Raw genomic sequence first — 72089 nt, forward strand, 5'->3', positions numbered from 1 at the left:
TCTAATTTTTAAATGAATGATACTTTAAAAGTCATCAGGTGATTCCATGAATAGTTTTTCCAAGGAAATACCATTTCTTTAATGTGCATCAAAAATTGGAAAAACATAAGTTATATGATTAATTAATTAAATTCTTGAATATATAGTACCATTTTTCAGTTATGAAAGTTAGGCATTAATTTAGATTACACTTTTCGGTATCATACAATTTAATTATTTTATTATTAAATTTAACAACCTGAATGTTGATTGTTAAAAAATGTGATAAGTTTCTAAATTTCACTTTTTTACAAACTTTTAGCTTTGTTCAATGATTAATATCCTTAATCACCTATATCTATTATTTAGTTATTATTGATACTGTTTATCATTGATTACTCAGTATTTGCTTAGGATATGGCAGGTATTACCCTAAACAATTTACTACACTATTTAATTTAATAGTCAACAATCCTATGTGATTATGATTATTAATAGCCACATTTTACTCCTCGTGCACACTAAGACTGAGATCATGTAACATGCTCAAAATCACTACTAGGGAAGAGTGAAGCTGAAATGCAAACTTAGATATTTACCATTAGACATTAAATAAGAATGCTAGCTTATTTGAATAGGAATCAAATAACATTGTCATTTCAAATACGCCATTATAATTAAGCAAAACTATGCCTCAAACTCAGTCTTATAGCTTTTGTGTCTGATCCTATGATTCAGACAGACATAAAGAGGATTTATATTGAAAAAAGAAGTACAAATAGCTCTCAAACATCTGGAAAGGGGGTTCACTTCGTTGTTAATAAGAAATTCGAATTAAAACTATACTACACTAAGATACCATTTTCACTTCTTAGATGGGCAAAAATCCAAAAGTTGGACAAACATTCTTGGTAAGTCTTTAATACGTGGCTCATACACTTCTGGAAGGAGTGTGAAATTGAAAAAAAATCTCATGGAGATCAATTGAGAAATATTTATCAAAATAACAAATTTAACAAAATAACAATACTCTGATTCGGCTATCTCACTTCTGGAAATGTATTGAGAGACAGACATACTTGCACATGAGAAAACAATATGTGTATAAGTTATTTATTAAAGCATCACTTCTTATGGCTAAAGATTGGAAACAACTTAAGTGGTGATAATATAGGAACCTGGTTAAAATAAATAATTGTGTATCTATACAGTGGAATACTTTGCCCTTATTTTTAAAATGTCACTTTATAAACACTGAGATGGAAAGATCACTAGGACATATTTTTAAAACAGTATACTTCAAAATGAAAGAAATACTAAGGAATAAATTAATACTTTCGAATGGAAGTCAAAGTATTCTACCAAGAGCAGCTTATTATTTTTCATCAAATATATTTTATCCAGAAATGAAAATGAGACAATATACTGATTACACAACTAGATTTGCATTTATCTTTTATTCTAGGAGCTGTAAACATACAAACATTCCAAACCTTTGCTGATTACTGACATTCAGTTACAGGTACATATACTTCAAATGTTTAACTAATACGTTCACTAGTTGTATATTATCAATGAAACACTTGTATGACGTCAATTCATTTACATTTCCGATGTGGCATGAACTGGATTGGGAGAGGAGAATTTTTTCTTACATGTGCTTTTTTTTTTTTTTTTTTTGCGGTACGCGGGCCTGTCACTGTTGTGGCCTCTCCCGTTGCGGAGCACAGGCTCCGGACGCGCAGGCTCAGCGGCCACGGCTCACGGGCCCAGCCGCTCCGCGGCATGTGGGATCCTCCCAGACTAGGGCACGAACCCGCATCCCCTGCATCGGCAGGCGGACTCTCAACCACTGTGCCACCAGGGAAGCCCTCTTACATATACTTGACACCAAAACTCTCCTCATACAAATTGCCAGAGCAGTCTACGACTCATAATAACTTGAATATAAATGTGCTTCACCTAGACTAGAAGTGAAATGATTAGTAAATTATTACTTTAAGGATTTAGAAATATGAAAGACTGACATCTGATCACATTACTATTATTATTCAGTATGTGCTTCTTTCAGAATCATTTCAGCTATTCTAGGAGCCTCATCAATCCCGGAAATAAAATAATAACTATCACTCCAAATTCAGAATAAAGAATTCCAGTTACAAATCACATGAACAACTTAATATATTACTTTAGGGTTTCAAATTTCCGTCATGATTGGTATCTATTAACTGAAAGATAATGGATTTGAGGCAAACCTACCATGATGTCAATCCCTTCTGCTGTAATATTTGCAGTATATGATGAATGTGTCCTTGGAATTATAAAATCTCTCTTTTAATCAGTCTTCCTTACTATGATTTTCCTTGAAAACAAAAATGAATATATTCATCTGATTTAGAATTCATTTTGATATGGAGCTTCAGTGCTGCTGTCACTGCTGGCAGAGGACAATACCACAGACTGAACTCAGTAATCATGACATTTTCTCAGTGTCCTTCATTGAATGTACTCTGTTGTCTGGTATTTCTAATTTTTAGATTATAACACTATACATGCATCTTGATTATAAGGAATGTCTTATCTCAGAGAGGAATTCACAAAAGGTAATCATGAAGCAATTATAATGAATGTCATTAACTCCAGAATATTTTCTAGATATGTTCATAAGGTTGTCTTATGTGCAAGACAATGTGAGAACCCTGTCACAAGTTTAGACTTAACAATAGGCATGGGGACAAAAGAAGCCTGTGAAAACAAGCAGATTAAGGTATTCATTTTGTCTTCTTTTGCACTATTGAAAGCAAATTCCTTTTGTCAGAGTCTTAGGTCAGGAAATGTAATCGCCATAATAAAGCCTATGAAAAACATAAAAGTGCTTGGATTTCCCACTATAGATGTGTTGCCTGGTAAAATAATGTGATTTTATAATTGTTCGGATCTGGTAAAATGTATATCAAAATTACTTTCATCGGGTTCATTAGAATTTGTATGACCCTAACTTTTTAGCATGAGATTAGCAATTTTTATAGTTGTGGTACCTGCATTTAGAATAGTCCCTGGTTCAAAGTACATAGTCAAAGACGTTAATGAATCATAGTATTAATATGTCAGAATAGGATCTTTGAGTTCAGTAGGCAATGCAGTGAAGGGACTAGTCAGGAGAGGCTGGTACTAAGAAGCTGGAAATTAGGTGCACCCACTGTTGTGAACCGCATTCTTGAGAATGCTGCAGCAATCACAAGTAGAGGGGGGAGGAGCTGGAGTTCAAATCCTGATTCCCCCCAGTTCACCAAAAGACACAGGAGTACAATAACTTGAGGGGAAAGTTTGAATTAAGTTATCTTATAATTTGAATGTTGTAACAAAGATCGAATCATACCACGCTTGGGTAACTTCTCATTTGGAGCTACAAAACTCTTTTAAGAACTAATCATGTAATCGTAAATACAAACAGAGGCAGCAAAGATCCCAAGGGCAATAAAACCATCTGCTATTAGTGATAGATTCTAAATGCTGCAATTAGGACCTACATCCCCAAGAGTTTTATTGATATCACATTTAAGCTATATTTAGTACCAAACTGTGTGATAGGACATAGACTGCAAAATCCAAGAGGAGTGGCAAACTCTCAGCAGTGAATTGTTATTCCTTGTAACAAATTGCTTCTAGTCTGGAAATATCCAGAAAATAAATGGCAAGAAGCAACCATCTAGAAATTGGATAACCATAACCAGATAATCAGACGCATTTTCAAAGCCAAGTTGAGAAAATAATCTCAAAAGTGGGTGGCTGCATGATTCAATGGAAAGTGCACCAAATGGAGTGACAAAAGATCTTGCCTCTCCTGACCATCACTCATTAGCTGTGTAACATTGAACAAATCTCCCGACTCAACGTCTACAACAGTGTCTAGCAAGTGGTAGGCACTCAATAGTTGTGGATTGATTGAATTAATAAATAACCCTCCCTTCTAGGACATGAATTTCCTCAACTTTAAAGTCAATGTTCATAGCAGCACTATTTACAATAGCCAAGACATGGAAGGAACCTAAATGCTCATTGAAAGGTGAATGGATAAAGAAGATGTGGTACATATATACAATGGAATACCACTCAGCCATAAAAAAGAATGAAATAATGCCATTTGCAGCAACATGGGTGAATCTAGAGAATATCATACTAAGTGAAGTAAGTCAGATAGAGAAATACAAATATCATATGATAGCACTTATATGTGGAACCTAAAAAATGATACAAATGAACTCATTTAAAAAAAAAAACAGACTCACATACATTAAAACAAACTTATGGTTACCAAAGGGAAAATGGAGGGAGGAATAAATTAGGAGTTTGGGATTAACATATGCACACTACTATATGTAAAATAGATAACCAACAAGGACCTACTATACAGCACAGGGAACTATACTCAATATCTTGTAATAACCTATAATGGAAAAGAATCTAAAAAAGGATATATATATACATCCGAATCACTTTGCTGTACCCCTGAAACTAACACAACATTGTAAATCAACTGTATTTCAATAAAAAATTTTTTTAAAATTTAAAAAGTAACAAAGAGAAAAATTGCCTAAAAGAAAATAAAGTCAGATGGTTGTATTAAATGACAATTAATGTAACCTCTAGCCCAAACTGTCCCCAAATCTCCTACATGGCTATAGGTTGCTCAGACATCCTAAGGCCCAGACACCACTAGTTCAGAGCACTAAAGCCAGAGGGAGTGGAAACTCATTTTGCACAAATGTATTTGGCCAAAGAGAACACAATAAAAAATAGGTCCAAGTTGTGTAAACTGCCACCCTACAAATATTTTGTTTTTGTGTTGTTGCTGAGCATTGAAGACAGCTTATTTATTGGTCTTTACAGGCACGCTGCATGAGGCCAGCCTTAAAGTGTCAATTGCATAATTTTGAAATATAGGGACTGAGGAACATGCTCCTAGTAAAATAAGAGCAAAACTTTAAATGTTCATGTGTTTTTATTTTTCTTCACTTTATCTGGATAGTTCATGTATCAACCTGGCTTTCATTCCCTCTCCTTTGAAACCATAATATTTATTTTCGTTGAAATCATTTTCTGCTTGGTTTGAAAATATACTTTAGTAAGCATTAATACTAGTTAGGGGTTAAGTTTTAATGAAATTTTAAGGCAAAAAAGTCTTAAATCCAGCATGATTCACTTCAAAAGCCTAGGTCAAATATCTCGCTCCTCGGGGAAATCTTTTTTCCCACCATTCCTTCCTTTACTCCTTAAGCATTCTGACCTTCCATTAAAATTGTAATATTAGGTGTCACCTAAACAAATAGCTTTTCCCTAGCTTCTATCTAGTCTCCTTTCTTCTCTACTTCTTTCCTCACCTTCCTTCCCATCTCGATCTCTACCACCCTATCTTCATCATTTTGTCCTTCTATTCTTTTTTCAAGATTTTAAGAATGCAGCCCAACTGCCTGGCATCAAAATGAAATCCACCATTTAGTGGGTGTGTGACCTTGAGCAAGTTACATAAACTCTCTACAGCTCAGTTTCTACATAGGTAAGTTGATGAGAATATGTACTAATGGTACCTACCTCAAAAGATAGTTGTAAATATTCAGTGAACTAATATATTTAGAACATTCAAATCATTATGCTGTACCCCTTCAACGTACACAGTGCAGTATATCAATTTCATTTCAATCAAACTGGAAAAAAATATATGTTTACAACATTTAAAGTCATGCTTAAACCATACCAAGCTCACAATGGATGTCTACTATTATCGTTGCTATTACTTTACAAATATTTACTTGGTTCCTCTGGGCACTTTGTTCCACTCAAGATACCACAGAGTCTCTCTTTCAAACATCTTGGGTGTTCTTGAACTACCTGCCACCTTTCTTGCCTTGGGTAATATTCATACATATATTTAGATGATCAAGAAACCGTGTAAGTGTAATCCACCTCCACGCACTCCCTCACCCACCAGCACCCTACCCTGCCTGATTGGCTTACAAGAAGGGAAAGCATTCTCTTCATCTGCCCTCAACAATAAACCTGCAAGGAAATAGCTATAACTCACAGCCATGTATCTATTTGTGGCTCTGATTCTTTATATCACCTGTGTTAAAATATCACAATATTTCAGCTGTTAATTGAAGCACTCTGGCGTCTTGAGTTATTTTTATAGTCAACTTGAGATGACATGTGATAGTTCAGATTAATGGAAGCTGTGAGTCAGAAATTCTGTCTCTAGTTATGGTTATAACTTTTAACATGTGCTAACATGTGATATCTGTAGATCATGTGACCTGTAGTTATTTCTAAAATGGGTATTTGAAACACCGAACTTTTGTCATGGTAACACTTTATGCTAAATGAAAGCAACACTTTAGTCTCTCGTAATTTTTTTCTGGTACCACATGTCTTAATAAAAAGCAGTCATTCTAATGTTTTTCAGATGTCTTCAGCAAACCCAAGGGTATTTAACTAAAATAAGCACATACCAGGTGAAATAGGTTTATCAACCCTTACAAGATTATTTGTAAAATGCTGATCATGAGTGAGAAAACAAAGAAAATTGATTTGCAGGAAAGAAAGTCCATCTACTTTTAAAGTTCCTCCAATGTGGAGGGAATAGATTCTTTCTAAGTCTATGAAGCATTCAGGAAACCAATGCACAGTTAGTGTGAACTCTCTAAGAAGGCAGCCTGGAGATCCTTTTAAGTGATGTGAGCAGTGAAGCTCTTAAAATGGGGCTAATTAGCTGTTTGATGTACTTGACAGAGAAAGATGTATGCAAGCAGAGAGAAAAGACTGCAAACACAGATATCCCTGATTGCATTATTGTCCAAAACTTTAATTAATTTCTTGAGGACTATCTTTTCCATAATTTAAAATGGCTTAAAAGATGTACAACTAACAGGTTCAAAGTGTTTCTTTAACTAATCATTTGCACTGCAGGAGGCTGAAAATTATAGAGCACATTTTATACTCTCCTCAAGCTGTCCAAGAATTCCTTTTACAGGCTCTGGCTTTCCTTCTCCCCCTGTTTGCACACTGGCGTTGAGAAATGTGTGACTTGACTTCACTGATATGTTGTCCAAAGCCCACAAAGCCACCCCCCCTCTGCTCTTCATGGCAGGGAAGGTGTAAATGTCTTTTGGCATGAAAATGTCCTCTTGGTACATGGGTGTCACGAGAGAGAAAAATTGGATACCGTGCCGCGGACCAGTCGGAGAGAGAGGATTTCACCGCCCATTATGGGCTCAGTTAAAAAATACGCTTTTCTAAATTTAAAATACAAACGAGTCTTTCAGCTAGGATTATAAGTTTCTGCAAAATACAGTTCATAAAGAAAAAAGTTTGAATACCAACTGGGCTCAACTTTCTGAACAAAAATTATGATGGCAGTTCATGCACAGCAGCGATCAAAACATAAACACGCAAACAGGTAAAGAGCTGTTTCCATTTCTTTTTGTTATCCAAATATAAATTTTAAATTTTGCTGACTTTGCTTATTTTCTCTCAGTGAGTAATTTTTCTGCGTATGAAGTTTTATAAGAAAGTCATACTTTAAAATCATTCTGCTGGTATTTTCAGGAAAACAACAAACTTAAGGATCATTAATTTTAGACAAAGACTAAGAAATAATCAACTGAGATTTGTGAGGATAACTTTAATGTCTTAGTCTCATATAGGCCATAGCATTACTAGAGAGTAATCCACATTCACAAAGTTTCCTTAGTAGTCAAAAATGGTATTGAAAGGGACTTATATTAGAGATAACTAAGATTCTTGCCAAAATCATGGCTGACACAAATTCTATGAGTTTTTCAATCTCTACACTGTTTTTATGTGTGAGTATCCATAGGACAATTCACTCATTCATTCAATAAATATTTATTGAGGGCTTACTATGTGTCCCAGTTACGGGTGATAGAGCAGGAAAGTAAATAGACAAAACTTCCTTCAAGAAGCTCACGTGATTGTTGGAGTGGGGAGTTTAAACAAACCATATAAATAAGTAATCTAAATAGTGCATTAGAAGGTGATATGGCCCTCGAAGGGAAGACAGCAGAGCACACAGTGTGGCAGCTAGTGGCCCACTGGTGTTTACATGGAGAGGGATGGGGAGATTTTGAGCAGAAGAGTGATAGAATCTGACTTGCATTTTATGACTCACTCTGGCTGCTGTGTTGAGATTATTCTAAAGTGCAGCAAGAGTGGAAATAAGGAGACCACTGTGGAGGCTATTACAGGGATCTGAGTAAGAGACAATGGTGGCTTGGGCCACCACTGCCTTGGAGCAGGGAGAGCTACAAGCAAACAAATGGTTACAATCCACGGGGGCTGTGTAAGGGCAGCTGTACAATGCTTTCCTTCTGCGCTTTGATCTTACCCTTTATCATCTCCTGGACGGGGCTCCATCAATTATCCTAGCCTATCAATCTCTCCTACTCTACTCTCTTCCCAAACAGGCCCAAGCTTCTCTCATTTAAAAAAAAAAAAAAAAAAAAAAAAGGAGAAAAAAAAGAAAACTTTTTCCTTTAGCCTTGGTAAATGTCAGAAAAAAGGTGATGTTTGAGTGAGACAGAGAATGAGTAAGAGTTTAGCAGGCAGATAAGACGAATCCAGGTGAAGGCAAACACTGCAGGTAGAGTGCAAGGTCCTGAGGCTCGAAGAGGCAGACACTCAGGGAACTGTGAGTAGTTTGGTGTTGCTGCAGTGTCCTGGAAGGGAGAGGGAAAGCAGGCGGTTTGAGTAGCAGGTTACCACGTGCCATTGATACTATTCTCAAGAGTCTGGTGTTGCACTTTGACACCATAGTACAGGGTGGCGAAGATGGCTCCCATTGGCAAAGAAGGAGGAAGGCGTTGCCCCAGAAACCTCACTCGGCCTCACTCAGAGTAGAGGAAGATGAGAACTGACCCCATGGGGGATCAGGTGGGGTAAGAGCAGCCCCTTCTTAGAAGGCATTGTGTAGAACTGGTATCTTTGAGAAGAGCCCCTGCTGACTGGGGGAGAGAAGGCTGTTCGCTAAGAGGGAGAACTTGTGTCTAGGGGTTGGTCTGCCCAGAGCACTTCAGGGGTGGCCTGCTGGCCAGAGCTGGGGCTCCCCTCCCAAAAATAACCCACTAATCCTTTTAAAAGCTGCACCACAAGCCAATAACACAGGTATTTCAAACATAGCTTTGGGGCCTAAATTCAAACTCTAAGTTTACAAAGAGGCACTGGACTACTTTCAGGGGACATTCTGGTGTCCAAAGAAAGCAATTCTCCTTAATAAAATAGTATTTTCTTAGGGCATCCTAGGCTCTAACACAGGGGATTTTCCAAAGGCCCCAGTGAGAAATGTGGGGAGACAATGAGAAATTCTAAAAATAGGAGTAACGATGTGACTAGATTTGTATTTTACAAAGATGCTTCTGGAAACAAGGTACAGGTGGATTAGATAGCCAAGAGGCCAATTATGTTGAGACCAATATGGGGGCTTTTGTGATACTTCAATGATAGAAGTGATAGAGACTTTAAAACGTAATGGGCCAGCTCAGGCACATATATCATTTTAATATAAACTCTGGCCATAGGTAAGGAAATATTTAGAAATAAATTTTGGAAGAGGAAAACATAACTGGGGGAAATCCTGCTAGCACTGAACCTCCTTAATAGTGAGAGGCTGAGGACATTAAAGTAGCAATTTATTTGATGAGCAATTGATATCTGGAAGGCTAATGACAGCCTTGTTGCCAGGAGAGCACGGTTACAGTCTCAGCCTGTGACTTTAAAAACTTCACTAGGGGAAAAATTACAGTCGGGCAAGCAGCAGCAGGGCATGGCCTACGGCACAATATGCCAATAACTAAGTCCCAGGGAAAACTGATTTGTGGCTTCTGAGCACATGCATCGAGAGCCTCTGCTATTGACTAGTTGTGGTTCATCGGGATGTAGATCTATCTTGGCTAACAAGAAAGCACTAGAGGTCTGCATTTAGCCACTGAACCAGTCTCCAGAGACTTCGTGCGGCTGTCTTTACCCTCCTACCAATCGACACATCAAAAGCTGCAGAATATATTTTCACTTTCAAAAAATGCAAACTGCAAGTGAGATAAAGTTGCCAAACTAGACTTGAAACGGGGTGAATGATTACAGCCCAGCTCCAGATATAAAGAATAAATCATGTGTGTCCAGCCAGAATTTTCTTATATGTCAACAAGAAAGATAACTGAGTGTCTATATACCCAGGACATCCACACCATATTAATTTGACTAGAAAGGATTAAAACCATTTACACTGGCTTTCTGACTTGAATAATTGTAAGCAGCATACTTGTGCAGGATCTCTTACTGAAGATAGCTGGTTATAATGAAATGATTAGAATATTCATCTTAGTAACCCTCAAATAATTACTTGGCATGGGTTTTTCACTCAAACCATACAGATCAAGGCAAGAATACATTTCATTTTTCATTTGCTTTAACAATTCCTTCCCTTCCTGGAGGTTTGAGACTCCACGGAAATAGATTCTACATCTTTGAATGTTTTCTCAAATTATCAGCTCTTTTGACATTGATTCTAATATCACCAAGACCTTTTCTCCCAGATGTTTTCCAGGAAGACTTACTTACAAAAGGTCTTCGCTGTTTCCCAGCTTTCAAGGATCATTTAGTTTTGGCACTCTTGATTTGGGATGTGTGCAGGTGCCTGAAAAAGAGAGAATGTTACCCTTTGGTAAGCTCTATTTAATTCTCTAAAATGAGTGAAAGGTCATGCTGAGGAGGTGAGCTCCTTGTACATTTGAAGTAAAAGCCAGTGCTTTAGTTTTAAATTCCAGGTGGCCCAGTAAGGATTGGAATGCACGGTTTGGACTGCTTCCCTTTCAGTTACCTCTTAAGGGAGATACCACTGTGATTTACTGGACTAACTCAAACCGGCTCCTTCGGGGCTGTTGGCAGGACAGGTGCTGGATTGGCACATCAGTGTGCGCATCTCTAGGTGTTGCCAGTCCCCTTATTGGGAGTTCTGTCTGGGAAGCGTTCTCTGGCTGCAAAACCCCCTGCCGCAGAGGTATCTCCTCACTGCATTTCTTCCCAACCCCATGGAAAGCTTCATGCTATCTCACTAGTTCACGTATCTAGTCCATCGCTGACGTACTAGAACTGCTGGCCTGAGGTACCAAATGGTCTTTTACTGTCTCCCACTTTTTGAAAAGTAAACATTAAAATTAATTTTAAACCTAGGAAACGTGGTTGTGCTGGTACAGAGGCAAACAAAAGTTTATGCCAGAATAAAAATCACAGAAAAACATAACATACCAATTTCGAACCCGAACTTAAATTCTAAAAGCTTTTCAATTCACCTGCACATATTTTCGTATTACAGCATAAGTGCCAGGTCTCATTTCAACACCTTTATTAAGAAAATCGACGTTAATAGCTTTCAGGCCCACTCATTCCACAGAGGTTCTCAAAAAGCTTAAAAGAATGTCTATCTCCACATGAAGGACTAGACAACGCATAAACTAAACTTGCAAGACATGCCATTTTACATACCTTTGTAACATCCGGATTAGACTATGACAGTGCCTACCTCCTGGGGCGATTCTTAAAGACCACCCAGGAAATTCAGCCACTGCAGAATGTAGCAGCAGTCTGCTGATTTAGAAATGGAGGCCATTTCACTCGTGTCTACACTATAACAGCAACCCATTTATTTAGAGCACAATAAAAGATCTGCGAGATGATATCTGAGTATTTTTCTTCTTTAGACTGTAGCTTCTTGGAGGAACATTTTTTACATACTCTCTCACAGGCCAACGTGTTGCTTCTAAAGCAGGTCTTGATCCAGTTCTGTGTACGTGTCTACAAAAGCAGCTCAAGAGCCTCAACAAGGATCTTATTTAATCTGATGCCATACCTAAATAAAAGTAAAATCCCTAGAGTTAAGCATAAGCCTAATTGCCTAAATAAGCACATTTCATTTACTTATTTATCAATTTAATTAAATAAGTAAAATATTTAACGCTTACTGAGATGTACGATAGGGGTTCCTAAAGGTAGTAACACCCATATGGATGTTTTATGTGCAGCTTAGCAAGAGTCAAAGGTCAGTGGGTTTGAATAGAAAGTAAACTTTTCCTTGCATTTCTCTAATGAACAGATCACCTAGTCTGTAAGTTTTTGTATGCTAATTCTTGTTCTCTTCTTTGACACATCATTGCCTCTGCCCAGTAATAGTTAGGGACTATAGGCTCTGGACTAGGAAGCAGGGAGCTGGTCTCTTTCAATTTGTTAGCATATCAATCCAAGACTGCCTCACTAACCACCACTGGACTCTTAGTAAAAATCCCAATGCTATGTCTTCAAGGGATTGCTCCTCAGATATCAAAATGCATGTGCAATTATAGTGCCACCCCCAGCAACAAGGCCACCCACAGTCAGCATTTCTCATTTATTTGGGGATAGGTTTAGATAAAAATGAATCTGGGGGCTTCCCTGGTGGCGCAGTGGTTGAGAGTCCGCCTGCCAATGCAGGGGACACGGGTTCGTGCCCCGGTCCGGGAAGACCCCACATGCCGCGGAGCGACTGGGCCCCTGAGCCGTGGCTGCTGAGTCTGTGCGTCCGGAGCCTGTGCTCCGCAACGGGAGAGGCCACAACAGTGAGAGGCCCGCGTACCACAAAAAACAAAAAAAGGAATCCGCAAGCTGGGGCTTCATCTTATTTTTATAGTAGAAAAATACATTTTTTTCCTACAATTAACAACAAACTTATGGCTACCAAAGGGGAAGGGGGGGGATAAATTAGGAGTTTGGGATTAACATATACACACTACTATATATATATCTATATAATAGATAACCAACAAGGACCTACTGTATAGCAGAGGGAACTCTACTCAATATTTTGTAAAAAGCTATAAGGGAAAAGAATCTGAAAAAAGAATATATATGTATAACTGAATCACTTTGCTGGACACCTGAAACTAACACAACATTGTAAATCAACTCTACTCCAATAAAAAATTGAATTTAAAAAATCAAAGTAAACAAGGCAAAATTATCAACCTAATTTTTAAAATGCATCATAGTTCTTTGAGATATTTTTTAATGTAAAATGTACATAATGATTTCGAGGTAGGAGTCTTGTTTGGGGAGGAGTTACTTTTTGCTGTGAAGTGTCAGGAGAAGGACTTGTCTTATGCGCTACAAGAGGCTGGTGAGGAAATAAGTCTCTTTGATACATGAGCCAATGAGCTAGAGCCTTTCTTTTTGTTCTCTTAGAGTTGAAAACAGGACTAGATTTAGTTTCGTTGATGGTAATGACCCAGTTACTGTTCTGTTTTCATCAGGCAACTTGTACACAATAAGAGTAAAATTGTTGGAAGAAAGGCAGTTTACCATTATCTTTGGAATATATGGAAATTATTATCTGAAGAACTTCAAGATTATTAACAATTGGAAGTATTAATACACATGGAAAACAAAGTATGTGCTCTTTTAATGTCCGTTTGGAGATGTGAAAACATAACTTATTCCGTGCATCTTTCTTCAAGGCATGCAGTGCCATGCTGCTCTCTGGCGAGGGTGACCACACAATATCAGCCAAACCAGAGCCTCTGAGAGTGAGGGGAAGAAGTGTGAGTTCCTGAAGGACAAGTTAAACCAGCACTGCCCCAGGCAAACTTATGATCAGTCTATGTACACATAACTTCTAGACTCCTCCAAATATAACCCTTTCCCATTGTAAATAATTTATTTCATTTTCATGTTAAACTCAGAAACAATGATTCAAAATGCCACTCTAAACCAGCTAACAAACTTCATATTCACAAAACAAACTCCCAAATCTGTGTTTTCTCATATTTTTTTGAGTGTCATCATTAATGAATATTTTGATTCTGGAAGATAGTAAATATTTGTGAAGTTGAATCTACTTTTTAAAATTTATAACGTGCTTTTTGGATTTAAAAATATATTTCAGAAACATTTTCAGTGGCTTAAATCGCCCCAGAAATTGCAAATAAAATTATGTAATAAAAGCAATACCCATATGTGAATTTTAACCAATAATAAAGGCAATTTTTTAGTTATTTAACTGTAGATTACACATAATAACTTGAGCAACTGTGTGTGTGTGGCTGTGTGCTATGTGACTGTGAGTCTGTGTTTGTTGGCGGGTAGGCACATGCAAGAGATAATATTCATTCAGCTTTCCTCTGAGTATATTTTAAAGGCAAATGTAACAGATTTTCTGCTTTACTGCTTATTTTGAGTATGACTACTAATTCATTTAAGGCATGTTTTACATATATGCAAGTAACCTGATATAATGGAAGGAGCCTGAGCTTTGAATTGAAACAGACTTGAACTTGGATCCCAGTGCCATCACTTTTATGACTTTGAGCAAATTGCTAAAATTCTAATTCTCATGTTTTTAGTTTGTAAAGTGGGCACTGTATTACCTGCTATAACAGTTGTTTAGAAGATGGTTGGCACTTAGCACAGTGCCTGGCTCACAGTAGGCACTAAGTAATTTTTTCACATTACCCAGTTTTAGAAAAAGAATAAAGTAAAATATACTATGCTAAACAAAATTTTACCTTACTCAAATGATTCAGAAGGCTTTTCAGGGTCTTAATAGTTTTTTCACTTTTAATACACCATAACTTTAAGAAACATGATTCTTAAAAAGAATGCATGAAAAGTCTTATTTCATTGCTTAGTAGTTTGAGATAATTGCATTGAAACAAATAAACAAAGAGAAGATTCAATATCTTAAAAAATACAAGCCTTTCTTTTTAGTTTTGTAGTAGATAAAATTCTGAATTGGCACTCTTTAGAAATGTGTTACAATCAGTAGTAGTATCTTAAACAAATTAAAAATTCTTTTCTGAACCTCAGTTTCCCCATATATAAAATGAAGGCTTGAAATAGGTAATCTTTTAGGCCCTTTCTAGCAATAAACTTAGTTATCTTTATTGCTTTTCCTTTTAAGAAACAAAGAAGAAAAAAAATCAAAACTATTATTTTATAGGTCCTCAAAAGGCAACTATTTCTGCCACTTGCTAGTGACAACAGGGAAATAACCAGGAGCTGAAAAACAGCTGATAAAAGAGTATCATTTACCTTCTGTATTTTTTCTATAAAATTGTGGTGGAAGGGATAGAATTTGGGGGAGGAACATGAACAATAGTGGGTTTGCCTGACTGAAAAAAAAAAGAAAAGAAGAAAGAAAGAAAACCACCATTAATCAAAATGGCCCTGACTGAAACTTCTTGATAGAAATCTTATCTCGCACCTTCTTGGTCAAAAAAATTAAAGGTCGCCAGTACAACCTTTCCCACATGTGCTGCATTCCTCCCTTGCTCAAATCCTGCCTTTCGTACTGGATTCAAAACTCTTCAGGAAATGACCTAGGTTGTAAAAGGAAGATAGTGTTCGATTTTGCCCTCATTTCCTGCAGAAAGTATTCAGATGTTCATCTAGGAAATATATATATATATAACATTCAGGCCTGAAAAAAAGAAAATACAGGTTTTTTTTTTTTAAAAAAGCCTTATTCAATCACAAACACATTGCAGTCAGTAGCCGGGCTTCAGACTACAAATCATAGTGAAAGCCAGTTTCTATCTACCTATGTAACCCATAAAAAGCCTTTTTAACTCAATATTGTTAGGAACATTCCAGTCTAGATTTGAAAGGATTTCCGTATTATTTTTGACCCCAAAGATTTAAGTATTAAATAATGACCCCCAAAATAGATACCGCCTTGTTTGTTAAGGAGATCTGTCTTACACTTTCCTAACATTATAGCCAGATTTCACGCTCACAGGAAAACAAAACACACATAATGGAGTGGTTATTAATTCAATAAATCCAGCAGCGCTCGTGCTCTGGGCAAAAGGCAAAGTTAAAAGCAGCTGTTCATTGAGGACATATGGGACATGGCCAGGGTGAGGTAGCCGCTTCAGCACGTCATCCACCACTTTTAAGGCTGACTGCACTCAATTTCTTAGACAATCTACACACCATTTTCAGTTCTGTGCCTCCATAATTTATCACAACAATACCTCAAGCACACAGATCTGAGGGGGAAAATGAAAGCAATTTACAGTATCAAGATGAAAGTAGCTGGGTGGATAGGGAAGACCTACTATGTAAATCATATCCACAACTTCAAGGAATGTTGACATAATATTCTGGAATTAATTTTTTCCAGCATTCCTATGTAGGTCACACAAAGGTAAATCTAGTTTCTCCTCCCTACCTCTTATATCTGGAGTTGTTTATCAATATGTTAAAGAGGAAATTGATTTTACCTCTCCCTTCTACAAGGACAATAAGAACCTTATGTATAAAACTCACCAATAACAATGAAAGGAATCAGTTGAAACACTAGCATGCAATCTTTATATATGTCTCCCTGTTAAAGGTCATGGGACGATAGCAATAAAAAAAAAAGGCAGAAGCACAGACATATAAGGGATAGCAATCTGTTTGAAATAGTAGTATGGATTATTGTAGACTAATCTCATTATGTCTTCTTTTAAAATATGTCCCTAAACTCTGCCTCGGATTCATATAGGTAAACCACATTGATGACAAATAGCTTAATATAGAACAGTTTAAGAAATGAAAATTTTATATCATGCTATAATGTGTATTTCATGCAGGGAGCTGTTTCTTTAATGAGAATAGTATGCTGATACCTTCATCAAAAACTAGGCAATTATTTCAATCTCCTTCCCCACACCCCTTCTAGTCTTCTCAGGGTTGATTGAAGCAGGGTAAGGAGAAGCAGTTACAGGGTGGTGAGAGATATTTCAAGAAAGTATCTCAAGACAAAAGGTAATAAACAAAAAACAGAACATGTAAGAACACTCTAGGAATCTACAGAAATACTCCAAAGTATTTGATTTCCTGAAGGCTTGCAAGATAGTGTATCGGCCCTTTAGTTCAGATAGTGGAGGAAGAATAGACCCTCAAAACTGAAAAACTTGTCAGCATACTCATTTGAGACATTTATTTTTCTGTAAATTAAATAAATATAATAATTTCTAGTTTTTTATCTGAAGCAAATAATGTGTTTATCGTAGATCGTTTGGAAAATTAGAAAACCAAGAGTCACTCCTCATCCTAACAATGAGAGAATCTCCATCTCTAGCTCTCCTTCTGTCATCTCTAGTTCGTTATGTGAATTACATGTAAATGTACAATTTCTTTCATTTCTTGGTTCACCTTTTGCAGGTAAATGTGTAGGAAATATTTTACATTAATGATAAACTTTTGTATATCATACATATGCTAAATATCTCCCCTTTGTTCTATTTGCATTCACCATTATGCTAAGTGCTTGATGAATATTATTTTATTTATTCCTCAAAAAAAACCCTATGTGGTACTTACTGTATAATAGTAATAATAATAAGTACAATTATTATTATTATTATATTTCACAGATCAGAAAATTGAGGCATGTAGAGGTTAAACAACTTGAACAAAGTCATGCTTAATAAATGGTGGAGCTGTTTTTTAAAATCTGGGTGTGCCTTTTTCAAAGTCAGTGCTCTTGACCACTGGGTATATTACCATTTCAGGTGTTTTCAATTTTCATGTTTTAATCTATCTGTTTTATGAATTTTTTTCTTTTCACCATGCCTAGAAAGACCTTCTTCCCCCATGAGCAAATTAAAAGTCATCTCTATTTTTCTTCCAGCTCTTTTATTTCTTCCTTTACATTTTACTCCTTTATCTACTTGAAATTTATTTTAAGATATGGAATGAGGCATCTTTATTTCTCTATGTAGTTAACCAACTAATCTAGGATCATTTATTTAATAATCCATGTTTTCCTTGGTGCTTGGAAAAGCTGATTTATCAATATTAGTGATTTTATATGTTTTGGCTATACCATTTTAATTGTGTGATAAGATCTAACAGGGTGTTACACATATGTTTTTAAATGTTTTTGCCTATAACTCACTTGTTTATTTTTTCATATAAACTTCACAGAAGTTCTGAAATATGTTAGAAAAATACTCAGGGTTTGGGGGGAAAAGTGAATTAAGCTTATAAATAAATTTAAGGAAAATATCTGTTTCCATGACCAAAGATTAACCTGAATGATAAGGTGACTCATAACTCAATTATTTTCGTTTGTTGGTTTTGTTGTGGTTTTGGTATGAATTTTTAAATCCTTTGGAAGGTGAAATAAATTTTATTTTCTATCCCACTTTGTTTACTGGTTTATCACCCAAATCAAAGAATTTATGAGTCTAAGCAGAATTAATTTATCCTTATTTGATATGACCCTCTGTTTTTCACAAAAAAAGATATTGTTTTTAACACATTTAGTCATTTTAGACTTTAATAAAGATTTTACCATTTTTTACAAGTACAGCAAAGACAACTTATTTTAAGAGTTACGTGTGGACTTTTTCTTATAAGTGCACATTACGATCACTTATTCACTCGAATTATTGTTAGAAACCTATGTCTCAGGAGTAATGTTTGTTTGTAGGTTAAAAAGAAAAGAATAGTTATAATATTAAATATTGAGTTCAGAATATGTGCTAGACATTGTTCTAAGAGGTTTACTCATGTAATTAAATGGCCCAGTTATTATTATTAGCCCCCATTTACCAATGAATGATTTCTTTACTTTCCCTTGTTCACACGCCTTATAAGTGGTAGAGCTCTAGAATTTTAACCCATGCATTGGGACGCCAGAGCCCTTGCTCTTAACCTCTGTGCTATCCCTGCTATCTGGAGCTTCACGATTCAGTGTAAAAGACTAAAATGCAAAGTTACAATTTCAACTATGTGATAAATGCCAGCTATCCTAGACTTATGATAGACACAGAAAGGAAGTACTTAACGACCTGGAAAAGTCAGGAAAGACTTGATGGATGAAGTAAATATGAACTGAGTTTTAAAGGATGAGTTTTCTCTCACTAGGAGCATAAGGGAAAATGGACTGCTTTAGCAGAGCAAACAATGTGTGTAAAGGTAGGAAGTAAAAAAGAGCACAGATCCTTTGGGGACAACTAGAGCACAGAGCACTTGTGGGAGCTCAGGAGATGGAACCAGAAACCTGGACAGCACAGTTGCTCCAGGACACTTGAGCCCCTTCAGGACTCTTGGTTGGCTGTGGGAAGGTCTGAACTCATATTCATTTTGTCACCCTGTTGGAAAATGTCTTCTATAATAGTTCCCATTAAGTAATTACCATTATGTAACTGTGACATCTATTTCTCTAGAAAAAATTATATAATATTTATAATGAGGTAGTGGCAATGTGGACAACTGGAGAAAAGAGTAAGTACTATCTCTATAAATTCTTCTCTTCGTGATTTTACAGTTGTCAAGATAGTTAAAATGACACCACTTACCAGTACATTCACACATATCATATAATTTCATCATCATCGTAATTTTGAGAGTGAGGACTCAGTCATCTCCATTTTATCAATGAAGAAACTGACTTGAAAATTATGAGAGACTTACTCAAAACTAGAAAGTTACCTTAATTAGAATGGAACACATGTCACCTTGTAAATTACATTAGCAACCCATAGGCTAGGTAAAACTAATTCTTAGGGTGAAGTTATGGAAAATGAGGAGCAAAGAAAATACAGCTTATGTTAGCTGGCCTTTATATATACTCAGGATTCAACAGCACAGTGAACTCAGGTGCTATAAGTACACTAGGAAAAACCAATACTGTCTGAAAAGTCCTAAAAGCATTTGTTGACCTACAAGCATTTTGTTGAATTGAAGTGTCAGGTCTTTTAGCTAATACGTCTTTTCATTTCCCAAAATTTTGACATTCTACATTTCAATCTATATAGAAACTATAGATTTCATTCAAGTAAAATAATATTGAACCTCCAGCTAGGTTTATTCTGCTGCTTGGGAGATACAGAAAGAAACTTACATTTACAACTTCTCTCTAAAACTGACCATTTATATACTTTTCAATTTACCGCTGCTTTTCGGAAATACCTTTAGCACCTCACATATCTAATTAAGATAAATATTTGAAATACTTTCTTAAATATTTTATAATTAAATTACTTTATGTATATGTGAAGGTTTGAGAAAAATACGTATATTTGTTGATTTCAGATAGATTTGTTGGATACCTCATAAGTTATTTTTAGGTGTTTAAATCTTATCCTATTGAAAAGTCTACCTTCTGCTATAATTCCACTGGGGATTATAAAAAAAGAAGTTAATGCATTGCTTGCTGAAAGTTTTAGTTTATTCATATGGTTTGTCATCATTCTGTAAGTTGACTAAAGTATTACCGTTTTGCAGATAGTGGGAGTGTGGCTTCAGAGGAGGAATCAAGAAACTGTCAGGGTATGACTGTATCAGCAACAGCAACACACAGGAACACTCACACAGTGCTTACTGTGAGCCAGGTTTTATTCTAAGTGCTTTGCTTAGGACAGGACATTTAATCCTTGTAATAACCTAATGAGGTAGTTATTGTCATTTCAGCTATCAGGAGGTAGAAGCTGAGATGTTAAGTGATTTGCCGAAAGTCTTTGCCAGCTAGTTCATGATGAAGTTATGATACAGACTCTCAAACAATACTCTACTCTGCCTTCAGATCAGTAATATACACAAGGTGAATATTCAAGTGAAGCTTAAAATGCTACTTTGTAAAATTTTCAAACATCTTTTGAGGCTAGATAATTGCCTAAAGAGTTCTACTTCCATAATTATATCCCAGTATTAAACTGGGATATAATACATTCCACTTTGTTATCTCACAAACAAGAAGAGATGACAGCGGTTAAGGCAACTTCAAATGTTTTCTGATTTCTTCTTCTTAAGGGTGAGTTGGATCTTTGTCATAGAAGTGACATTTTAGTGAAGATTCTTGAACACATGGAAAGATGTGTTATTCTTACTGAATGCCATCTTTTTTCCCCCCTTATACATATGATAAGGCCAAATTTTGTACAGGCTTAAAAAAAATAATAAACCAGGTTTTAAGCATGAGAGAATAACCATTCATGATATACAGCTGAATATTAAAATCTCCAGTAAGTTGAAACGAATTATTTTATGAAAACACATTTCTTAAGTGACACCTTATCATCTTACCAAATCAGGTTGCATTTCTTTTGACAGAAGATCAAACATGTAGTCTGGATCCACCAGAGAAACAGAATGAATAGGAGATTTAGATAGAGATGTAGTTAGAGATAAAGATACATATACATATACACACACACATATGTATACACACACGTATATACATATAAATAGAGGTTTATTATAAGGAACTGGCTCATGCAGTTATGGAGGCTGACAAATCCCAAGACCTGCAGTGGACAAGCCAGAGACCCAATAGTGTAGTTCAAGTTGAGCCTGAAAGCCTGAGAACCAGAAGAGCCAATGGTGTAAGTTCCAGTCCAAGTCTAAGTTTAAAGGCAAGTGAAGACTGAAGTCATAATTCAAAGACAAGCAGAGATGGTGAATTCTCTCTTACTCAGCCTTTTTGTTCTATTTAGGCTTTCAAGAGATTGAATGAAGCCCACCCACATTGAGGAGGGCTTTACTCAGTCTACTAATTCAAATGTTAATCTCATCCAGAAACACCTACACAGACACACCCAAAATAGTGTTTAACCAAATACCTGGGCATCTCATGGCCCAGCCAAACTGACACCTAAAATTAACCATCACAAAGTTTATGCTTTCAAGGTAATGTGCATTTAATGTCATGCACTTAAATGTACATCACGTTTACTCTTTTAGCTTGTGTGGCGGTATGTGGAGAGAGTAAAAGGAACTTAAGTCAGCTAGGTCTTTGCTTTTAAAGGTCATTGAGATGGTGTTTTAGCCAGAGAGGAATGAACCATCTGCAGATAGGATCTGGTCAAAATTGGGGTGTTTAGTCCACTGGTCACGTTTGCAAATCATTCATGGAGGTAAAAAAAAATCACTGAACCATATTTACTCACAAGATACTGACTGGAATAACTATTTGGTGTTCTATAGGAAAATGAAAAATACCTTAAATTTATTACTCATTTTTTTAACATAAGTAAAAAAATATTTTCCAAGTGCCGACCATATGCCAAAAAACATATGAAGTGCTAAAGATTAAGAAGTATGACAGCCAGTAAGACCTTTAAAGTTGAATTTGTTAAGAAACTGAAGCTTTGAGTTGTACAGAAGTTGAGATGCGAGGATGGTGGGGAGAGAAAGGTCTAATCTTCACTGACTTGGTTTTTTTATATATTTTTGTATGAAAGTTTACAAATATATAGCAAAGGTAAAAGAAGGTGAACATCCATCCACTGATCACTTAGATTTTATTATTAAAACTCAGTAATCTCAGGGTTCTTGGTCTTTTTTTTTTTTTTTTTTTAATGCTGAATCACATTGTCCTGTTTCTTCATAGACAGAGTACTTTGGGTTTGTATCCCACATCGTGAATGTAATGCTGTGAATCCATAGATTTTATTATAGTCCTCCAAAAGCTACTGATGTTTTTGTCTCAGCAAGTGATTCATTTGGTTGGACTCTAACTGCAAACTCCACCTCAGTCAGCAGCTCCGATCTCATTTCAATTCAAGCTTTAGCTGGGTTCCTTAGCATCTGTTCTGGGTATGGATTGTTCCGAAGTCAGACAGAAGCTTAGGGAGAGTTTATATGCAGAATATGGGGCATCCTCTTTCCTTTCCAGGATTCTGCTCTCACTTTCCAGTGACTCTTTTGCCCCAAATACTGTCTTGTTAGTCTTTAGATCACAAAGACTTCGAGATTTCTTTGGAGTTTTAGTCACCCTAGCTGGTGACAACCATAGCCTACCCTCAAGCTAAAAACTATAAAAAATGGAAAACTCAGCCCATGCTTCTCCTTTCTTCCAAATTTCAACTACCCGACAGAAGCTGCCTGTTTTCATTCTCTCTCTAGGGCCTTCAGGCTGTGTTTTTGTTTTTTATGCTTGCATAGCGTGTACAGGTGTTATTTGCAAGGACCTTTGGGTCCATTATGCACTCATGTGACTACCCTGGAAGGATTACATTCATAGACACTTGGTCAAAACGCACTCTTGGAAATGGTTAGAAAATATGTGTGGCCACAGACAGACATGGTAGGTAGAAAAACAAATTCAAAACTCTTACCATACACAGCATTGTAAATCAACTATACTTCAATAAAATTAAAAAAAAGAAACCTCTTACTACAGAAGGTTGAAGACAATGCAGATTATACTTTGACTATAACAATAGGGAAGTGGATCTTTTCAATGTTGTTATAAAGAAAAATATAACATGCCTCAAAAATAAGTCAGGTATGGGTTGGTACTTGAACATAAATAAATTTAAACGTAAAGTTGAGGGCTCTCCCAATTTTGTTTTTCCTGAAGAATTGCTGAGGGTTTGGGGGCTGACATAACAACTTATGTTTCTCAGGCAACTCACGTATCTATTATCTCCAGCCACAAGACACTAAGCTTGCGTCTATAGCGATTGGTCTACTTTGTTCACCTCTGTGTTTCCAGTGCATAGTGTAATACTGCTTACATAGTTGATGCTCAATGTATAGTTGTTTGATCACTCAACAAATGAGGAATGAATGTGTAATGGAAAAAGCACAGAATTTGAAGTGAAAAGTTTACATTTGACTCCTAGTTCCACCAATGACAGTTTGTGAAAACTGAAACATTTTAGTTAACTTATGCCTTAGTTTTATTATCTATAAAATGGGGATAATACACAATACCATAATTATGCTTATTTCAAAGCCTTGTGAAATCAAATGACCTAATTCAAAACAGAATAAAAATGGGACTGACATGTACACACTGCTATATTTAAAATGGATAACCAACAAGGACCTATTGTATAGCACAGGGAACTCTGCTCAATGTTATGTGGAAGCCTGGATGGGAGGGGAGTTTGGGGGAGAATGGATACATGTATATGTATGGCTGAGTCACTTTGCTGTGCACATGAAACTGTCACAACATCGTTAATCAGCCATATTCTAATATAAAATAAAAAGTTAAAAAAACAGAATAAAAATGGACTCATTTTCACTATTAATCAAACATTTCTACTAGAGATATTGCAAGCATAAAACTTGCATTTATATAGGAACATATATCCAATGAATATCTTCCTGATAAAGAGTCATGGCTTGTTTTGTTAGAATCCTCATGAGTAAACCATTCAATCTATCAGTCAATAAGACTGGTACCAGAACAATGTAATCTATTTAGAAATATTTAAATAGGGTATTGAATTCTAGACCACTGAAGGAAATCTTTCCAGACCCTGGGAAAACATTTGCTTGATCTGATTCAATAAACCATGGAGACAAATAACTCTTACTTTGCCTCAGCTACATAAATAGAAACTCAGGAGTAATGTGAATAATGCCAATCTTCTCCCGTTGCGGAGCACAGGCTCCGGACGCGCAGGCTCAGCGGCCATGGCTCACGGGCCCAGCCGCCCCGCAGCATGTGGGATCTTCCCGGACCGGGGCACGAACCTGCGTCCCCTGCATCGGCAGGCGGACTCTCAACTACTGCGCCACCAGGGAAGCCCAATAATGCCAATCTTGACATGAAATACCAATGGAAAATTATTTATTAGGAAGATTATCTATCATGCTAGGATTATCCATAACTTATCCGATTTATCTAACTATCTAATTTAATCCTTACAAGAGAAAGGTACTATCACTGCTATCATTGTTATTTTATATGTGAGAAAACTGAGGATGAGAGAAGGGTTTTTGCCCCAGATCATACACTGTTAATCAGGAGAGCAGTGATTGAATTCAACAGTGTTTGCTTCCAAATAATATCTGTTCTTCACTAGAACACAGTCTCATTCAATGAAAGACATGAGACAAAGGTGAATCTAATATTGAATATGAGGAAGGAAACCCAGCATTTTATTTGTTTTATTGGCATCTTTTCAATGGCACAAATTCTAATGAATATTTGAAATATAATTATATCAGTTTTATTTGGTAGCCCAAACGGTTAAGTTGCTATACTTTAAAAAAATAATAAACTGTACAAACTATCTTTAGATTAGTGGTTTTAATTTAGTCTAATATTGCGTTGATTGCATTTCAGAATTCTATTATTGATTGTGATTCACCAAAAAATATTTATTTGGGGGACACCTTCTCCCTTCCAAATTTAAAGAAAGATTTTTCATATAGCCATATGAATCAGAAAATAGAGCAGCTCATTTTTAAGCAGTGACCTGTTCTACTAATCTCTAATCTTTGCCTTCTTCAAAAGTTGTAATCGATCAATCCCTAACTTTATATGCATGAGAAAAGTATGCAATAACACGTTACCAAATGCACTTGAAAATAGCATATTTTAACTTATAACCTTCAAAAATACAAAATTAGAAAGAAGTTTTCCTTACTCCAAAATTTTCAAGAAATTGAAGAGAAAAAAGAAGGAAAAAAATTATTTTTCAATAATCTCCAAAAAAAATCATACTGTGTGTCTGTTCTGCTGTGTGTCTGTCTTTCTGGATTTCTTGCAATTGATTTATCAATATCCTTATTTTATTAAAGGAAATGTTGGAAACTTGACCATGAAATTTTTCAAATGCCACTAAGCTTTTACTTAAGTATTGATTACAGCTCTTAAAATGAGGTTAGATTCTATTTGACAATTCATTGTAGCAGCACCTATTCAGGGAAATTGGCTTATTACATCATTTTGCTTATTTTCTACATATAATTTTAAAGAATCAGAGTCCTGGAAAAAGTGCAATATTTCTAACATAAATCATTGTGTCATTACTATGTATATGAACGTTTAAATGTTGTAAAAAGTTTCATCAATCCTACCTAGAATAATAAAAACATAGAAAATTTTAGAATAGGGTATATACATAGCTAATAAAATTGTTTTTTTCTGAAATATTGCAAGTGTGCCTAAACATACCTAAATCAAAACTACAATGAGATATCATCTCACACCAGTCAGAATGGCCATCATCAAAAAATCTAGAAACAATAAATGCTGGAGAGCGTGTGGAGAAAAGGGAACACTCTTGCACTGCTGGTGGGAATGTGAACTGGTTCAGCCACTATGGAGAACAGTATGGAGGTTCCTTAAAAAACTACAAATAGAACTACCATATGACCCAGCAATCCCACTACTGGGCATATACCCTGAAAAAACCAAAATTCAAAAAGAGTCATGTACCAAAATGTTCATTGCAGCTCTATTTACAATAGCCCGGAGATGGAAACAACCTAAGTGCCTATCATCGAATGAATGGATAAAGAAGATGTGGCACATATATACAATGGAATATTACTCAGCCATAAAAAGAAACGAAATTGAGCTATTCGTAATGAGGTGGATAGACCTAGGGTCTGTCATACAGAGTGAAGTAAGTCAGAAAGAGAAAGACAAATACCGTATGCTAACACATATATATGGAATTTAAGGGAAAAAAATGTCATGAAGAACCTAGGGGTAAGACAGGAATAAAGACACAGACCTACTGGAGAACAGACTTGAGGATATGGGGAGGGGGAAGGGTGAGCTGTGACAGGGCGAGAGAGAGGCATGGACATATATACACTACCAAACGTAAGGTAGATAGCTAGTGGGAAGCAGCCGCATAGCACAGGGAGATCAGCTTGGTGCTTTGTGACCGCCTGGATAGGGAGGGTGGGAGGGAGGGAGACACGAGAGGGAAGAGATATGGGAACATATGTATATGTATAACTGATTCACTTTGTTATAAAGCAGAAACTAACACACCATTGTAAAGCAATTATACCCCAATAAAGATGTTAAAAAAAAAAAGAAAAAAAAAAAGAAAACAAATCACAAATAAAGACTAAGTCAAAAGCCAAGTTGTGTTACCACCAACACCAGCAGATACCTGTGGATCAGTTATTACAATCAAGACACCTTATTTCAAAGATGGAACATAAAATGTTTACCTTCAAATTTATATACAACTTAAAATTTCAAAACAATTATAAGATTCTTTAATTAAAAATAAGTTTATCTTTGAATTTCAAGAGAATTAGTAAAAATTCTTTATAGCTTTATTTTGTATTCTAACTCCTAAGGCTAAAAGTAAAATTAAAGATAGGTATAAATATGCTTTATTTTTAATCTTACATAAAAGCTTTAAATTCTACTCTGTGTTCATTCTTGAAGCAGTTTATATCTACATTTATAGATCCAGCAGTACCTTTATAGACCCAACAGCAAAACCATTCTACATTGTTTCAATAATGAATCGGCCAAAGGTCTCCTCAAAATGCTCAAAATATTAAGTAGAAAATGAAAATTATAAAACAAATGTGAACTACACAGATATAGATATATTGACAAATAGATAGAAATAAAATATGTACATATCTCCATATCTAGGTGTTTATTTATTTGTCTCTATGTCTGTTTGCAGATTAAAGAATCCCAGAAATAAAGACCACTGGAATTATCAGTGGTTATATTTGAATGGTGAGATTAGGTCTGCATTTTGTTTTCTACATGTTCTAATTTTTCTTTAAACAACATACACTCATTTTGCATAGGAAGATATAATTTTAAAGTTTATCTTATGAAATTGCTGCAGTGAACACTCTCTCATATTCCCTTGTGTCTACAGCATGAGTAATGAAGTAAACCAAATGCCATGGCTGAAATTGCAATGAAAAATTCTTCTGTAAATAGATCCATCACTTTTCTAATATTATTAGGAAAAAAGAGAAAAGAAAGCACTTGTTCAACAATGTCCAAAAAAGTGAAAGAATATATTGCAGAAGAAAGAAAAATTGAGAAGAGAATAGAACTATTAATTGGGTGTTATGTGTCTGTCTCTGCAAGTGATTTTAGTGAACATTCTGTCAACACTCAAACCAGGTCTAAGGATTGACAGGAGAGTGGGAATTTCATGTTAGTTAAACTGGAGAATTCTAACAAGTCATTTATCTCACAAAGGCTAATATAACAAACTCTATTGCTCCATTGGGTAAATAGAGTCATTTAATACAGATGGTGCAGATTGCAGTGCTGGAAACTGGGAGAATAAGAGAATTCATTCTGCTTTTCACACTCCCTAAAATGGCATCCCTTGAAAATCAGCAGTAGTAAGATAGAAAGTCCTTGTAACCAGATACCGGCTTAAATGTTTTTCTACATTCCAGTTTTCCCACAGCTGAGGCCATTTCTCATCTTTCAGGAACTAAGATGTGGTTCAGTTTCTAAGATGCTGCTTATGAAAACTGGTTTCTTTGCTCCTGTCATCTTTAAATGTCATAACTTGAAGATACGACATCAAGCATCAAAGCAACAGGTGGCCAAAAAACTAAAATACACACAATTGAAATACTACAATGCACAGAGGGTTTTCTGAGAGTCAAAATTACTATGTGCACTATTACTGAGTGCAGTAAAATCCTGATTAAAAGCAGATTAAAATCCAATCTGGATTTTCACCAAAAATGTTAGCAAATGTTTCAGATCTATGAAAGGCATGAAGAATTAACCAATGTTCACCATGTATCAACTACTCAGTGTACTCCTAAGATAATCATTGTCCTAAATTAAATATTTATCATTCAGAAATTTCTCTATTTTTTATAGCTCTATGATCCCTAAAGAATAGTACCTTTTAAAAATATTTATGATATTTATATAAATGGTCTCATAAGCATCCTTCTGCTACTTGATTTTTTCTTTTATCTCTGAATTTAATCTTTGAAATTTATAATTAATGAATGAATTTAATCTTTTTGTATTTATGAAATTATGTCTACTATTTTGTTATGTGCTTCCTAAATATCCTATTTTTCTACACATTTTTGGCTTTCTTTTGGATTAATTTTTAAAATTTCATTCTCCAAATTATTTAGAAATTGTATACTGTTTAAACACTTCAGTGGTTACCCTTAACTTTTATTATGCATACTTAAAATAAAAGAATCTTAAACCATTATAAAGTAATTACAGTCTATACTCACATTTTATTGTTTTATTATTTTATTTTAATGCCATCTTTTGTTATCCTCTCCCATATTATTCATTATTATTATGTTGTATAGTCAATGTTTGCTCAAATTTACCCACATGTTTACCCACGTCTTTCCTTGCTATTCCTCCTTGCATCTCAGTATTTCTTTAAAAAATCATTTTTATTTTATTTTTTTTTCATTTTTCTTTTTCTTAAAGAGTATATTTCAAATATTCTTTTAAAATGGTTGGAGGGTGATAAACTTTCTATTTTCAATTTGTCCATAATTATATTTTTTTCTCTTAAGTGATGTGATGACTTATTTTACCTCAAAATACTTAATATACTATTCATTAGATTTTGGTTCCTACTGTTGCTCTAAAAATTCTGCTCTTATTCTAATGTCATTCCTCTGTAGATAATTTGTCTTTTCTCTCAAGTTTTACTTTTTCTCTTTATTTCAGTAGACATTAACTGAATTATTACCATGTGCTTAGTATGTGCATAAATCACGGGGACAAAAGATGAATAAGGTAGCATTCCTGCCTTCAGAGAACTCACAGTCTAGTGATGGACATGTACGTAAGGTTATAATACAGTGAGCAATGATAGAGGCATGCCCTGGACACTGAGGTTTCGTCTCTGGAAGTCCTCAGGTAAGAACTGCAGGAAGGTGATGAAGCAACAGCTTTTGTTCACACAAAACTCCCTGATTTTCAGAGTCTTTTTAATTTAGAGCCACAGGAGATTTCCTCAACTTTCTTATAAGTCCAAATACTCCTTTAGAATATTGTTGTATTTTATCCAGCATTTCTAAGTGCCTTTTATATGGAGGGTTTTTCAGAGAATCTAGTTTGCTGCAGTGCCAAAATGGAAGTCCTAGTTTAACTGAAAACGGGGCTCCGGCTGCTTGCCGCTCAAAAGCCGATAAAAAAGCGAGGTTGGTGGAAAGGAAAGTTTGCTTTATTTCAGAGGCCAGTAACCAGGGCGGCAGGGGGAGTGAGGAAACTCCTGTCCAAAGGCCAACTCCCCCCAAGTGACAATCAGTGGTCAAGAGCTTTTATAGGTGAAAGGAGGGTGCTACATGTAGAAATAGCAGTCATGTCTGACAGTCATCTTGAAATTAGTCATGCAGTGGTCTGATCAGCATCATCTTGATTGTTTTAAGTCCAGTTAGTCTTCAGTTCCCAGGTTGGTTTGTTCCCATTTCTTTGAGGCCAGTTCTCAGAATTGTGGCAGCTTATGTCATGGCTACAGTCTGGTCATCATGTAGTTAACTTCTTCCACCTGGTGGAGGTTTCAGTATCTATAAGAGAGCTCACAGGATATGGCTCAGCATATTATCTATAGCCTTTGAGAAGGAACTAAATGTCCCTGACTTTGCTTAATGACTAAACTATTATTATTTGGACTCCTTTGACTGTTTTCCTTTGTTTCTGCATTTTCTCACTTCTCTGATTAAACTTATTCTTTGGCTAAAGTTTTTCTACAGACAAAAGGCAGGCAGAGGACATGGGAGGGGCAAGGACCATAGAGTCCTGCTCTGTTTCACTATTCTTTGCCTTTCAAAGTCTACCACTTGTATCGGCTATGACAATTTTTAAAGAATGTTTTATTGCTTACAATTATTACTAACAGGAAATTGTAAATAATAATCAGATGTTATTAATGATATTATGGACTCCAAAATATCTAAAAATTCAACCCGTGAACTTGGTAAGATTAAATACATTACCATCCCCAAATATTAAAATATATATGACATTTTAGTCTATTAAAAAGGAAAATGAAAAAGGCAACTGAGACTTCTAGTTTCCAGATCTACATGTAAGGAGCTTCAGAATTGCTACCTCATCGTAACAAGTAAAACAATAAAAATTAAACCAAAAAAATCAACATCTTCTTTGATTTATAAGAGAGGGGTGAGCACAGGGCAAAATGCTGCCTACAAGATTAGAGAGACAGACAGGTGAATGCAAGGAGTCATGGCTTACTGGAGCAGACACTGCTGAGCAAAACTGCCACAGATACCATTGCCAGGATAGGAACATCCAAACTGTAATTAAGAAATTGCTGGAGGCTTATTGTGAACAACTATGAGAGTTAAAAACTCCAAGGGGACCCAGTCATGAGGGGGGTGTCACAATATTTTAGATTTACCCACAGGAGTTCAACCAGCCTCCCATAGTAAATATTAAAAAAATCCCCTCAGGCTTCTGGCAAGGGGAGGGGATAAGAAACCATTTTGAAATATGCCAGAACACTCTGTTCTTCTTAACAAGATCTGCCCTTAGGAAAAACAAGTTAACTAGAGCCTACCCTGCTGGAGTATTATCAGAGCTTAACTGACCTGGGGGAAGGGAAATACATCACTGAATAACATTTCAAAACAGAAAGCACCAGACCCAGAGGAGTTCACTGGCAAAACCTACCAAACATTTAAGGAAGAAATTATACCAATTCTCTATAATCTCTTTCAGAGGATAGAAGCAGAGGGAATGCATCCTAACTCATTCTACGAGGCCAGCATTACTTTAATACCAAGCCCAGACAAAGACATTATAAGAAAACTACAAACCAATATAGCTCATAAACATAGAGGCAAAAATCCTCAACAAAATATTAGCAAATCTAATGCAACAGTGTAGACAAAGAATTATACACTATAAGCAAGTGAGATTTATTACTGGTATGCAAGGTTGGTTCAACATTTGAAAATCAATTAATATAACCCATTACATCAATAAGCTACAGAAGAAAAATCACTTGATCATATTAAAATACCTGTTCTTTATAACAGAAGCCTACTCTGTAGGGGAAAGACTTTACCAGAGCCTAATCCCATCTGGGGAAAGACATTTTTCCTCACTCCAGCTTCCTCTAGCCTTGCTGTCTTACCTGGAGGTAGGGGGCAGGAGGGGTAGGAAGTAGAGAAACACTTGTGAATGCTACAACCTAGAGACATAGGCCTCCTAAAAGACTGGGATGAAGTTATAAGATTATAGAATTTTTTCTCTCCATCACATTTTACCACCACCAACAGGGATCCAGTATAATGTCAGTAAATAAGGGCTAAAAGAGGAGGAAGACTCAGACTCTGACTAAGGAAGAGTTCTCAGGGAAACTCAAAGACAACAGGGAGACAAGAACAAGGACACTAGAGGGATGTAAGACACATAAACATAAACATTAGATATAGCAAACATTACACACAGCCTAACTCCTAATCAAATTAACACAAATCCTCTCACTAAAGTCCTATGACTTCAGTTCTTTTTACCCCATTGAGCATGTCTGGTTTTCAACAAAAAGCTACATGCAAACCATACCAAAAAGCAATTAAAGACTCAGCTGAAGAGATCAAGCAAGCATCAGAGCCAAACTCAGGTACAACACTAATATGGATTTATCAGACAGGGAATTTGAAAAAACTGCAATTCGTATGTTAAGGACTCTAATAGAACAAGTAGACAAAACATGCAAGGACAGATGGGTAATATAAGCAGCATGTGGAAACTGTAAGGAAGACTCTTCAAGACTCAGGATTTGGCAATGGATTCTCAGATTTGACACCAGAAGTACAAGCAATAAAAGAAAAAGATAGAAAACTGAACTTTCTTAAAGTTAGAAACTTTTGTTCATCAAAGGACTTTATCTACAATTTAAAAAGACAACTTACAGAATGGGAAAAATATTTTCAAATCATATATCTGTTAAGATTTTTATATCTAGAATATATAACAATCTCTTACAACTCAACAACAAAGACCAACAACTCAATTAAAAAATGGGCAAAGGACCCAAATAGACATTTTTCCAAAGATATACAACTGTCCAACAAGTACACGGAAAGTTGTTCAAAATCATTGGTCATTGAAGAAATACAAATCAAAACCACGATGATTTACCACTTCATGTCCACCAGGATGGCTTTAATCAAAAAATGGAAAATAACTGTTGGCAAGAATGTGGAGAAATAAGAACCCTTGTATGTTGCAGGTAAGAATGTAAAATGATGCAGACACTGTGGAAGCAGTTTAGCAGTTCTTCAAAAAGTTAAACATAGAATTACCATATGACCCAGCAATTCCACTCCTAGATACATACCTAAGAGAAGTAAAAACACATGTCCACCCAGAAACTTGTACATAAATGTTTATAGCACTATTAGAGGCATTTCTCAATTTATTGTACTTCACAGATGCTGTGTTTTTTACAAATTGAAGGTTTGTGGCAATCCTGCATCAAGCAAGTCTATTGATGCCACTTTTCCAACAACATTTGCTCACTTCCTGTCTCTGCCACATTTTGGTAATTCTCCCAATATTTCAAACTTTTTCATTACTATTATATTTGTTATGGCAATCTGTGATCAATGATCTTTGATGTCACTACTACCACTGGCTGAAGGCTCAGGATGATAGCACTTTTTAGCAATAAGGTATTTTAAAAATTAAGGTATATGCATTGCTTGGTAGACATAATGCTATTGCATACTTAATAGACTACAGTATAGTGTAAACATAACTTTTATATGCCAAAAATGACCAAAAAGTTAATTTGACTCCCTTTATTGAGATATTTGCTTTATTGCAGTGGTCTGGAACCCAACCTGCAATATCTCCAAGGTATGCCTGTATTCATAACAGCCAAATGGTGGAAACAACCCAAAAATCCATCAACAGATGACTGGATAACCAAATTGTGTAACATAAAACAATGAAATATTATTCATCCATAAAAATGAGTGAAGTACCGGTACATGCTACAACTTGACTGAACCTCAAAAACACTATGCTAAATGAAAGAAGCCACGCACAGAAGTCATATATTCTGTCATACCTTTATATGATATATTCAGAATAGGCAAATCCACAGAAAAGGACAGCAGGTTAGTGGCTATCAAAGGGTGAGGGCAAGGGAAAATGGGGAGTGATCCCTTAATTGGTATGGCGTGTTTTCAAAAAGTTTGAAACTAGAGAGAGTTGGTGATTGCACAACATTGTGAATATATTAAATGCCACTGAATTTTACTGTAAATAACTATTTATAGGAAAATAAAAACAATGTGTTGAGTTATTATAATGTATGTTTAAGTTTAAAGAATGACAATAACATCATAAAGTACAGGAGAGAGGAACTGGAAACAATCTGTTAGGAAGTCATGCACTACACATAGCTGTAACGAATAAGTCACCACAACATTAAGAGAAACCACTTATTCCCTGAACCTTAGACAAACAGCAGCAGTGCTGGGCTTCACTTTTTTGTTTTTTATTTAAATGTCATTTTCAGTTCGTAAAACATTTCTGAATTATACCAAACCCTCCTAACTTTAGGATAGAAGATTTCAGCAAGTCTAACGAGAGCAAAACTTTCGGAAGAGAAAGACAGTTTCAGAGTACTTGGAAGACCAAAATCAATTTCCAATTTCAAGGCAAAGTTATTAGCAACCTCCTCTTCTGCCAAAGTTGATTAAACAACTAGTAAGTTTGTAGCACTGTTTTTTCCAAGAGAGAAGTAAAAGAAAATAATAGGAAAGAAAGAGAAAAGGAATAATATGGTATGACACATGGGCCCTGCTTCTGAAGAATTTAGGACTTACGGAAACGAATGTTGTGCCCTGTAGGAAATCTCTGTCAAGAAGCAGGAGAGGCTGTTGCAGGAAAGAAGGCAGCTGAGTGTTTAGCTGTCCTCATCCTTTGTACACAGAGCTGGGCGGCATTTAGGAGGAGGATTCAGCCTTCTTTTCATCCAGCGAAGCTGAGATAGGAAACTGCTAGGTACGCTGCCGGACTGATTGGTTTAAAGGAAGACCCTTCCTCCAGGAGAAAGAAGGGCAGCCTTCTCCTATCCATCCCAGACTTTACGATAAGATGGAGCTTGCAGTTGGAAATTGGAGTTTTCTTTTTTTTTTTTTTTCTAATCTACAGTAAGAAGTGGGATGAAATACAGGAAAACTGCTCTCCAAAACTGAGAAGAGAAGAGCTGCTATCATTTTGCTTCTTCTCAAGAGCTCTGCTAGGTCTTTGCGACTACTGCAGACACGTTCTTATCCAGCTCGGTCGAGTCCAGTCGTTGGTCAGTTAGTCACAAAGAAGCTGTGACAGAGGAAAATAGGTATAAAATAAAAAGAAATACACAGACCTTAAACATGTTCTTTTAACTTGAGGCATTATGTTGTGTATTCCTTCCCCTCATGTCGGTCTGTGCCCCTAAGTCCCTTGATTGGAATTTTGTAGTTTTTCCAGCATTAATCTTACCCTTGGTGCATATATTATCATATCCAGGTTTGATTCTTCCAAGCAGAGCGTGACTTAAATATACTTACAAAGCAACCCAAATATAAAACCTAAATAGGACTTTTCATTCTCCCCATATATCTTTTAGTAGGTTTGCTAATATCTAATTCTGTAGTGATCCTTTAAATGTGATTCATGTTAATACCAAATCTGCCCACAACTTTCAACTTGTTGTGGGTACGTGTGTGTGTGTGTGCTCTCTTGCACATATTTTCTGTTATTTATTATTGACGCAGAGACAATAAAATTTAATGCCTCCCCGTAATCAGTAAATTCTGAGAGATGTCAGAAAATATAGAATCCATAAAACTAGAATAGAATACTATACGAAAAATAACTTTCAGAGAACACTAACATTTATTGAATTTAAAAAGTAAAAGGAATTTAAAAAGTAAAAGGTTAAAAATAGATTTGAGGATATCCCACAGTGGAGAGGGGAGCGGGAATGGAAAGACCAAATGAGTTGGAAAGTTGTAGAAAATTAGAGCGTTAATCCAGAAAAGATCATATGTGGCTAATTCTTGCTTAATAGGTCCTATTTAAGAATAAAACACACACACACGAATGCGACAGCTTTGCCAATAAGAACAGGGCTTGTGCGATAGGACACTTCATTCTAGGAGGACCAGGTGAGCATCTGGACATTTCCTAGCAACATCCTGAATGTCTGTGTGTGTATGTCATTTCTCTTAAGGCTGTCAGTTTTTACAGAAAGTTGTGTTCAGTCTCCTTTCTGGAGGGTATAAACATTCTGTAAGCCCAGCTGTGGGAAGGGGACTGAAGTCATCATAATGTGGGTACCATTGGGTAAATCTTACCTTCAGCTTGCCCATGGCAGTGTCTGTCATCCCTGAATACAGAACAGGTCTATTTCACTATCTCTGTAATGCAAACCTCCAGTCTTCTGCCTATTCCAGAAGAAAGTAGTTGCCTGGATACATAATGGATGAAGAAAGTGATCTGCAGTTGTAATCGTCTTTGTACAGAGTTGAAAGTCTTGAAACTAGTCCTTCTGTTTTCAGCCCCATCTCCTCACCTTAGTTCCCAGTACGATCTGGTATCTAAAATTTGGAACCTGGCACAATTTTGTGGTACAAGTTGAATTGCTTTCTTATTGGCTTCCCTGTATGATGACTTGAGTTTTAACTTGTAAGTCAGTTACCACATGCCCATCTACATGAATTATCTGTTATTATCTTCTTACTCATCCTATTTATCCCTATGGGCTTGTAACGTGTAGTCCTTTCCCTTTGTGGAGTTTTTGGAAAGAGTATAGATAAACACGTGTTCAATTACTCCTATGTATCAGGTAGAATTCAACTTAATTCTCATAGAAGCAAAAGTCTTTATTCACTCAAATGTAATTGGTTTATTTCATGTTTAATTAAATTATGGAATTAGAATAACAAATACAATCAGCATAGAGATATTTGGTGAACAAAAAACATTTGGGGGTATACAACTCACCCCAAAGGAGAGACCAGGTACAGATCCTCTTAGTCATTGTTCTTTACAAAGAGGGAGAGAGAGCTTTGGTTAATCTAGAAAAGAGATTCAGAGGTTAGTTAACCAAGTGGCTAGTTTTAAATAGACCTTCACTTGTGCTTAAAAAACTCCAGTGACGGGCTTCCCTGGTGGCACAGTGGTTGAGAATCTGCCTGCCAATGCAGGGGACACAGGTTCGAGCCCATCTAGGAAGATCCCACAGGCCACGGAGCAACTAGGCCCGTGTGCCACAGCTACTGAGCCTGCGTGTCTGGAGCTTGTGCTCCACAACAAGAGAAGCTGCGACAGTGAGAGGCCCGTGCACCATGATGAAGAGTGGCCCCCAGCTCGCCGCAACTAGAGAAAGCCCTTGCAGGGAAACGAAGACCCAACACTGCCAAAAATGAATAAAAAACAAACAAACAAACAAACTCCAGTGACACCATATTTGAAGAGATGTTTCTAACTCCCCAAGGACCAAAAGAAGTTCTGACTTCATTTTGTAAGATAATAATAAAAAACATTGGATATTTATAGTTCTAACTACTGTACAAAGTTAACATACCTGGGTAGCAAGGCTAAATGCTCCTAACCACTCTGCCAATTTACTAGATTGCCAATGTATTTTAGGGACTATTTGAATTTAGTGGTAATTAACATTCTAACAATTAATTTTTTTTTCTTCCATGACTATTTAAGAAATATTCTAAGCACATGTGGCCTGGCTCATGGCTGTCAAGTCATGGACACATGTGCTTATTGAGATAATTCTATTTAAAGAACTTTAAAAAAAATAAAATAAAGAACTTTCCCTTGGACAATTTTGAATCCTGGAGCCAATCTAGAACCAGACCATAGCAGTTTGCTCCCTCCCTGAAACAGTTATATAGAAAGGCAATCCATCTTTTCCTTTGTATTTACTTGTTTCACTCTATTATTTTCACTGCAATCTTCACCTATTCTCTGTCATATAACAAACATATTCTTCTCCTCTTCCTCATACTACTACTGGGCATCAAAAATATGGTAGTGGACCCTACTACAAAAATAAGATGATGTCTGTACTGAGTATAAATCCTGATTCAGATTATTATTTATATCTCAACTTATTCTATGAAGGAATTTCATACTTCTGATAAAAGTTTCTCACAGAGAAACAAGAGGTATATATATATATATATATATAGAGAGAGAGAGAGAGAGAGAAAGATTATAAAGGATTATCATATGCTCTTATAGAGGCTGAGAAGTCCCACAATCTGTTGTCTGCAGGCAGGAAAGCCAGTGATTTGGTCCTGAGAACTGGAGGGTCAATGGCATGATCCCAGTCTGAGGTCAGGAGAAGACTGATGTCTCAGCTCAACAGTCAGGTAGAGTGAATGAATTCCCTCTTCCTCTGCCTTTCTGTTCTCTTCAGGTCCTCAACAGATTAAATGACGTCCACCCAGTTTAGGGAGAACAATCTGCTTTACCCAGTCTACCAATTCAAGTACTAGTATCATCTAGAAATAGCCTCACAGACACACCCAGAAATTATGTTTAATCTGGGCACTCCATGTCTTAGACAAGGTGACATCTAAATTAAGCATCACAGGGCTTCCCTGGTGGTGCAGTGGTTGAGAGTCCGCCTGCCGATGCAGGGGACACGGGTTCGTGCCCCAGTCCGGGAAGATCCCACATGCCGCAGAGCGGCTGGGCTCGTGAGCCATGGCCGCTAAGCCTGCGCATCCAGAGCCTGTGCTCCGCAACGCGAGAGGCCACAGCAGTGAGAGGCCTGAGTACCACAAAAAAAAAAAAAAAAAAAAGTTAAGGTTCACAGTTTTCTTCTAAATAATTATATATATATATAATACATATAAAATATATATATTTATATATATATAATTTATATATTTTTCCCCATAAGATATGTAACCACCTGTAGTATTTGTGGGTGGTTTTTAGTGATAAGATCAGAACACTTTATTTGTAAGCCATAATGAATATCAGATAACACACATTTGTGTTTAAAAAGGTTACAAATAAAAGAACATAATTTCTTCCTAGAGAACTAAATTGAAATATACATTTTTATAAACATGATTATCAGTAAAGACATAATTATCTACTAAGTTGTTGGAACTCATTTTGTGGTTTCCAATAAACCACACATGGAAGTTTCATGGAATTGTACATTCTATTAGCTAATGGTAGAAAAGTTTCTAGTGCCAGGAATATACTGAATGGTCTTATGTCCTATCCAGAAGTATTACAAAATATGGCAATACATTTGCTATTACTCAGTAGAGAAATTCCAGATGTATTAATAAGTGAACATTTTCTATGGCCATGATTTGAATAACATACAACATGGTAGACCTGGTAAGTTTTTGTAACACTGTTAAAATACATTATTGTCAATGAAATAACAAAGTATTACATATTTATTATGTTCAACAATTAGACACAAAAGTAATATGTGAAGCTGCAAGATTATAAAAGATAGAAACATAAAATGAAATATACTTTCACAGATATATATCCATATGTGTGTCTTTCTCTGTGTGAGTATCTATATGTACCTGTGTGTGTCATTGTGTAGTAGTGCTCACTCTTAGCCCACAATCCTATATAATGCCTAAATGCATCTAATACTTTCTTTTGTTCTTCTGATTGAATTAAACTATATTTACACTGAGGCAAGTTTTAAATGTTTTAGCTTTAAAATAATTAGCTTTAAAACATTATTTGAAATAATGTTTCAAATAAGCAGAGCTTAAATAAATTTTTTAGCCAGAACTCTTTGTCTTTATATTTTTGAAATTATAGTCTATATCTTGAATTTTTGAAAGTGACTCCTGTATCACATATGTCAAAAACAGACATAACTTGTATACATAACTTATGCATGATTTTTACCATGAATTCCAATAAATCAAAACATTCTCCTGTTTCATTTAACACTACTCTTTAGGTCTTTCTAAGACCCTAAATTTTAATTCCAGATGTACTGATGACATTGGCTCAAATACACAGGGTAAAGCACAAGAAATGCAATACAGAGAACCTTCCACTATCGGAGAAACAGACTTCCTGGTTATGTTCTGCTCATAAGAGCAAGCCAGAAAACATCACTCACTTTTGCTAAGCTTTTAAGAGAAATCACAGCAAATGAGATTCAGATTTCCAATTGCTAAAAAATAGGTTTAAGCCTAAATATTAGACAAAATGTATGGCAGATTGTTTTTGAAGCTCAAGATGCTAGATTTCTAGCCCTGTATTTTTATATTTCCATCTTTATCACATATACAACTTGATTATTCCTATACTTGCTTACTTCTTTCAGATACGTGAGGCTCAGTGAGATCTAAGTTGGGGTGAGGAATAGAAGGGCAGGAAAAGTATTCAAAATATTCAAAAGAGTAATCTCTAAATGTTAGGTGATTACTCAATAGACCACTCCTTTGATAAATTCTCTTGATTATATACTGTGAACAGTTGGAATTTCACCTTTAGTAATACAGCCTCAACCTGCTGAACAAGGAATATAAAGAGTTAAATCAAAATAGTATGTAGAAACTAGAGTGCTGAAGATTTTCAGCATTAACAGTAAGAGAACTAATGAATGATTTGGGAGGTTATTCCCTGCGACCTTGAAACATTGGATACTATATCATCAAAAGTGATTTTTATGTTAACGGGTTATATAGTCACACAGAGTCTCCATTACATGACATCCATAAGTCACAGGAAATAGAAATGCATCTGTTCAGTATTTATATTAGTCAACAGCTAAGAAAAGGGACATATTTTCAAAGCCATGAGTCTGTGTAACCAATAGACTCACAAAGGAAGATGCTTTTCATACTTTAAGGTGTTACCCAGTTAAGCTGATTGGCTTCAGAAATAGTATCTTGTAAGGTCCACACTTTCTGGCAGGTGTCCCAGGAGCCCATTCCCTAACTGCTTTCACAAACCTGAAACAATGCATCAGGAGGAGCTTCAAGATGGCAGAAGAGTAAGATGCGGAGATCACCTTCCTCCCCACAGATACACCAGAAATACATCTACACGTGGAACAACTCCTACAGAACACCTACTGAACGCTGGCAGAAGATCTCAGACCTCCCAAAAGGCAAGAATCTCCCCACGTACCTGGGTAGGGCAAAAGAAACAAGAATAAACAGAGACAAAAGAATAAGGACAGGACCTGCACCAGTGGGAGGGAGCTGTGAAGGGGGAAAGGTTTCCACACACTAGGAAGCCCCTTCGCGGGCAGAGACTGCGGGTGGTGGAGGGGGGAAGCATCAGAGCCACGGAAGAGAGCGCAGCCACAGGGGTGCGGAGGGCAAAGCGGAGAGATTCTCGCACAGAGGATCGGTGCCGACCAACACTCACCAGCCCGAGAGGCTTGTATGCTCACCCGCCGGGGCGGGCGGGGGCTGGGAGCTGAGGCTTGGGCTTCGGTCGGAGCGCCGGGAGAGGACTGGGGTGGCGGCATGAACACTGCCTGAAGGGGCTAGTGCGCCACAGCTAGCTGGGAGGGAGTCCGGGAAAAGGTCTGGAGCTGCCGAAGAGGCAAGAGACTTTTTCTTGCTTCTTTGTTTCCTGGTGCTCGAGGAGAGGGGATTAGGAACATTGCTTAAAGGAGCTTCAGAGACAGGCGTGAGCCGCGGCTATCAGCACGGACTCGAGAGACGGGCATGAGACGCTAAGGCCGCTGCTGCCGCCACCAAGAAGCCTGTGAGCAAGCACAGGTCACTATCCACACCTCCCCTCCTGGGAACCTGTGCAGCCCGCCACTGCCAGGGTCCCAGGATCCAGGGACAACTTCCCCGGGAGAATGCACGGCACGCCTCAGGCTGGTGCAATGTCATACAGGCCTCTGCCGCCGCAGGCTAGCCCCGCATCCGTACCCCTCCCTCCCCAAGGCCTGAGTGAGCCAGAAACCCCGAATCAGCTGCTCCTTTAACCCCGTTCTGTCTGAGCAAAGAACACACGCCCTCTGGCAACCTACACGCAGAGGCAGGGCCAAATCCAAAGCTGAACCCTGGGAGCTGTGAGAACAAAGAAGAGAAAGGGAAATCTCTCCCAGCAGCCTCAGGAGCAGCGGATTAAATCTCCACAGTCAACTTGACGAACCCTGCATCTGTGGAATACCTGAATAGACAATGAATCATCCCAAATTGAGGAGGTGGACTTTGGGAGCAAAGATATATATATTTTTTGCCTTTTTCTCTTTTTGTGAGTGTGTATGTGTATGCTTCTCTGTGTGATTTTGTCTGTATAGCTTTGCTTTTACCATTTGTCCTAGGGTTCTGTCTGTCCCTTTTGTTTTTTGTTTTTTTTAGTATAGCTTTTAGCACTTGTTATCATTAGTGGATTTGGTTTTTGGTTTGGTTGCTCTCTTCTTTCTTTCATTTTTTTAATTACTTTTTAAATTTTAATAATTATTTTTTTACTTTTTATTTTAATAACTATTTTACCTTATTTTATTTCATTTTATTTTATCTTCTTTCTTTCTCTCTTTCTTTCCTTTTTTATCCCTTTTGTTCTGAGCTGTGTGGATGAGAGGCACTTGGTGCTCCAGCCAGGCATTGGGGCTGTGCCTCTGAGGTGGGAGAGCCAAGACCAGGACATTGGTCCACCAGAGACCTCCCAGCTCCACATAATATCAAACAGCAAAAATCTCCCAGAGATCTCCATCTCAACGCCAAGACCCAGCTCCACTCAACGACCAGCAAGCTACAGTGCTGGACACCCTATGCCAAACAACTAGCAAGACAGGAACACAACCCCACCCGTCAGCAGAGAGGCTGCCTAAAATCATAATAAGGTCACAGACACCCCAAAACACACCATCAGACATGGACCTGTCCACCAGAAAGACAAGATCCAGCTTCATCCACCAGAACACAGGCACTAGTCTCCTCCACCAGGAAGCCTACACAACCCATTGAACGAACCTTAGCCACTGGGGGCAGACACCATAAACAACCAGAACTACAAACCTACAGCCTACGAAAAGGAGACCCCAAACACAATAAGTTAAGCAAAATGAGAAGACAGAGAAATATGCAGAAGATGAAGCAGCAAGGTAAAAACCCACCAGACCTAACAAATGAAGAGGAAATAGGCAGTCTACCTGAAAAAGAATTCAGAATAATGATAGTAAAGATGTCCAAAATCTTGGAAATAGAATGGAGAAAATACAAGAAACGTTTAACAAGGACCTAGAAGAACCAAAGAGCAAACAAACAGTGATGAAGAACACAATAAATGAAATTAAAAATTCTCTAGAAGGAATCAATAGCAGAATAACTGAAGCAGAAGAATGGATAAGTGACCTGGAAGATGAAATAGTGGAAATAACAACTGCAGAGCAGAATAAAGAAAAAAGAATGAAAAGAATTGAGGACAGTTTCAGAGACCTCTGGGACAACATTAAATGCACCAACATTCAAATTATAGGGGTCCCAGAAGAAGAGAAAAAGAAAGGGACTGAGAAAATATTTGAAGAGATTATAGCTGAAAACTTCCCTAATATGGGAAAGGAAATAGTTAATCAAGTCCAGGAAGCACAGAGAGTCCCATACAGGATAAATCCAAAGAGAAACACGCCAAGACACATATTAATCAAACTATCAAAAATTAAATACAAAGAAAAAATATTAAAAGCAGCAAGGGAAGAAAAACAAATAACATACAAGGGAATCCCCATAAGGTTAACAGCTGATCTTTCAGCAGAAACTCTGCAATCCAGAAGGGAGTGGCAGGACATATTTAAAGTGATGAAAGGGAAAAACCTACAATCAAGATTACTCTACCCAGCAAGGATCTCCTTCAGATTTGACACAGAAATTGAAACCTTTACAGACAAGCAGAAGCTAAAAGAATTCAGCACCACCAAACCAGCTTCACAACAAATGCTAAAGGAACTTCTCTAGGCAGGAAACACAAGAGAAGGAAAAGACCTACAATAACAAACCCAAAACCATTAAGAAAATGGTAATAGGAACATACATATCGATAATTACCTTAAACGTGAATGGATTAAAGGCTCCAACCAAAAGACACAGACTGGCTGAATGGATACAAAAACAAGACCCATATATATGCTGTCTACAAGAGACCCACTTCAGACCAAGGGACACACAGAGACTGAAAGTGAGGGGATGGAAAAAGATATTCCATGCAAATGGAAACCAAAAGAAAGCTGGAGTATCAATTCTGATGTCAGACAAAATAGACTTTAAAATAAAGACTAATACAACAGACAAAGAAGGACACTACATAATGATCAAGGGATCAATCCAAGAAGAAGATATAACAGTTGTAAATATTTATGCATCCAACATAGGAGCACCCCAATACATAAGGCAAATACTAACAGCCATAAAAGGGGAAATCGACAGTAACACATTCATAGTAGGGGACTTTAACACCCCACTTTCACCAATGGACAGATCATCCAAAATGAAAATAAATAAGGAAACACAAGCTTTAAATGATACATTAAACAAGATGGACTTAATTGATATTTATAGGACATTCCATCCAAAAACAACAGAATACACATTCTCAAGTGCTCATGGAACATTCTCCAGGATAGATCATGTCTTGGGTCACAAATCAAGCCTTGGTAAATTCAAGAAAATTGAAATCATATCAAGTATCTTTTCCGACAACAATGCTATGAGACTAGATATCAATTACAGGAAAAAATCTGTAAAAAATACAAACACGTGGAGGCTAAACAACACACTACTTAATGACCAAGAGATCACTGAAGAAATCAAAGAGGAAATCAAAAAATACCTAGAAACAAATGACAATGAAAATACGACGACCCAAAACCTATGGGATGCAGCAAAAGCAGTTCTAAGAGGGAAGTTTATAGCAATACAATCCTACCTTAAGAAACAAGAAACATCTCAAATAAACAACCTAACCTTATACCTAAAGCAATTAGAGAAAGAAGAACAAAAATCCCCAAAGTTAGGAGAAGGAAAGAATTCATAAAGATCAGAGCAGAAATAAATGAAAAAGAAATTAAGAAAACAATAGCAAAGATCATTAAAACTAAAAGCTGGGTCTTTGAGAAGATAAACAAAATTGATAAACCATTAGCCAGACTCAACAAGAAAAAAAGGGAGAAGACACAAATCAATAGAATTAGAAATGAAAACGGAGAAGTAACAACAGACACTGCAGAAATACAAAGAATCATGAGAAATTACTACAAGCAACTCTATGCCAATAAAATGGACAACCTGGAAGAAATGGACACATTCTTAGAAATGCACAACCTTCCAAGACTGAACCAAGAAGAAATAGAAAATATGAACAGACCAATCACAAGCACTGAAATTGAAACTGTGATTCAAAATCTTCTAGCAAACAAAAGCCCAGGACCAGATGTTCTCACATGTGAAATCTATCAAACATTTAGAGAAGAGTTAACACCTATCCTTCTCAAACTCTTCCAAAATATAGCAGAAGGAGGAACACTCCCAAACTCATTCTATGAGGCTACCAACACCCTGATACCAAAACCAGACAAAGATGTCACAAAGAAAGAAAACTACAGGCCAATATCACTAATGAACATAGATGCAAAAATCCTCAACAAAATACTAGCAAACAGAATCCAACAGCACATTAAAAGGGTCAGACACCATGATCAAGTGGGGTTTATCCCAGGGATGCACTGATTCTTCAATATACCCAAATCAATCAATGTGATACACTATATTAACAAATTGAAGGAGAAAAACCACATATGATCACCTCAAGAGATGCAAAGAAATATTTTGACAAAATTCAACACTCATTTATGATAAAAACCCTGCAGAAAGTAGGCATAGAGGGAACTTACCTCAACATGATAAAGGCAATATATGACAAGCCCACAGCCAACATCATCCTCAATCGTGAAAACCTGAAACCATTTCCAATAAGATCAGGAATAAGACAAGGTTACCCACTCTCACCACTATTATTCAACATAGTTTTGGAAGTGTTAGCCACAGCAATCAGAGAAGAAAAAGAAAAAAAAAAGGAATCCAAATCAGAAAAGAACAAGTAAAGCTGTCACTGTTTGCAGATGACATGATACTATACATAGAGAATCCTAAAGATGCTACCAGAAAACTACTAGAGCTAATCAATGAATCTGGTAAAGTAGCAGGATACAAAATTAATGCACAGAAATCCTTTCCATTCCTATACACTAATGATGAAAAATCTGAGAGTGAAATTAACAAAACACTCCTATTTACCATTGCAACAAAAAGAATAAAATACCTAGGAATGAACCTACCTATGGAGACAAAAGACCTGTATGCAAAATTATAAGACACTGATGAAAGAAATTGAAGATGATACAAATAGATGGAGAGGTATACCATGTTCTTGGATTGGAAGAATCAATATTGTGAAAATGACTATTCTACCCAAAGCAATCTACAGATTCAATGCAATCCCTATCAAATTACCAATGACATTTTTCACAAAACTAGAACAAAAAATTTCACAATTTGTATGGAAATGCAAAAGACCCCGAACAGCCAAACAATCATGAGAAAGAAAAACGGAGCTGGAGGAATCAGGCTCCCTGGCTTCAGACTATACTACAAAGCTACAGTAATCAAGAAAGTGTGGTACTTGCACAAAAACAGAAATATAGATCAATAGAACAGGACTGAAAGCCGAGATAAACCCACGCACATATGGTCATCTTATATTTGATAAGGAGGCAAGAATATAAATAGAGAAAAGACAGCCTCTTCAGTAAGTGGTGCTGGAAAAACTGGACAGCTACATGTAAAAGAATGAAATTAGAACACTCCCTAACACCATACACAAAAATAAACTCAAAATGGATTAAAGACCTAAATGTAAGGCCAGACACTATAAAACATTTAGAGGAAAACACAGGAAGAATGACCTATGACATAAATCACAACAAGATCCTTTTTGACCCACCTCCTAGAAAAATGGAAATAAAAACAAAAATAATCAAATGGGACCTAATGAAACTTAAAAGCTTTTGCACAGCAAAGGCAACCATAAACAAGATGAAAAGACAGCCCTCAGAGTGGGAGAAAATATTTGCAAATGAAGCAACTGACAAAGGATTAATCTTCAAAATTTACAAGCAGCTCATGCAGCTCAATGTCAAACAAACAAACAACCCAATCCAAAAATGGGCAGAAGACCTAAATAGACATTTCTCCAAAGAAGATATACAGACTGCCAACAAACACATGAAAGAATGCTCAACATCACTAATCATTAGAGAAATGCAAATCAAAACTACAATGAGATATCATCTCACACTGGTCAGAATGACCATCATCAAAAAATCTAGAAACAATAAATGCTGGAAAGGGTGTGGAGAAAAGGGAACCCTCTTGCAGTGCTGGTGGGAATATAAATTGATACAGCCACTATGCAGAACAGTATGGAGGTTCCTTAAAAAACTAAAAATAGAACTATCATACGACCCAGCAATCCCACTACTGGGCATATACCCTGAGAAAACCATAATTCAAAAAGAGTCATGTACCAAAATGTTCATTGCAGCTCTATTTACAATAGCCAGGACATGGAAGCCACCTAAGTGTCCATCATCGGATGAATGGATAAAGAAGATGTGGCACATATATACAATGGAATATTACTCAGCCATAAAAAGAAACGAAATTGAATTATTTGTAGTGAGGTGGATGGACCTAGAGTCTGTCATACAGAGTGAAGTAAGTCAGAAAGAGAAAAACAAATACCATATGCTAACACATACATATGCAATCTAAGAAAAATAAATGGTCATGGAGAATCTAGGGGCAAGACGGGAATAAAGATTCAGACCTACTAGAGAATAGACTTGAGGACATGGGGAGGGGGAAGGGTAAGCTGGGACAAAGTGAGAGAGTGGCATAGACATATATATGCACTACAAAATTTAAAACTGATAGCTAGTGGGAAGCAGCCACATAGCACAGGGAGATCAGCTTCGTGCTTTGTGACCACCTAGAGAGGTGGGATAGGGAGGGTGGGAGGGAGGGAGACGCAAGAGGGAAGAGATATGGGGATGTATGTATATGTATAACTGATTTACTTTGTTATAAAGCAGAAACTAACACACCTTTCTAAAGCAATTATACTTCAATAAAGATGTAAAAATAAATAAATAAAAAATTAAATTAAAAAAATAAATAAAAATCCAATCTTTAAGATATAAAAAATAAATAAAATGGAAATGTTAATAAATAAAAATAAATAAATACAACAATGCATCAATCACTCCTTATGACAGAGCTTTGCCAAATACAGTGACTTGACTTGCATGGTGCTTGAACTTCAGATCTAATACTTAAAAAATCATTAACTCCTTACAAAAGCCAAGGAGATGAGACATCAAATTATCATAGTGGCACAAGTGAAAAAAAGAAAGGAGAGGGTAGTAACGTGGATATATTTGTATTTTAGTTGAAGCAATAGCCATAGACTTTTAAAAAATGGTGACAATGGGAGTAGTTGTGATTAAAAACTCTGGTGGTTACAGGGGAAGAGGTACAGAACACTGTAGGCCTAATTACAGCTACTCCATTAATTTGGTCAGACAGCCAGACATTTCTTTGGAACCACCAATCTGGTTTGATTTACACTTTGAATTGATTAGTATCTTGTTATAGAGGAACAACCTATATGTAAAACTCCAAATAAAGCAGAATTTGCAATACAAAATTTTAAATATAATTTTAATTTATATTCCGGTGCTCTTAATCACATACCCATATATTAAATGTGTTGGTTTTGATTGTGAACATTTGGAGTAAATTAACATGTTTGATTATAAAGGGGCTAAATACGATTTAGGAACATAGCCAGTTCTAATGCAACTTCCACCATGTACTGCTTGTGCTTTAGTTTCCTTATCTAAAAAATAGGAGGAGAATAGTAACACCTACTTGAAAGGGATTTTGTGAGGATTAAGGAAGGCAATATCTAGAAGGCAATTTAGATGAGCTCTACCGCACGTTCTCCACTCTACTACTTATTATCGGTTACTAAGCTCAACATCGTTGCCCAGTTTCTTTCATATAAAGTATATTCTAATAATTGGTGAGAAAATGTTAAGACAGTAATAATCTAGTCCTTCTTAAATATTAATATCCACTTACATCACAGACTTCTTTAAGGCCAAGTCTTTATATCCAGTCCATAGTATACGATAGTTTGGCCATATTTTGCACGTCTCACAGTGTGGAAAAACAAACACTAAAACAAGAATCCGTGTCTAGATTATAGAACATAGGCTTTGAAATCTGACAGACTTGAGTTCAAATTCTGTCATTGACAATAACTGGATAAGTTAGGTTATACAGGAGTAACAAATGGCTTCCAAAACACAGTGGCTTACCATAGCATTAGCTTATTTCTTGCTTAGACCACGTACTGGTGTCTAGGTCATTTCTCCATAAGACTCCCGCTAACAGAGCATCTTTTATCGACAACATTTCCAGTTATTGTGGCACAGTCAAAAGGCATATGGCAAAACCAATTCTAACTTTTAAAAATTCAGCTCAGAAGAGACACATTTCATTGACTAAAACAAATCACATATCTATATCTGAGTTCAACAGGGAAAAGCAATACAGGAAGGGGCAGTGGATATTAATGAACAGGAATCAGGTTTACCAAAATATCTGTGTGACCCTAGATTTGTCGGTTATTTTTTTAGTCTCACTCGCTGTATCTGGAAAATTGAAAGTAAAGAGACTGACCCAGAAGATTTACAAAACATAGAGTGTAAGGCAAACGATGGGCACTCAGTAAGTGTTGATTCTCTTTGTCTTTTCTTGGCCTGTGCTCTACCCCTAAGTTTTGCAGGTAACTTTGGATAATAATTTAAAAGCTTTTATCTATTTCCTCATTGATTCAGAAAGTTATGGACTAGGGACTTCCCTGGCAGTCCAGTGGTTGGGACTTCGCCTTCCAGTGCAGGAGGTGTGGGTTCGATCCCTGGTTGGAGAACTAAGATCCCACATGCCTTGCGGCCAAAAAAAACCAAAACATAAAAGAGAAGCAATATTGTAACAAATTCAATAAAGACTTTAAAAAAAAATTTATGGACTAAGTCATTTCCAAGCCTCAGACAACACTTCAGTACGTTTATTCTGTGAATTACATGTAGTGTCTTGACTGACATGACTACCAGGGACTTTTATAGGGAATCTCCTTTGCAAAGGGAGAATCAGGACTTCAAAGATAAGGACAATATTGAGAAGTTTCAGAGCTTTTGTGATTTCTAGTTTATACTGTGGTAGGCTGAATAATGCGACCCTCCCCACACACAAACACACACACTAAATACATCATATTCTAATCCTTGGAAACTCTAAGTATCATGTTATAAAGCAAAAGGGACTTGTAGATGTGATTAAATTAAGGATTTTGAGTTGGGAAGACTTTACTGGATTATCTGGATGGGTATGATGTAATCACAAAGGCACTTATAAAAGGGAGGCAAGAAGAGTGCCAATCAAAGGAGGAGATGTAATGACAGAGCAATAGATTGAAGTGAGGAGCTCAGGAGACAAAGAATTAGAGCAGCTTCTAGAAGTTGGAAGAGTCAATGCAACAGATTCTCTTCTGGAGTCTCCAGACCTGCCAATACCTTGATTTTAGCAACTAAGACTCATTTCAGATTCTGACTTCCAGAACTGTAAGAGAATAGATTTGTGTTTTTTAAGCCCCAAATTTGTGGTAATTTGTTGCAACAGTAATAGAAAACCAGCACATATGCCAAACTGAAGAAAAATTATTTCTGAACAAATAGCTGAAATCTTACAAAATTTCTTAAGTAGAAATACTTTATAAAAAATAAAGAATTTGTATAAAAATTGGTTGCTTCTTAACTTTTTGAGGTTTTGCTTATTTTTTTACACCATAGTTAAATAATAGAGGTAGAAATAAAAGAAACCGAGTTTAACCTCCAACTCAATTTTAATCATAATCTTGTATAATTTGTTTAGCCTTCGAGTTTCTTATTTTCATCTTTCTATTCCCATGTTGATATTAACAAGTACTAGAAAACTCAAGATAAAGGGTACTGTTGTCACATTGCCAAGAGACTATGACTAAAAGAGTCATATATAAAATCAACAAGCCCACAAAAAATTTCACCAACCTGAAAACAAATACCAAGTCACCTTCCACCCCACCCCCCCACCCCTGCTATTCTCCATCTCCTAGGAGAAGGGAAACATGTTCACCTCAACATATACTCTTAATTTAACTACTTATAATGATTCCCACAAAAGTCCCCAGAAAGGAGCAGGAAGGAGACCCTACCTGTTAAAATTCCATCTGGCCACCTGATTGTGTTTTCTTTTAACCAACACGGCCAATTTGTAAAATCCCTATGTATTTAAATTTACTTAGCCAAACAGTAAGCTGATATAAAGATATAATTTTTGAATCAATGTTTTTATTAAAATAACTATTCTAGAGCTAAGCAAATAGATTCACATAAATTTAATCAAAATATCACTGCATTTATTTTCTACTGTTGTTATAACAAATTACAAACTTAGTTACTTAATACAATTTATTATCTTACAGTTCAGAAGGTCAGAAATCCATCAGGGGTCTCTCAGGGTCAAAATCAAGGCATTGGCAGGGCTGTGGTCCTTTCAGAGGCTTAAGGAAAAAAATCTGTTTCCTTGGCCTTTCCAGCTTCCAGAAGCCTCCTACACTCATTGGCTCATGGCATCTTTCTTCCACCTTCGAAGACAGCAATGCCACGTCTCTCTGATCATTCTTCCATTCTCACATCTCTATCCATAGCTGGCAAATGTTCTCCACTTTTAAAGAATATGTGTGATTACGTGGGTCCACCAGATATCCAGGAAATCTCTTCATCTCAAAGCCTTTACCTTTAATCACATCTGCAAAGTCCCTTTTGCTATATAAGGTAACATATTCACAAGTTCCAAGAATTAGGGCATGGACATATTTGGGGGCCATTATTCTCCCTGTCACACTAGAACATATGCACACACACACACACACACACACACACACACACACACATTAGACTTGAACTCCACGGAAGGCTGATGTACATGGAAACATAATGACCAAAAACCCAACACATTTAACCAAATGAAAAGGGCAGATATACCAGTTATTTTGTGTTACCTGATTAAATAAAACCAAGTCTCCTATCAGAATTGGCTATTCTTTAGTTTGTTATTTAGGCAATTATCTTCCTTTCTCAGTACTTTACATCAGGGGTGGAACAAAAGTTGGGGAAAGGAATGTTGTCAAATCTAATAGACAATCATTATGAATTGGAAATTCCCCTGTCTCTGGGAGAATAGAAACAGGACAGAAGCAAGGTGAGAGGTCCCAGACATGTTACCATAAGCAGACTCAAATGCCCAGAGCTTCATTCATTCATTCAATTAATAAAGAAATATTGTGTTGCTGAGAAGCTCCTGAGAAGCACTGTGCTAAGTTACTAGAAATAGAATAGATGAGAAAGGCAGATAATGTCCTTGCCCGCATGTTTCTCACAGTCTAGCAGGAGAGGCAGACATTAAAGAAATGATTTCCACAGGATGAGGTCATGGGCTGGACTCAGTTATATGTGAAATCTCTAAGTGGATATCTAAAGCCATGAAGTAAAGAATAAGCATTTTCCTGATTGATCTCTTTGTTTCAAATGCCTACCTACTCTAATTTCAAGTACATTATGGTGATTTGAAAAAGTTAACTGATGGTGGTGAGATTTGACTTCTTGAAGATTTGTACAAGATTGATACTAGATTCATATTAGAAGCATAGCTAAAACTCAGTAACTTTAGCTAAAAAGCATCAAATAATGTTAAATGTATGCCAACATGAAATTACTTTTATAGTATAATGTTTGTTATCATCACATAGTATTTTAGCCAAGACTAATACTGGGCCTTGAGGTATGGAAAGAGCTCTCAGTTCTGTGGCATGCCATAGTCTGGGTCCTGTCCATCATGTGGCACACCACCAATTAGAATGACAGGCCATACTGCTGCCAGCATGGCTAATCATGTCTTTACATTAAATCATAACCCTCTACTTTGCATTGGCAAGAGAAAATGAAGGAGCAAAAGAAAATATTGGGAAAGTTATTTTTTGTATACATAGACATTTTTACCAATCAAACTATGTTTTTAAAAGTTTCACTCACAATTCCTCTAGTCTTCTTACCCAAAGCTACACCCTGGTAATAATATTATTTATATCTCTATCTCTCTCAGTGTCTGTCCTTTCTCTCTGTCTGTGTGTGTGTGTGTGTGTGTGTGTGTGTGTGTGTATACACACATATAAATACATATATATATATATACACATATATACGTATTTATATGTATACATACTATATATAAAAATTTCAATGTAATCAAAAGCATTCTACACAGTAGTTTGCAACTTTTTGTTTAAAAACATTGTAATCCTCAACTAATGGTGTGAAATATATTTCAGAAACATCATTAAGTGACTAAAATAGTCTATCAGCCAGATTTAACTGTAAATCATTGTATCTTTATTTGTGGAAGTTAGTTTACTACCTTTTGTTATAAATAAGGCTCTGATGGACAGTCCTTCACATAAATCTTTGTGTGTGTCTCTTCTTTTATCTTTATGATAAATTTCTGGAAATGTAACTATGGATCCAAAAGTATAAACAGCTTATTACGCATTAGACAAAATATTCTCCAGAAAGTTTATACCAATGTATACGCATACCAGCCTATATTCCACCTCACCTTTTTAACACAAAAGTTTTGCCAGTGGATTTCTTTCAAATGTTCATTTTTAATCTTTGCTGTTTAATGGGAGGTATGAATGCACAGACTCTAAGACAGCCCCCAGTGATTCCTGCCCTCAGCTATTCACATCCTTGTGTGATCCTTTCCCCTTGAGTTGGGCTGGATTCCTGATTTACTTCTATTCAATAGAATGCGGTAGGAACACCAGATGCCACTTCCAAAATTAGGGTTACAAAAAGACAGCAGCTTCCATATTGGACTCTCTCCCTCCCCCTCCCCCTCTCCCCTGTGGAAAGCTGCCAGTTGTGAGTAGCCCCATGAAAAGATGCACATGGCAAGGAACTGATATCTCTGGCCAATAGCTAGGGAGAACCAGAGGTTTGCCAACCGTCACTTGAGGGTATTAAGATCAGATATTCCCCTAGTCGAACTAGAGAACTAGAGATGACTCCATTTCAAATGATAAGTCCATTGCAACCTTGTAAGAGATTCTGACCTGGAGGAACCAAACCACACCTGGATTCCTCACCCACAGAAAATGTGAGGTAATGAAAGTTTGTTCTTTAAGTCACTAAGTTTTGGAGTAGTTGATTACACAGCAGTAGATAACTAACACAAAAAGAAGTGGTATTTTATAGTTATTTTAATTTAACATTAATGAGATGGAGCTTCCTTTTTTTCAGAAATTAGTGATGTGTTTTTGTGATTTATCTCTTTTTTTTTTTTTTTTGCCATTTTCCTGTGGAGGCTATTCCCTTTATTTTTAAGAGTTCTTTATATTTCAGAATTCTACTTCTTTGCCTGCTATATATATTGCTAATATTTTTCCAAGTCACTACTTGTCCTTTTATTATGCTTGGGGTGTTTTGAACATAAATAATTTTTAAACTATTGTCAAAACTATCTTCTTACGTTTCAAGACAAGCATCATTTCTTTGCTTAGAAAGTGTGTAATAAAGCTCTAATTGGTAATTAATATTACATGTTTATTTTATATCCTGCCACTTAATGAGTGCCCTTATTAGTTCTAATAACTTATCTGCTAAACCTCTTGGGTTTTCTAGAAATACAATCGTATAATCTGCTAATAACAATGGATTTGTATTCTTCCTGATAGTATAGCTTTTATATCTGCTCTTGTGTTGTTTTCTTGTCAAGAATTTTCAGAAACAGTTAAATCATTAGTAGTAATAATGTCTTTCATTACTTAGTTTAAGATAATGGGCATAAAGGATCACCTTTAAGTGAAATGGTTTATTTAATCATACTTGAGATACAAACAATTGTGAAGATACACCTTAGAATTGACAAAATACAGTAGATAATATTTTATATTCAGGAAGTTGCTTTACTTTCTATTCCTTATATACTAATAATTTCTATTTGTTTTACATATTGAATCAATTGAGGTGATCACGTGGTGCCTCTCCCTTGTCTCTGTGAAATGTACTGCTAAGTTACATGACTTCTACCGAGGCAAACATTCTGTGTTTAGGTTGTACCCTGGTGATTGTTTTACCTAAATGTCTATTTCCTATCATTATAAGTGTCAATCTTCTCTCTTTCTGCATGTAAGGGAGGATTTAATTGTTTCACGAGGACAAATAATTATTTTTAAATGAATCATTAAAAAGCACATGGAAGTTACTCAGCCATTAAAAAGAATAAAATAACGTCATTTGCAGCAACATGGATGGACTTGGAGATTACCATACTAAGTGAAGTAAGTCAGACAGAGAAAAACAAATATCATATGGTATCGCTCACATGCAGAATCTAAAAAAAAAAAATGATGCAAACGAACTTAATTACAAAACAGAAACAGACTCACAGACTTAGAGAACAAATTTATGGTTACCAGAGGGGAAGTGTGGGAGGGTGGGACAGATTGGGAGTTTGGGATTGACATGTACACACAGCTGTACTTAAAATAGATAACCAACAAGGACCTACTCTGTAGCACAGGGAACTCTGCTCAATACTCTGTAATAACCTAAATGGGAAAAGAATTTCAAAAGGAACAGATACATATATATGCATAACTGAATCACTTTGCTGTACATCTGAAACTAACACAACATTGTTAATCAACTCTACTCCAATATAAAATTAAAATTTTTTTTAAAGATGAAAAAAAATCTTTCCCTAAAAAAATAAAAATAGCACAATATTGCATTTTAATTCTACTCCAATGGACTGATAACTCCTTCACCCTCCCCCAAGGAACAATGTGATGCCAACCATACCGACCAAGGGCTGTTTCTGCCCTAAGTACATTTAATGGGTTGCTATCCAATATATAATAGCGTTGCTGTCATTCTGCCCCTGTGATCTCATCCTCACCGGCCATCAGATCTTCCCTTCAAAACTGTGAGAGCTGTTGCTGGTGATCCCAGTGCCCAGACTTTTCACCTACTCCGGTACTCCCACCTTCAAAGAACCACATCAAAAGACGTTTCCTGGTCTCCCCAGTTGATCCTGCTTTGGGGTCTTCCCAGCAGCCGTTATCTCTATGCAATTTCGTCTCTGTCAAAAAGCCTCAAGTCATTCAGTTAAAGAGTCAAGGGTTAGAGGAAGGGAATACCATGAAGTGTTCAATAGGATTTGGGGCTCATGGCAACTTGGGCTCAAAGATGATTATTGTACAGAGGCCTCAGAATTTGGGGCTCAGGAATATTATGGTTCAGCTTAATTATGAATCTAACTACTCATTATAGCTTTTTTTTCCGTAGGAGAAAATAGAAGCTTGCTGACCATTTGAACATTATTCATAAGTTTGAGTCTGTTTGTACCAGTCTAGAAGTCATTTGCTATTACAGTGCACTAAACTGGGAGTTCTTCAAGCTCTGCTGACACTGTGTGTACGAACTTGGGCAAAGGCTGTCACGTCTCTCTGGACTTCTGTATTCTCATCTGACTTTACCTTTGTACTGTGCCTTATTCTCTCTTTTCTATTAGGTGGTCCTAATAGACTATTGCCTAGAGCTCTTCCTCAAAGTCCTTGTTCTAGAGCTGTGAAGTAGGGAAATGTTGTCTTTAGTAACTGCAACCTCCCCTTTCCATCAGTTTTCTTCTCTCATTTGTGTCCTTTATCTTCCTTTCCTTGTCTGAGAACCTAATAACTTCATGTTCATACTCTATTCTTCCTTAGCAAATTCATTTATATTAATGAATTTATATTAATGAAATATAAATGAATGACAAAAATTTTAAACGTAACTTCTCTTGGGGATATTTGCAATGAAATAGTGTTTTGAAAATTAAGGGGAAAAAATGAGTTCTAGTGACAATAAGTCAGGTAGGCAAGATATCTAAACACAGTGGCCATTAGGCCTACTATGTCAACTAACTCACAAGGCAAGGCTGGTTGGAGACATACGACTATAGGTGGTAGAACACACAATGACAACACAATTCCTCAGGCCTGTAGCACTCACAGGCAATTGAATAAACACAAGAGATAGTCTTCTTTCTTGCTCTTCTTCTCCCATACAAGAATACAAGCACATTTTCCAGAAGACCAAGAGCTATATGTTTTCCATCATTGTCTGGAAAAAAAAGACACCTTTGTGTTCTTCCAAAATCAAGCACATAATGTGTTTACAAATATTTTAGAACTACAACTTATTGAAGGTTGTTCAATTTTAACATATATATTTTTAATATAGAGAAGAATCTAGTACTCTGGCTAAACTCATCAGTAAATTCTAAAATGATAACTATGTTTTGAATACCTGATGAAAAATCTGCCTGGTTAATTTTTCTGTTTATTAAGAAAGAGTAATTGGGCTGCCCTGGTGGCACAGTGGTTGAGAGTCCGCCTGCCGATGCAGGGGACACAGGTTCGTGCCCTGGTCCGGGAAGATCCCACATGCCGTGGAACGGCTGGGCCCGTGAGCCATGGCCGCTGAGCCTGTGCGTCTAGAGCCTGTGCTCCGCAGCGGGAGAGGCCACAACAGTGAGGGGCCCATGTACCGCAAAAAAAAAAAAAGAAAGAGTAATTATCCAGAAGCTAGTATACCCTTATCCAAGAGCACCACATCACCCTTTCTTCTTACCATTCAGTCTTTGCACAAAGGTCCTCTTCTCTGTGAGGCTGTCTCTAACCTTTTCATCTTGAATAGTGATCCACCATGCCCCATTCCTAATCCCCTAACCATCCACTTTTCTTCATTGCATTTCCCACTCTTTTGTTTATTATACATTTTCTTTTTATCTTATTTTCTCTCTCTGCTCACAAAAATCTAAGGTTCATGAAGACAGGGAGTTTGTTTTATTCACTGCCATAGTCACAGCCAAAAGACCACTGTCTGGCACTTATCAGTCCCTTAGTAAAACATTAGTTGCATAAATTAATGATATTAAATAATTTGTGAAAATATGGAGCAAGTGCCAAATGTGGGTGGTGAATGCCCAACAAATGTTAATTGTCTTTGGAAAATAAATTTTGTACAAATATGTATTGAAGTCATTAATGTAACTAGAAAACATATCTGGTACATTTATAGGATATTATGTTTATAAATTTATCAAAGTACAACAAGCAACAGATGGAGTAAATTTGGATTTCAATGAAGGTTAAAAATATATTGATATATTAGAGTGATATTTCTTAAAATACACTTTGTAAAAATATACAAACTAACCTCTTGGAACTTTGATTATTCCAAGTAAGCTAAATATGTTTTAAAAAACATACATCTTATTATCTTTTTACGTTGCCTTAGTTATTTTCTTAACTATTTAGCAACAATAAATGTGGCAGTATATAATTTTACTCAGGAGAGAAATAACTGACTGTTACAAATTATTAAAATGTTCATTCAGACACTAGCTAAAATTCATTTGTCATAAAATAGAAATGCCTTTCCATTTAGGCAATGAGTTTTCACATGATAATTGCAAAAATATTTTTTATTCTATTTTCTGTAATCAAAGCAAACCAATTTAGCCATTCAGAAATTAAGTATATTAAATTTCTGAGATTTACTGGGAGAAATAGATAAAACTCCAAATATTTTTCCCTTTCAATTAAAAAAAGAGGCTGGATTTTGCATCATGTCTTAAAAGCCTTTTTGGATCTTATTACCCATACTTCAAAAAAAATAATTTTTAACTCCACAGGAATATTTAGAAAAGCCTAACTACATTTTCAAAATACTTGATAGAAAACTAGTTCTATGAACATTGTGAATTACCTTTAAAAATCACATTTAAAATAGAGTTTCTATGTTAAAACAGAGGAAAACAAGCTCAATTACAAATATGCCCTTCGATTTTTGTTAATATGTGGCTGCATACTTTATACCAGAGTTTTAGCAGATTCCAAATCCATGCTTATTACAACCAAGAAGAGATGCCACAAAGGTCACAGGAAATATTTTTTCCATGCAGACCATTGGAAGGCATGTTAATGTGAAGCCCAGATATTGTGAAAGTATGATACCCTGATGTGCATCATGAGCCCAGGAGCACCTGTTAGTTGTGGTGCGCTGCAGTCGTGCACAAGTGCTTACAGCTGCAGTGACATGGTGCTAAGCATGTTTTAAGACTAGTCCCAGTCGGGCAGCATCTTATCCAACCAGAAACAATCCCACAATCCAGCTCTTTTTAAGTGATCATCCTTGTATCATAACAGATTAAGGTTGCAGCTCCTTTGGATTATGTTTAATCTAACCTTTATCCATTCACATCTTCACCTGAAACTTACAAGGACCAAGAGTCAATTGCTGGGGCATAATTCACAATGACACTGATCTTTCCTTCCTCACTCTAATTATCTGGATTAAGAATAACACTTTTGAGTAATTATTTTCACATTGGATAAACATTAAGCTTTCCTGGGTTTATCTGAGCTTTTTCCTAACATGAAATAGATCCAACCAGGCTTATAAGAACATAACTGACAGCAGTGACAGCTTAATCAAGGCAACCCTAAACAACTAAAACAATAAGGAAATGTTTATTTCTCATTGTTTAGGATATTCAAGAATCAGAAACCTGACAAATTTAGAGGCAGAAAGAATCCCCCACATACAATTGCAATGCTCTAACTTTTTTCTTTCCTTATAATGATTCAGTAATCCTCAAGTAAATGCAAACTCTGAAACACTGAGAGCTATGCTGATGACGTAAAATTGGCTATACTGATACCAGCCATGAAAACTAAATTATTTTCATAGCCAATGCAATGTCCTAAAAAGAAAGAACATGTCACAGTAAAATCAATTCACTAAAATTATAATTAGGGTGAATCAAGTACTTTCTGTATTATATCTGATGGCCATTTTTGATCATTCTGAATTTTCTATCCAAGATTGCACACAATCCCTAAAATTGCTATTACAAACAAGCTAGAAAAATCTTGCAAGCTTGTCTTTGAAACTATCTAAGCTCATATACAATTACACACTAAAATCACATCACAAAACCCAATTACACTTTGGCTTTGCAGATCCACAGATAACCTCTTAAAGAGCAAACTCCCTCACTGTGTCGACCTCTGACCTCAAGCTCTTTTTCCAGTCTTCAGCAGCAGTGCTGTATGTTTCTTAGCCAGTCTGAGGAGCCCAAACGCTGAATGGTTAAAAAGAGTTGCAGGACTTTTGAGGGTGCCAAGTGCTCTATCTACCACCAGCTTAAGATGAAGGTTAATATTGCTGATATTTTATTCCTGCTCTTAAACCTCTTATTCACTGTTCGATCACTTACCGATAACCAAACATTTTAAAGGAAGGAATTTCTGCTAAGTATACCTGCCTTCATTTTAATGATTTAATGCTCCTAGGCAGTAACGTTATTTTGCTTCAAAAAAAAAACAGAAGAAAAAAGAGAGGAATTTTAATGGAATTGAAAAAACACGTCATAGGGTTTCCCTGGTAGCGCAGTGGTTGAGAGTCCGCCTGCCAATGCAGGGGACACGGGTTCGTGCCCCGGTCCGGGAAGATCCCACATGCCACGGAGCGGCTGGGCCTGTGAGCCATGGCCGCTGAGCCTACGCGTCCGGAGCCTGTGCTCCGCAACGGGAGAGGCCACAACAGTAAGAGGCCCACGTACCGCAAAAAAAAAAACAACAACAACAACAACAACAAAAAAAGTCATAAAAACAGAAAGATTCCAAACAAACAAATTCCAAGCATGCATTTGCAGTGAGAAGAAGTAGAGAAGTGAGCTGGCTCTTACGGCAGCATCTTTCCAAAGTCCATGATTACATGTTTGTCAATCCAAGTTTGGAGCATAATCATGGAATACATGATTTTTCATAGAACTCTTTGTTCTGTGAAACTTTCATTTCATACCAACTCTTTTCCACAGTTCCTGAAGGAAACCACCCAAAGGGAAAAGATGGACCAGTTGTCTATGGCATTTTCTATGAGTTAAAAAAATGACACTTAGGGGCTTCCCTGGTGGCGCAGTGGTTGAGAGTCTGCCTGCCGATGCAGGGGACACGGGTTTGTGCCCCGGTCCGGGAGGATCCCACATGCCGTGAAGCGGCTGGGCCGGTCAACGGGAGAGGCCGCAACAGTGAGAGGCCCATGTAACGTAAAAAAAAAAAAAAAAAAAAAAAGACACTTAAAATAATAAATAAAAAGAGGTAAATAAATCATCATCTAACACCAAATGTGAGAGAGATCATTGATGGTTCTTCTTCAAATTTCAGGTTGTTAAACTTGAGTTGTCTGTTCAATGTGCCCTTCAGTTTGCTCACCCACATAATAGCAAGCATGAGGTCACAGCGTGTCAGAAGTGCAATGTCATTTGGAAGTCATCTGCTCTAACTTCCCAAGTCTTATTCTCTGTAGAGTATGATGACGTCTAAATGACCATTAAAATGACTGTCCATACCATCCCAAGTAATATGCCAAGCATGTATGTGTAGCTAAGTCAAAGATATTTTTTGCAATTGTCTTCCCTCTCAAAGGCAATAATTTGGTTCTGAAGGTGGCATCCAAGATATGAACAAAATAAAATTGTCTTTATACATAATTCAGGGCCTCTTTAGCAGCAGGCCATTTCATAATCGATTCTTTGGAGACACTGCCTTGACACATAGAATATCCTTCTGTTCACTCCCTCAAAGGGTCTAGAACAAGTCAGGAAAATATTTAGGTCTCAAAAATGCAGTGAATTTTGAAAAATACTTGGGTAGAGGAACAATGTGCTAGAGAACAAAGAATGACACAGAATTAACAATGTAAAGATTCAGTGAACATCCTCAGATGATTACAGATATCTTATGAATGAGCACAAACATTTGAACTCATATTTGAACAATGTAAGACAGGGAAAAAAACTTGAAATTTAAGTCCTATTTTTTCCCTAGAATGATATTATATCATTTCCATTTCAGAGGACTTTCCTTAAAATTAGAACACATGGATATTTATTTTTCTATTGTGTCAGGTTAGCTGATAAACTCTATGAGACCAGGACCTATATTCTTAATGCTTAATTAGCTCATTTATAGTGACTAGTCAAATGAATGAAACTCTGAGAGCATTCAGATACTTAAGATGATGTGCAATAACTCTAATTACTAATACCCAAAATACCATTTGTATGGTAAACTAAAATCACTGAGAACCCTTTCCATATTCCTCCATAGCCCTTAGGTAATGAAGTAAAGAACTTTCTAATGATTTTGCATTCCTAAAGACTTGTGATGGGTGAAAGAGAAACAACCAGAGACATAAGATTATTGAAACCTGAAAAGACCAAAATATATTCTAGTGCTTGCAAATATCCTGAATTGAAAATGTAATAAAAAATTTTTTAAGAAAAAAAATAAATTAGGTGTTTGGTGGAAGAAAGTGTGAAATCTCTAACTGCTGACTGAGCTTTATAAACATTTACGTTATCCTAAAGTTATTCATACTTACAGACTTCCTGAACACCATATAATTTTACCCATTGTTGTATAAGTTGCCTTCTTCATATAAGTGTTGTACAAGTCATGTCAAGTATGTGTTCTTGACAATCTGGACAATTCTTTCTTGACAGTGCTAAGAGGCTGAAGCTGTATGACAGCCCCAGATGGTTTTTAGGTGAAGGATAGAAAAAGTGATATAATTGATTTGGTGCTAGTTGAGATGCCCTCAATGTTCAGTTTCAACTTTTACCTAATCCATCGATTCCACCTTTTTTATTTCTACTTTTTTTTTAAGCAACCCCACCAGGGATTGGGGTTATTTGTCTAATATTCTAAAAATGTCTCAGAAGTTTTGCTAGGGAAACAGCTCTTTCAGAACTTTTCTCTACTGCTGAATTGCTAAGGCAATTTGACATAGATGCTTAGAGTCTCTAGAAAGCTTTACCAAGATATTCACCAAGTCCCTAGGTAAGCTCCCCAAGTAGCCTTTTATGAATCGCTCTGGATGAACACCTTACATCGTTTCTAAAAATATGGAAAATCATTCCCAAAGAAAATTTTCAAATTGGTATTCAAGAGTTCATACATTCACAGATATGGAAATAGGAACTATATTTATAAACAGTTCATAAGTGTAAACAGAGGAACTCAGGGGTATGAGACCTGTTATGTTTTAATTTAGTTCAGCTTCATTTGCAGATCATATGATTGGATTTGACTGAATTTGGCTTGGCTTGGCGTGGTTGGTTCTGCTGGTGTCACCGGTTTTGAAGAGGCAACCTGAGGATGCAGGGAAGAGGGTACTGTTTTGAGTAGAACAGTCAGTGGTTGAGGATCTACTAGACCTCCTGGACAATAAAAACAATGCAGATACACACACTTCTTTAAGAATCTTCAAACTAAAATATGGAAGTATTTAAAAAGGGTGATGGATATAGACAATCAACATTGTAGTTCAGTGGAGGAAGAAAGGATTAGAGAGGTCAGTGTAAGTTCATGAAATAGTTGGAATCTTACCTAACTATGCACTGTTTAAATAGTTAATCATTGAACATACCACCTAAGTTACTATTTTTATGTTATAAAGTATATAAAAATGTATACCAATCACAATAGGGAGATAAAATGTATATACAAATATCCAGAAGCCATATTTTTTCATTAAAAGTATCAGTAAATGATACAAATTAAGTATTAAGGGAGTCCATTGGGAGAGAATGATCATTCTCAGTTTGTGATAAAGTATGGAAAAACATTTTTGAGCTGTATCTTCACTTCCTTACCTCTCCCCTTCACTCCTCATTCTACTGTATTCTGGTCTTCGCCTCCGTCAACCTAACATTCCAGCAAACACGCACTTACTAACTGCCAAATCAAACTGATAATTCTCTTTGTTCAGTCTGCTATTGCATTCTGTAGCATTTGAATCTATAGATTACCCTCTCCTTATAGGCTTTCCTCCTTCAATTTATATGACACTAAATAAGCTAGTTTGTCTCAACTTCTCTGATAATAATCCTTTTTTTTTTTTTTTTTTTTTTTTTGCGGTACACAGGCCTCTCACTGTTGTGGCCTCTCCCGTTGCGGAGCACAGGCTCCGGACACGCAGGCCCAGCGGCCATGGCTCACGGGCCCAGCCACTCCGTGGCATGTGGGATCTTCCCGGACCGGGGCACGAACCCGTGTCCCCTGCATCGGCAGGCAGACTCTCAACCACTGCGCCACCAGGGAAGCCCCTCCCCCAATTCCTTTTGTCTTTAGCTGAAGATGGTGTTTAAAGTGAGGGCTTCAGCATTTTGGCGAGTTAATCAGTTTTCCTGAGTCCTTCCCATATATACATGTTATTAAACTTTGATTTTCTCCTGTTAATCTGTCTCATGTCAACTGAATTCTTAGACCTGCCAGAAGAACCTAGAAGGGTAGAGAAAGTTCTTCCTCTTTTGTCTTACATTTAGGTATGTAATCCATTTTGAGTTTACTTTTGTGTACGGTGTTAGGGAGTGTTCTAATTTCAATTCTTTTACATGTAGCTGTCCAGTTTTCCAAGCTCCACTTATTGAAGAGACTGTCTTTTCTCCATTGTATATCCTTGCCTCCTTTGTCATAGAATAGCTGACCATAAGGGCATGAATTTATCTCTGGGCTTTCTATCTTGTTCCATTGATCTATATTTCTGTTTTTGTGCCAGTACCACATTGTCTTGATTACTGTAACTTTGTGGTAAAGTCTGAAGTCAGGGAGTCTGATTCCTCCAGTTCCGTTTTCTTCCCTGAAGACTTCTTTGGCTATTTGGGGTCTTTTCTGTCTCCATACAAATTTTAAGATTTTTTGTTCTAGTTCTGTAAAAAATGCCATTGGTAATTTGGGGATTGCACTGAATCTGTAGATTGCTTTTGGTAGTACAGTCATTTTCACAATATTGATTCTTCCAATCCAAGAACAAAGTGTATCTCTCCATCTGTTGGTATCATCTTTAATTTCTTTTATCAGTGTCGTATAGTTTTCGGCATACAGGTCTTTTGTCTCCCTAGGTAGATTTATTCCTAGGTATTTTATTCTTTTTGTTGTAGTGGTAAATGGGAGTGTTTCCTTAATTTCTCTTTGAGATTTTTCATCATTAGTGTATAGGAATGCCAGAGATATCTGTGCATTAATTTTGTATCCTGCTACTTTACCAAATTCATTGATTAGCTCTAGTAGTTTTCTGGTGGCATCTTTAGGATTCTCTATGTATAGTATCATGTCATCTGCACACTGTGACAGCTTTACTTCTTTTTTTCCAATTTGTATTTCTTTTTCTTCTCTGATTGCTGTGGCTAGGACTTCCAAAATAGTGGTGAGAGTGGGCATCCTTGTCTTCTTCCTGATCTAGAGGAAATGCTTTCAGTTTTTCACCACTGAGGATGATGTTTGCTGTGGGTTTCTCATATATGGCCTTTATTATATTGAGGTAGGTTCCCTCTATGCCCACTTTCTGGGTGTTGAATTTTGTCAAAAGCTTTCTCTGCATCTATTGAGATGATCATATGGTTTTTCTCCCTCAATTTGTTAATATGGTGTATCACATTGATTGATTTGCGTATATTACAGAATCCTTGCATCCCTGGGATAAATCCCACTTGATCATGGTGTATGACCCTTTTAATGTGTTGCTGGATTCTATTTGCTAGTATTTTGTTGAGGATTTTTGCATCTATATTCATCAGTGATATTGGTCTGTAATTTTCTTTTTTTGTAGTATCTTTGTCTGGTTTTGGTATCAGGGTAATGGTGGCCTCATAGAATGAGTTTGGGAGTGTTCCTTCCTCTGCCATTTTTTGGAAGAGGTTGAGAAGGATGGGTGTTAGCTCTTCTCTAAATGTTTGATAGAATTCACCTGTGAAGCCATCTGGTCCTGGACTTTTGTTTGTGGGAAGATTTTTAATCACAGTTTCAATTTCATTACTTGTGATTGGTGTGTTCATATTTTCTATTTCTTCCTGGTTCAGTCTTGCATGGTTATACCTTTCTAAGAATTTGTCCATTTCTTCTAGGTTGTCCATTTTATTGGCATAGAGTTGCTTGTAATAGTCTCTTAGGATGCTTTGTATTTCTGCGGTGACTGTTGTAACTTCTCTTTTTCATTTTGAATTTTATTGATTTGAGTGCTCCCCCTCTTTTTCTTGATGAGTCTGGCTAATGGTTTATCAATTTTGTTTTTCTTCTGTAAGAACCAGCTTTTAGTTTTATTGATCTTTGCTATTGTTTTCTTTGTTTCTATTTCATTTATTTCTGTTCTGATCTTTATAATTTCTTTCCTTCTGTTAACTTTGGATTTTGTTTGTTCTTCTTTCTCTAGTTCCTTTAGGTGTAAGGTTAGATTGTTTATTTCAGATTTTTCTTGCTTCTTGAGGTAGGCTTATAGAGCTATAAACTTCCCTCTTAGAACTGCTTTTGCTGCATCTCATAGGTTTTGGATCATCATATTTTCATTGTCATTTGTCTCTACATATTTTTTGATTTCCTCTTTGATTTCTTCAGTAATCTCTTGGTTATTTAGTAATGTATTGTTTAGCCTCCATGTATTTGTGTTTTTTACGTTTTTTTCCCTGTAATTTATTTCTAATCTCATAGCGTTGTGGTCAGAAAAGACGCTTGATATGATTTCAGTTTTCTTAAATTTACTGTGGCTTGATTTGTGACCCAAGATGTGATCTATGCTGGAGAATGTTCCATGCGCAATTGAGAAGAAAGTGTAATCTGTTGTTTTTGGATGGAATGTCCTATAAATATCAATTAAATCGATCTGGTCTATTGTGTCATTTAAAGCTTGTGTTTCCTTATTAATTTTGTTTGGATGATCTGTCCATTGGTGTAAGTGAGGTGTTAAAAGTCCCCCACTATTATTGTGTTACTGTCGATTTCCTCATTTATAGCTGTTAGCATTTGCCTTATGTATTGAGGTGCTCCTCTGTTGGGTGCATATATATTTATAATTGTTATATCTTCTTCTTGGATTGATCCCTTGATCATTATGTACTGTCCTTCATTGTCTCTTGTAACATTCTTTATTTTAAAGTCTATTTTATCTGATATGAGTATTACTACTCCAGCTTTCTTTTGATTTCCATTTGCATTGAATATCTTTTTCCATCCCCTCACTTTCAGTCTGTATGTGTCCTTATGTCTGAAGTGGGTCTCTTGTAGACAGCATATATATGGGTCTTGTTTTTGTATCCATTCAGCAAGCCTGTGTCTTTTGGTTGGAGCATTTAATCCATTCACATTTAAGGTAATTACCAATATGTATGTTCCTATGACCATTTTCTTAATTGTTTTGGGTTTGTTTTTGTAGGTCCTTTTCTTCTCTTGTGTTTCCCACTTAGAGAAGTTCCTTTAGCGTTTGTTGTAGAGCTGGTTTGGTGGTGGTGAATTCTCTTAGCTTTTGCTTGTCTGTAAAGCTTTTGATTTCTCCATCGAATCTGAATGAGATCCTTGCTGGGTAGAGTAATCTTGGTTTTATGTTCTTCCCTTTCATCCCTTTAAGTATATCATGCCACTCCCTTCTGGCTTGTTAAGAGTTTCTGCTGAGAAATCTGCTGTTAACCTTATGGGAGTTCCCTTGTATGTTATTTGTCATTTTTCCCTTGTTCCTTTCAATAATTTTTCTTTGTCTTTAATTTTTGCAAATTTGATTACTATGTGTCTTGGCGTGTTTCTCCTTGGGTTTATCCTGGATGGGACTCTGCGCTTCTTGGACTTGGGTGGCTATTTGCTTTCCCACGTTAGGGAAGTTTTCAACTATAATCTCTTCAAGTATTTTCTTGGGTCCTTTTTCTCTCTCTTCTCCTTCTGGGACCCCTAACATGCAAATGTTGTGGCATTTAATGTTGTCCCAGAGGTCTCTTAGGCTTTCTTCATTTCTTTTCATTCTTTTCTCTTTATTTTGTTCCGCAGCAGTGAATTCCACCATTCTGTCTTCCAGGTCACTTATCCATTCTTCTGCCTCAGTTATTCTGCTATTGATTCCTTCTAGTGTAGTTTTCATTTCAGTTATTGTATTGTTCATCTCTGTTTGTCTGTTCTTTAATTCTTCTAGGTCTTTGTTAAACATTTCTTGCATCTTCTTGATCTTTGCCTCCATTCTTTTCCTGAGGTCCTGGATCATCTTCACTATCATTATTCTGAATTCTTTTTCTGGAAGTTTGTCTATCTCTACTTCATTCAGTTGTTTTTCTGGGGTTTTATCTTGTTCCTTCATCTGGTACATAGCTCTCTGCCTTTTCATCTTGTCTATCTTTCTGTGAATGTGGTTTTTGTTCCACAGATTGCAGGATTGTAGTTCTTCTTGCTTCTGCTATCTGCCCTCTGGTGGATGAGTCTATCTAAGAGGCTTGTGGAAGTTTCCTGATGGAAGGGACTGGTGGTTGGTAGAACTGGCTGTTGCTCTGGTGGGCAGAGCTCAGTAAAACTTTAATCTCCTTGACTGCTGATGGGTGGGGCTGTGTTCCCTCCCTGTTGGTTGTTTGGCCTGAGGCAACCCAACACTGGAGCCTACCCGGGCTCTTTGGTGGGGCTAATGAAAGACTCTGGGAGGGCTCATGCCAACGAGTACTTCCCAGAATCTGCTGCCAGTGTCCTTGTCCTCATGGTGAGACAGAGCCACCCCCTGCCTCTGCAGGAGACCCTCCAACACTAGCAGGTAGGTCTGGTTCAGTCTCCTCTGGGGTCACTGCTCCTTCCCCTGGGTCCTGATATGCACACTACTTTGTGTGTGCCCAAGAGTGGAGTATCTGTTTCTCCCAGTCCTGTCAAAGTCCTGCCATCAAATCCCACTAGGCTTCAAAGTCTGATTTTCTAGGCATTCCTCCTCCCGTTGACAGACCTCCAGAATCCTGATGTGGGGCTCAGAAACTTCCCTGCAGTCTGTGGACTTCTGTGGTATATGTGTTCTCCAGTTTGTGAGTCACCCACCCAGCAGTTATGGGATTTGATTTTATTGTGATTGCACCCCACCTACCATCTCATTGAGAATTCTCTTTTGTCTTTAGGTGTGGGGTATCTTTTTTGGTGAGTACCAGTGTCTTCCTGTCGATGATTGTTCAGCAGTTAGTTGTGATTCTGGTGTTCTCAAAAGAGGGAGTAAGAGCACTTCTTTCTGGAAGTATATTTTAATATATGCATTTTCTATATTTTTGGTGATGTTAAATTTTTCATTTCTTTCAAGAATGCTTATTGAAACATTTTTATGATGATGACGTAAAATTTCTCTCAGATAATCCCCATATCTGTTTCATCTCATTTTTTGTGCCTGTTGACTGTCTTTTCTCATTTAAGCTGTGATTTTCTTGGTTCTCCATGAAGGGTAGCAGAATATGCCACCCTAAAATATGCTTCCTTGTCATAAGGATTATTTTGAGCTGATTGCTTTTAACAAAAAGCAAACACAGGAGAAGCTCTATAAAGAGTAAAATTTACCATTTTGTAAGGGAAATTCACCTTTATAATGGAAATCTCCATTTGTAAGTGTGTCACCAGTTCTGTACCAGGAAGAGAAGGATGACTCTAAATCACAAGAAACTCTTATCAGTGGACAAGATGCCAGACTTAAATCTGCATAACAATCTTACTGTACTTTTCCTGGTCACCTCCAGTAACTGGCCATCTCCCAACATCTTTTTGCTTTAGCAGAAGATGGTATTTAAGGTGGTGACTTGGGCCATTTCTGAGATTTTTACTCAGGTTTATTAGGTATCTCCCATGTTTAATTGAGGTATACATGTTAATAAACTTGTGTGTTTTTCTCTTGTTACTCTTTCTTTTATTATGGACAGGTGGGGGGCGGGTCTCAGAGAAGAACCTAGAAGGTAGAGGGAAGATTATTTTTCCTCCTCCACATTGGTATGATGAGTGATTTCAATTACATTCTGGACATTTTGGGTATTATGTTGGGAGACTCTGGTCCTGGTAAAGGTAAAGGTCCTGGCCTACTTTTGTATACTGTGGTTTTGATGACAATCTAGTTTTCAGAGCTAGTATGCTTTGTCTACCTGATACTGCTGGTGTTCCTGCTGAGTCCCTGCTGGTGCCTCTTATGACTGTGTGGGGGAGTGAGGATGGGAGATAGTGGGTCCCAGGGAAACAGAGAGCGAGTTTTTCCCAGGCTTTATCTCTATTTACCGCACATCCCAGATAGGCTCCCTTTCAATCTCTGCTGGTGTAGCCAGGGAAGGAAAGGGCCACCATCGATGGGGGTGGGGGAGGGGGGATGTATCAGGATGCACCTGGTCTGGGTCTAGGGCCCAAGAACTGAGCTACTCTTCTGTCTGGGATTCTTATGATATTGGTAATGCCTACTGAGAAGATACTTCCTCCCCACTTCCCGTGCCCCAAAAGTGACATCCCTTCTCATTTAGAGAAGATACCTATTATCCTCTGCCTCCCAGTATCAATCTTCATCCAATCCTCCAAGACCTGTTCTAAAACCTTTTCCTAAACTCACTGTACTAGAGAATCAATTACACTGGAGAATCTCACTAAAAACTACAAAAGATCTATGAAGTATAGGACTCTTGCCTGTCACAAAGATGGAAATAACAAAGACCCCTGTCCCTCCTCCCCTGCCAGGCATGCCCACAAGCCTGCCCTGGTACAGTTTACCTCCATCCAGAACTTCTTTGTGTGAAAGAGACCCCTGCCCAAGAGCAACCCCATCTCACAAAAATCCTGACTATTGAAAAAGAAAATCAGGGCTCAGAAAAGGAAGCCCTTATCCCAGAAAAATTTTTATAAAAAGACCCCTGATTGCTTACTCACGTCAATACATAACTGTACAAAGACATATGTAACTTCAAGGCTGGGGACTGTGCAGTCCCTTTTCTACCTGTATGCAGAACATGAATGGGGAAATGAAAGCACCTTATTTTTAAATTTTGAGTCAGTGGTTTTATTTATAAAATTATATATATAAAGGACATATGTCTTATACATCCTTTTTATATAAATGCTAGTATATTCTGCATACTGGTCTGAACTTTGCTTTTTATATTATCACTATATCCTGGAGATTATTCCTTAGCATCTATATAGATCTGTGTTATTTTGTGGAACAGGGTATAGAATTTCAGTGTTCATTTGTAGCATACCTAATCAAATTTGTCTCCTACAAATGGAAATTTAGGTGATTTCTTGTAGTTTTGCTACTGTAAATATTGCTGGAGGATGTGCAAATATCACGTGTGCAAATGTCTGTAGGATAATTAGTAACAGTAGAATTATATTATTGCATTATTATTTGTGTTTGTCCAATCTTTACCCTTGTTTGATTGGAAGCATCATAAAAACAGAAGGAAAAAATTGCTTTTAGATAAGCCCAGTTTTTTTTTTTTTACATCTTTACTGGAGTATAATTGCTTTACAATGGTGTGTTAGTTTCTGCTTTATAACAAAGTGAATCAGTTATACATATACATATGTTCCCATATCTCTTCCCTCTTGTTTCTCCCTCCCTCCCACCCTCCCTATCCCACCCCTCTAGGTGGTCACAAAGCACTGAGCTGATCTCCCTGTGCTGTGCGGCTGCTTCCCACTAGCTATCTATCACCATTAAAGAAACTTTAACATTCTAGAGTACAAGAAAGCCCTTATATGCTGAACAGCATTAAAAATTAAATTTGATATATAACATATTGGTCTTTTAAAATACGAACAAATTTTTGAAACGATTTTATGTGGATCATATTTACAAGTTAATTATTTATTTTTTAGTTCACTAATGTTATAAATCCTCTAGTTAAAACTTTTCAAATGGATGACACTCTACATGTGTTGGCTTTCCAAAGCTTCTCTTACCAAACATTTGTTGGTATTCTATCATTCTGAGACTTATGTTAAACCATTCCATTGGTTTATATGAAGATGGCTTGGTCATCCAGAAAATTTACTTCAGGAAGTTGTAAAACCCTTATCATGTTTCAGTTATTAGGAATTCCAAATTGGAAATTAATCTTCCTCAGACTTTCAAGAAATTCTTCCTATCATGGAAATAAATTTGAAATCAACCTTTTCTTCATGTCCACCTGCCATCTTTATAAAAGTCAAAACCATATGTGCTTGGTCTTTGAAGTACAATTTTGTCCTCTAATGATATCCTTCACATAACAGCATTATTCCACTAGCCCTAACT

The sequence above is a fragment of the Globicephala melas genome, chromosome 5 (genome assembly GCF_963455315.2).
Source record: "Globicephala melas chromosome 5, mGloMel1.2, whole genome shotgun sequence".
Classification (NCBI taxonomy): domain Eukaryota; kingdom Metazoa; phylum Chordata; class Mammalia; order Artiodactyla; family Delphinidae; genus Globicephala; species Globicephala melas.